We start from the raw sequence: 72,089 nt of genomic DNA, 5'->3' as shown, positions 1-72,089 counted from the left end.
CATTAATTCGATACTCGTAAATCTTTCCCGACACACAACATATACCTTGCTTTCCTTAACAACTTTCGTCTCCTACCTCAAATGTTTTTGAAATCTCATTTAGAATCATCAAATGTTATTTCTTACTTATCAAAACATCGTATACATCGTGCCCTTCGTTAGTCTATTCACTGTACGTTAACGGGAACTTTTTGGGGTGTAACAGCCCAAATTGACCAGCAATAAAAGGAGTAACATACGATAATGTTGAACTTGGATCTATCAACGCATATATATCATGGGAAGATACTGATAGTATACATGTAACAACATCAGGGGAAGACTCGAGATTCTGTCGACCAGCCAGTTCGTAAATACGGTTTTGAGGACCGCTTGAACTAGGTGCTACCCCTCTGCCTCTACCAAGGCTTGCTGATGCCTAAGAGCCTTGCCCCGGAGGGCGTACCAATGATGACGAACCAACTGTTGATCCGGTGGGCTGAACTATACCTCTACCACCTTTTGATGGAGACTCACACATAATATAGCCTGGCTGACAGCAAGCATAACAAACATTTGAACCCAAGCGGCACTGTCCAGCATGTAACTTACCACACTGAGTGCATCATGGTAAAGGTGGCCTCATCTGGCCTGTCTCATCTCTATACCGAGAACCTGAGGCTCTGGAACCCTAACCTGGTTCTGAATAAGTAGATCGATCAAATCTTTGACCTGCAAACTGCCTCAGACCACCTATGAACTCACTAACAGAACCTGAAGATCTAGCTCTCTTACTTTGACCTCTATCATGCTCATGCTCGGCCCTCCGTTGTTGCTTATGCTCCTCAAGGTTCTGAGCATGCGCCTGGATGCGAGAAATATCCATATGGGTCCGAAGTGAGGCCGTTATGCATTCATCAATCAAGTGTGGTCCCAATCCAATCACAAACTGGTAAACCCAATCCTTCATCTTAGCTACAACAGCTTGAGCATTTCTATCCAATGGATTAAAGTAAAGGCTATACTCCCGAACACTCATGGTCCCCTGTCTAAGGTTCAGGAACCTATCAGCTAGGGCCCGTCGAATATCTGGCGGCAAATAGTGGCTGATAAAGGCCTCTGTAAACTCTCGCCATACTACTGGAGGAGCATTCTACCCTCTAGATAGCTCCCAAGTCTCATACCAGTGAACAACAACATCCCGTAGTCTATAGGAAGCCAACTCCACTGACTCAGTCTCGCTAGCGTGCATCACCCTCAGGGTCCTTTACATCCTATCAATAAAATCCTGTGGGTCCTCATTCTAATCAGATCCAAAGAACTATGGAGGGTCCAAATTAAGGAAATCCCTGACCCTCGCACTGACAGCCCTATCAGCAACATCACCAGCCGCGCCCTGACATCCGGCCTGAACGGCCACTAACTGATACAACAACTAAAAAAGAATCCCGTATCTCCTGTCCAAGTGCATCAGGTGGAGGAACTGGGAGTGCTAGAGCTGGAGATGGAGTTGGAGCTCCTCTATGCTAATCTGGAGCAAGCAGAGTATAAGAGGTCTGAGACGCAACCTCATTTTGGGACTCGCCTTCGTCAAAATCTACAGGTGGTACCCGGCCAGTTCTCCTACCTTCCACTGACTTGCCCTTCTGGGCCGCTGAAGCTTTCCTTATGATGGGCATTACTGAAATCATAACACATGGTCAGGAAAAGGGAATCCTCATAACATGGCTCTATCACACGATCTAGGATAAGAAGTAAGGTCAACAATCCTAAATGCCCTGCAGCCTCTTGTTTATAAGTGTGGTGCACTACACACCCACAAACAAGACTCTACTAGACAGCCCTAGGACTAACTGCTCTGATACCACTTTTGTCACGACCCAACTAGAGGGCAATGACGGGCACCCGGATCTAACATACCGAGCACCATAAGGCATATATGCATTACATCATCGTACCTAAGTATGGACTATGATGCTAACTAATAGGTAGCATAAGCTGAGAGGGACACAAGCCCAAAGATATATATATATATATATATATATATATATATATATATATATATATATATATATATATATATATATATATATATATATATATATATATATATATACACATGCATAACCGTACTGAACCAAATATACAAGCCGACAAGGCTATCAAAATGATGATACATCAGGATACAGACCGAGAAGGCCTTAGAACATCTAACTGTGCATATCTGTCTACGAGCCTCTACTAGAGTGCAAAACATAATAAGGACAGGACAAGACCCCGCCATGCCCAAATGTACAAAAAAGAATCATACCAAGCTAGACTGCAACTCTGGTATGAGTAGAGTGCTCCAACACAAGCGCTGAGAAGGCAGCCTAAGGTTCTGAACCGTCTCCCTGTCTATCTGCGGGCATGAACGCAACATCCACAAACAAAAAGACATCAGTACGAATAATGTACCGAGTATGTAAGGCATGAAGAATAACATGATAAAGATATGAAGGTAACATGAGATAAAAAAGAACAACCTGTACATCTGAATGCCTCTGAAGGCGGATGACATGCACGCTTTCCTTTTTTTAAAAAACATTTTCATACATATTTATATAAGCCACACTACGGGGCTACATCATCATCATTAGCAACTCTTGGGGCCATCATCATTATTAGCCACTCTTGGGGCCATCATCATCATACCGTACCCAACTGTAGTGGTGTACACAATAGGTGCAGTACCCTGCCGACTATAGCGCAGTTCGGTGTCATAAAAAAGATACATATATACATAAAGCATGCATGAGAGCACAAAGAAGCGTTACGACTCTATCAGAGTGACGTAAGGTCGTTATACCTCCGATGATCATTATGGAACAATCATCATCGACATATATCACTTTGAGGAATCAATGACCATAAGATGAGATCAACAACCATAAGACAAGATCAATAATCATGAAACAAGATCAATACTTATGAGACAAGATCAATAACGTCATAAAAACATTAAGAACAAAAGCTTCTAATATTTCTATGAGTAGATTCATTATGGATATCGTTTGTATAAGTTCGTATCAATATGATCATGCCATAAGAAAGAAAGGGACAGCTTTAATATACCTCGTCGTCAACTTAACCACTCAACATCTACCATCCCAAGCTCATAAATCTACATTAAATATGATCACACTAAGGTTAAGTCGTTGAAACAGCTTGTCACACCCCGACGAGGAGCATGACGGGCACCGACCTATAGGCCGAATACCACCTGGCGGAATAGTTACCATGATTATCATATAATATTACTCAAACATGACTCGAAGGTCACCTGCACGCAGAAGAGGCCCAAATACAGAAATATGCAATAATTCAACATACACACACACACACACACACACACACAAGCGATCCGACAAGGCTGCTACAACATAATAAGTGTCATAAAGCCGGCAAGGCTATCAGGAGAATACCAAAATCAAAACATGACCGACAAGGCCACACATATTATCTACATACCCCACTGTGTCTATGAGCCTTTAAGAGTGTGCATATGAACATATATCATGATAACATAAATATACCGAAAGATAGCAAGTCCGATGTAGTGGCACTTGCTGACACCCGCTGAAGCTGATAGTCCTACTGAAGAGGTCCTCTACTCTATCTGTCAGGACCTGCAGCACGAAATGCAGCGTCCCGTGGGATCGGACGTCAGTATGGATAAAAATACTAAGTATGTAAGGCAGGAACCCATAACATAAGTGAGACATAGATATAAAAGATTAGAAGTAACCTGAGCCATCTGAGAATGTGCAATATGCAATGCATGAGTTTGAAAATCATATGCAAGTATATATATATATATGAAGAGTATCATCATCATAACGTATCCGACCTTTTCAGGACTCGGTGTGTAATGTACCCGGCCTGTTACACCTCAAAAATTTTTGTCTCATCTACGTCGTAAGTAAACTAACGTAAGCCCGGAGAGGTCATGGAACCCTTATAAGGTTAAGGAGGAATTCTAACAAGTGCTAACAAAGGTCTACAGGTTTCGGGATTAAGTGAATCGAAGAAATTAAGTTTGTTGAAAATCTGGGAAAACTTGGCGGAATTTTGGATAGAATTTTTGGTCCAACTTAAGAGAGGTATTTCTCCTTGAATATGAGGAGTTATGGAATGCATAACCTATGTAAATTGAAGTTGAGCAAGTCTTCTTTCCAATGCAACTGACAAATCGCAATTCTGAGAAGTACGGGATAAGTTACGGCCCGTACAAAAATATACATCCTAGACATTTTGGACGTACTTTACCCACAATTGTCAGAAAGTTGAAAAGTTTTACCTCCAAGTACGCGATGAACAGTAGCACGTACTTTGAAAGTATGGGATGAACAGTAACCCCTACTTTGAAGTACGGCTAGTACTTTTTGGCCATACTTTGCCCGAAATTTCAAGAAATTTAAGTCGCTGGACTTGATCTATATATTGATTTCCCTATGACTTGGACCACATTTTTTCACCAAAATAAATCCCTAATGTCTCTCTAAGTTCCCTCTAAGATCCATGAACACCCTAAATCATTTCAACGGAAGATCAGACTCCAAAACCCTCAACTAGTTCAAGAAAAGTGTTTGTTCTTGCTTCAACATGGAGTAGTGATGAACTTGGTCTTGGAATAAGTTGTATGAGTTGAAGTTCTTCAAGTATAAGGTATGTTCTTCATCTTGCCTCTTACGTTGAGTTGATTTGAAGGTTTAGCAAGTCTTAAAATTGAAAATAGTTATGGAGAAAAGCTCATAAAGGGTTATGTTGTAGTTGTTGAGTTCAGGGACTATTCTGAGCATGTTGTGGCTGTGTTGTTAAGATAATTTCCATGTATATGGATAATATCAAATGTTGTTGATGTTGATAAGATTATGCTCCTTAATTTGGAAGAAAGGAAGTGTATATTGTTATTGTCTATGTATACTTTGGGTTGTTTGGTGTATACTCTTGTATGAGCAAGGCAAGGAGTATTTAAGGACTTTTGTAAGTTTGTTGTTATTATTGTGGGTTGTTGTATATGTTGAGGTGATTGTAGAGTAAGGGGAAATGCTGCCCGTTTTACTCTAGAATCAAGTTGTCGTTGATATACGTGATATACTAGCACCATCTAAGTTTGCATATGTATTCCTTGTTATAGGATGGCGTGCTAATTGTGATTAGCCCAATTGTTGGATTGCTTGGGCAACTTGAGGTATTTAAGGTTGTTCCTTCTTTCCTTGGTATGATTCCATATATGGTAAGAGCATGATGAACCTTGTGACTAGAGATTTACCAAAGTAGAGCTTATCATATTGTTGTGTAGTTTCCAAGTGTCATGTTATTCTTTCTAAGAGGCCATATCCCCTCCCTACGTCCTTGAGTTCATAGAGAGACAGAAGAGACATGTTACAGTATTGGTATTTTTCAATACATGCATGATATACATATATTTTTTCTATATACATATATTTTTTCTTAGCCTGGCCACTTGGTCAGTGATACAGATATGCCTGGCCTACGGGTCAGTGAGACATTTTATTTAGCCTGGCCACTTGGTCAGTGAGACAGTTTTATTTTGCCTGGCCGACGGGTCAGTGAGACAGATTTGCCTGGCCAACAGGTCAATGAGATTTTAGAGTTTCCTGGCCACTTGGTCAGTGAGACATATGATGTTATTGTATTGCATTTATATTAGACAGATTAGAGAGATATTCTGGGCATCCTTTGTCCTCTAGATTACTATGTTTCGGTTCTGTTTCAGTTATTCCATTGCCCAACATACTCGGTACATTGTTTCGTACTGACGTCCCTTTTGGCGGGGGCGCTGCATTCATGCCTGCAGGTACGGATATACAGACTGACAGACTTCCCCAGTAGGCGAGACCAGATATCAGTTGATTGGTAAGCTCCCTTTATCCGGAGTTGCCAGGTTTATTTGGAGTCTTTCTATTGTATATATAGACTTGATGGGTAGGCCGGGACTCTGTTTCATCCATAGTACAATTGTTTACTCTTTAGAGGCTTGTAGACAAGTCCTGTGTATAGTAAGTCAGTGTTGTAGCCTTGCCGGCCTTGTATATGTTTACTTTGACACAATTGGTTGTGTACATCCATAGCAGCCTCGTTGGCTTGCTCAGTTATATATAAATATGTTTGGGCTGTGTTTTCCCAGTTCAGACGAGATAGTCAGTGCTTACGTATATCCAGATTATGGCCTTGCCGACTTGTTGGAATTGTCTGTGTGCAGGTAGGCTCTATTGGCCTAAGTTGAGGGTTACCCTTCCAGAGTTACAGATTAGAGTGGTTCGCTCGGGCTGAGTGTAGCATCAGGTGCCAGCCATGCCTTTCCATATTCGGCGCGTGACATGGCCCTTTCGAGATTTGGTGTGAAACGTACCCGGCCCTTACGGGACTCGTTGTGAAACGTACCCGGCTTTTACGAGACTCGGTGTGAAATACCCAACTGATCAATAGTTGCACAATAGGTGTCGTACCCGGCCGACTATAGCGTGGCTCAGTGTAGTAAAATAGTTCATACATATATATATATATATATATATATATATATATATATATATATATATATACAATGCATGAGGAGCCAATGAAATAACATAGGGCCTTTTGGAGTGACGTAAGGTCGGTAACCTCCGAATGAATTACGGAATTCGTATCGAATCCAAAAAAATAACTTAATGATGATAAACATGATAATATTTCAAGAATCATTGAAGAAGTACATCAAACTAATTGGGAAACAAGTAAGCAATCCAATAAAGAACATCTATAAGAAGTGATACATGATTGGAGTGAATTGTTATGGAACGCTCGTGTTCATGTTTGTTACGCCTCGGAAAATTTTTCGTTGATACACAGTGAATAGACTAACGAAAAGCACGGAATATACGGTATTTCAATGAGTGAGGAATGATATTTGATGACCCTAATTAAGATTTCAAGGGCATGCGAGATGAGAGAAGAAAGTTTGCCAAGAGAAGGCAAGGCATACGATAGGTATCGAAAAGGAATTACGAGCGACAAGTTAACGATGATTTAATGATGCTTTGGAGAAGAGTTATAACATCCCTTAGATTGTTAATGAGGTGATAAACAAGTATCAAGAAGGTTCCATAAGGATTGGAGATCAAACCAAGTGATAAGAACAAGATCAGTGAAAAGATGAGTTATACGGTCGATTATACGGTCCGTATAATGAACCGCAGAATTGTCACAGTTAAGTCCCTCACTGGTGAGATTATACGGTCACTTATACGGACCGTATAAAGTTATACGACCCGTATAATGTGCCGTATAATGGTCACAGAGGCGAGATATTGGAGAGGTGATTTTACGGTCACTTATACGGACCGTATAAAATTATACGGCCCGTATAAAGTGTCGTCAAATGGTTACAGAATCGAGAATTAAAGGGTCGATTTCACGGTCACTTATACGGACCGTATAAGTGTCCGTATAATTTCCCGACGGATCAGATTTGTGTATTAATAAGGGACCAAGTCTTATTTCATTTCATTTCCCTTTCACACCCCTTCTCTCTAAAACATCTCTCTACACTTTACCCACAAGAATTCAAGAGATATTAGTGATCAAATACATCAAACTAAGTGAATCAAGCGTAAGAAACCCATTAAAGTTCATCCAAGGCAAGTAATCCAAGTGAAGGTGAAACTAGGGTTTTGCTCAAGTGAGGTGTTTCCACCCAAAGCTTATTTCTACAACATCTAAGGTAAGGTATTGAGAAGTTGAAAAACTTGGATTGTAGAAGGAGATAGACAATGGGTCATGAATGTGGGAATAGTGTTATTTTTTAGTAATGGTTTGGGTTGAGTAATGATTCTTGATACGCTAAGATTATAATCATGTTATAAATGACATTACGAATATGGGATATACATTGTATATGAGCGAATGTAATAGTGTGCTATGACCATGGATATGGGTGACTTGAAGTGAATTGAAGAATATGGATAATGTAGGAGAACAAAGACTATTATTATGATATTGTGAATGTATTATTGACGTTTGGGAGTTGATATATGATATGGAGGAAGTCGTATAAATAAAGGAGATGCTGTCCAATTTTCTCTAGTTTTAGTCGTGTATGCTAGCTATCGATTGCTAATGATAGTATAACTCTAATGAAGGTAGAAACGTGAGCATTGAAGGAGAACGTGCAAGTGATAGAATAGTTGAACGGAAAAGGTATGTAAGGCTAACCCTTCTTTCATAAGGCATGGTTCTTTGGCCAAATATCTAATCTTCTATAAGCCTATGATGTCCTCCAAATGATGCCATCTTCAAAAGCCACTAAGCTCATGATTCTTGATATATTACGATTGTACTAAATTCCTCCTATGACGAACAATCCTATAAGGATAGATGTAATGATGACGACGATAATGGTAATGACGATAATAATGACGACGATTATGGTAATGACGATAATGATGACGATGATAATAGTAATGATGCTAAAGATGCCTATGAGCTTTTACGTATATGTGCCTATGCTATTATGGAACCCCGAGCTTACATGGCCGGGTAGAATATAAGTATATGTATATATATATATATATATATATATATATATATATATATATATATATATATATATATATATATATATATATATAAATATATATATGATGATGCGCGCGCACCATTGCAGTTGGGTACGAATAACCCTGAAGCCTTGGTAGGGCCAGGTATGTGTAACCCTGAGCCTTGGTTGGCCAAGTATGTAAGATAACCGAGCCTAGCCATGGTCGGGTACGCAAAACACCGAACCTTCATGCTCGGGTATGCTATGTAAATGTAACGTATATGATATAGATATGAGTATGAATACGAATATGATACCAATAAGAATATGTATATGAATACGACTATGGATACGAAATGTAAGTGAGTACGGATATGGGTAGGGATACGAATACTAATGTATGTACACAATCTCGCATTAGAAATGGAAAGTCCTTATGGGAAGCAAGTATGTCACGACCCGCCTAGGGGGCCGCGACGAGCACCCGGTGTTAGTCCACCCGGGCACCCTTTAACTTATACTTATGCTTGCATCTAGGTGAGCCACATCATTAATCATACATCTCTAAGCATCAATCATACTAGTCCCATTGGACGACAACATCTTTAATCATCATAGGCAGCTATGCCACAACAATGTACATGGGCCGACGAGGCCAACAAAATGATATACAAAATATAAGCCGACAAGGCCAGACATAACTAACCACATACACATGACTACGAGCCTCTAAGAGTATATCATATCACATGAGCGGGACAGGACCCCGCTATGCCCATAACTATGTACACAAAAGAGTAAGTACCGAAAAGCTATGGCTCCGAATGAGATGGAGCTCTGCTAGGCAATCTCTGAATAAGCAACTATGAGTCCAGTCTGTCTCCCTGTGCACCTGCGGGCATGATGCAGCGTCCACAAACAAAAGGACGTCAGTACGAAGAATGTACTGAGTATGTAAAGCATGATCAACATCAATATAGAAGCATAATAGACAACTTAGGCAGTAACATAGGAGGGGAGACTACAATATCATCATCATGGCACTTACTTGCTTTTCATAGGGAGTTTCCATTTCTCATACGTACTCGTATACATACATCATCATCCGTATTCCATAATAGTACTCAAACCATAATTGTTCTCGTATTCGTACACATAGTCTTATCACATTCATATTCATGTTATATACTTAGTCATTCCATGTACATAACATTTACATAGCATACCCGACCTCAGAGGATCGGTGTTTCATACATACTTGGCCAGCCAAGGCTCAAGGTTACTCATACCTGGCCCTACCAAGGCTTCAGGGTTATCCGTACCATCTGCAGAGGTGTGCGCGCGTTTCGTAATCGTATACATACTTTATACATAATCATATACATATATTCTACCCGGCGTTATAAGCTCGGGGTTTCATTATAGCCCTTCATAGGCACACATATAAGTATAATAGCCCGTAGGCACCTTTAGCATCATTATCATTACTATCATCATCATTATCGTTACTTTTATATCATAGGCCTACTCGTCGTATGAGGTGCGTGGTACAATCTTAGTACATATCAAGGGTCGTGAGCTTATGAGCTCGGAATATCAACCAATTGAAACCAACATACTCATATAGAGGAATTAGGAATTTGGCCAAGAATCATGCCTTATGAAAGAAGGGTTAGCCTTACATACCTTCTCGTCGGACTATTTTACACTTGCACGTTCCCTTCCAATGTTAGCGTTTCTACCTTCATTAATATCATAACAATGACCATTAGTCATCCACATTATCCACATTGTCTAGGTTTCTCAATTTGCTTCTAATTTACCCATATTCAAGGTCATAACACCCAACTTCGTCCATTCGCCTAAAGTGTCTAGTTCATGATCTTAATACCATTTATAACACATTCATATCACGACACAACAACATTCATGATTCAACTCAAACTATTCCTCAAAATGTCACTATTCATCATTCATGACCCATTTTACCATATTTTCTACAATCCATGTATTTTAACTCTCCAATACCTTAAACAACATATAAATAGCATGAATATTACCTTAGATGTTGTAGGGACGAGCCTTAGTTGATAATATGTCACTTTGAATAAAACCCTAGCTTTTCTCCATTTGGATTTCTTTACTTTAGATGATCCTTGATGGGTTCTTACTCTTGATTCACTTATTTAATGTTGTTGATGGCTTATAATCCTTGAAAACTTGTATAATAAATGTAGAGAGATGTTTTAGAGAGAGGAAGGAAATGTTGAAATGATTTCATGAACTTGGTCCTTTATTTAATAACATTCCACTGATCTGTCGGGTTCCATTATACGGTCCGTATAATGGTTATACGGTCCGTATAATAGACCGTGAAATGGGTCTGCCTGCACCCCTTCATTGTGACCATTTGACGGTTCATTATACGGTCCGTATAAATTTATACGGTCCGTATAACTGACCGTAAAATTCCACCAGCAACCAACCTCCACTGTGATGGTTTTACGGTCCATTATACGGTCCGTATAATGAGGCGTATAACCCATCAGTCTACTGAACTTATTCTCGTCACTTTGTTTGATCTCCGATCCTTATGGAACCTTCTTAACACTTGTTCAACACTTCATTATCGATCTAAGGGACATTATAACTTTTCTCCAAGGCATCATTAAGTCCTTGCTAACTCGTTGCTCGTAATTCCTTCTCGATACTTATCGAATGCTTTCGCCTTCTCTTGGCAATCCTCTTCCCTCATCTCTAACATCTTTAAAATCTCAACTAGGGTCATCAAATGTCGTTCCTCACTAGTTCGCTCACTTGCGTACCAACGGAAAATTTCCGAGGTGTAACAAAGTAAGTGCTAATGACGATGATACTACTATCTCTCATCCTATGCTATTTCTATGTTGTCTATTATGCTTTCATAATGATATTGATCATGATTTACATACTCGGTACATTTTTCGTACTGACATCCTTTTGTTTGTGGACACTGCGTCATGCCTGCAGGTGGCCAGGGAGACAGGCTTGATCCATAGCTATATTTCTCAGGGACTGCATAGCGGAGCTCCATTTCATTCGGAGCTATATCTTTTGGTATTGATTCTTTTGTGTACATAATTATGGGCATAGCGGGGTCCTGTCCCTCCTTAGAGGCTCGTAGAAATGTGTATATGGTTAGATATGTTTGGCCTTGTCGGCCCATAATTTGGATGTCATTTTGTTAGCCTCGTCGGCTTATGTACATTGCTACGGGCATTGCTATTAATGGTGATATGTATATACGAATGGTTGCCCAATGGAAATAGTATGATTTAGTATGTGGCTCACCTAGATGTAAATGTAAAAGTATGATAAGTGGTGCCCGGGTGGGATAGCACCGGGTGCCCGTCGCGGCCCTCCGATTTGGTCGTGACAATGTTCTAGTTGGATTCGTGCCAAAGAAAGAGGAAAATGAACACCTTACATACCTTAGTTGACAAGCCGTTACATAAAAGAATCCTTTATTCCAATGCTTTCCCTTCACCCGAACCTATATTGAAAAATATATCCTTAATCATATTCCATCATGTTCGTACATCAACTTAGATAAGTTGTATATCGAAGGATGATTCGGGTTACGAGAATTCGGGCAGCATTTCTCCTATATCATCTACTTCCTCCAAATTCTGAAACAACTCCCAAACATCATTAACAACATCAACAATAACATAATCAAGATACTACACGACAAACATATACAAATCCATCCGAAACTTCCTTCGAAAATATGTCCATAAGCCAACAACATCAACATATCAAACTACGACCTTTATACTATGTTTTCCAAGTCATAGCAACACCCCAACTCAACATATACAACAATCAAATATAATCAACATTCTTATTACTTCAATATGGTATTTCATATAAGACTTGTTTCACCTTTCATCCAATTCGGCGTACTACACGATAATCTAGTGAATATAACTTCGGATTAACTCAATTCCATAGTTATTGAGCGAGGAGCTTACCTTAATAGACTTTAGTGAACCCTTGCAAGCATGGATTTAAATATTCAATTACCCTCGGTTCTTTCCGCGCATGAACATTAAGACTACAACGCAATTTCGAGCCTTCCCGTGCTAGTCGACGCAAATCCCTTTGTAATTGTTGGTGAAATTGATGACAAATGTTTGGAGATGATTCTAGAGTCTTTAGGGTCTTAAAATGTGTAGAAGGATGTGGAAAAGTGAGGGGTGGAGACTTATATAGGTCACAAGGTCGGTTTCCACCGCGTCAATAATTGCCCTTCACATTCGCAAGGCCTTGACTCGCGTTCGAGGAGAAGCCTCTGGCAGCCTATCTTAAAACGCCCATAACTTTCTACTTCGATATCATATCGACGAACCGTTTGTTGCATTGGAAACTAGACTCAATCCACTTTAATTTAGATAGTTTATGAATTCCATAACTCCGCATATTCTAGGAGATACACATCCCTCAAGTTGGACCACAAATTCCATTCGGAATTCTGTCAAGTTTTCCCAAAATTTTGACAAACTTAATTCCTTCATTTCGCTTGATCCCGGAACCTTTAGACCCTTGATTAGGACTTATTAAAAGTCTTCCTTAACCTAATAATTATTCCATGACCTCTCCAAGCTTACATTAGTTTGATTACAACGCAAACGACGCGAAAATGTTTTAGGTGTAACAGCTTATAAGGTCAAACTAAACTATTAGGTGAGCTAACGAAAATTGGACAGCATTTTCCTTATATCATGTACTTCCTCCCAACTCAGAAACGTCAATAACAACATCAACAATACCATATCCAAGAGATTACGGTTACACCCCGTACTTTATACGTTGAGTTTAGTCGTGAGTTAGCCGGCGTGGATTTAGAAAGTGAGGTTTTTGTCAAGGTCATAAGAGATTCTATATGTTCATTCCAGGTATATGAGAGTTTAAGTTATGTCTAACAAGTATTGGAAAGATTGAAGGTTGAACGAATCAAAGGAAACGAGTGTGATAGGAAGGCAATTCAACGCCCCATCTCGATGGACCGTAGAATGGTCGACGGCCCGTCAATCCCCACTGTGGAACCACCATCAGAGAGTCATCTTTGATGGGCAATTTGATGCCACCACTCGACGGTCGTAGAGCAGATCAACGGTCCCTCGAGTTGACCGTCAAGTTGAGGCGGTGGAAATTTTCTCTTTTGTTATAAAAAAAAAGGGCCATGACCTTGGGTTCATTTATCACCAAAAAAAGATTTTTCTAGACCCTCTAAGCTCTCCCAAACACCCATATCCATTCCCAATCATCCCAAGCTATTACAAGAGAAGATCAAACCTTGAAACCCTAAGTTAGTTCATGGAAGAGGTGTGTTCTTGCTTCTAGTTGGATTGGTGGTGAATTAAATCTTGGAGCAAGTTGTGTGTGGTTAAAGATCTTCAGGCAAAAGATATGTTCTTTATCGTGTTACTTATCTTGGGTTGATTTGGAGGTTAATAAGCCTTAGAAGTGAAGAGAATCATAGTAGAGAAGTTATAAGGTATTAAGTTGAAGTATTGGTTATGGATTGAATTTGAAAAGGAAGTTTTGGATTGATTTGAGTGTAATTTGAATGTAATCTTTTGGCTATGGCATTGTTTATTTTGTTATTGATGTTGGAGAGTTGTTTTGAAATTTAGAGGAAGTAGATGATATAGGGGAAATGTTGCCTAAAATTCGTTAGCTCACCTAATAGTTTAGTTTGATCTTATAAGCCTTTCAACGACTTAAACTTAGGGTGAATCATCTTGAATGTAGATTTGCAAGCTCGAGAGGATAGACGTTGAGTGATTAAGTAAGTGACGAGGTATGTTAAGGCTGTCCCTTTCTTTCTTTTGGCATGATCCTATTGATACAAACTTATATGAAAGATACCCATATTGAATCCTTTCCTAGAAACACTACAAGCTTATGGTTCTTTATGGCCTTATGATATTATTGATCTTTTTCTCATGATTATTGATTTTGTCTTACAGTTATTGATCTTATTTATTGATGTTGATCTCATCTTATGGTTATTGTTCTTTCAAGGTGAGATATATTCATGATGATAGTTCCATAATGATAATCGGAGGTTTACCGACCTTATGTTACTCCGATAGAGTTATAGCTTTTCTTTTGGGCTCTCATGCATGCTTTTTATATATATGTAGCTATTTTCTCACACCGAGTCGCGTTATAGTCGGCCGGGTACGACACCTTTTGTGCACACCACTGCTGTTCGGTACGGATAACACAGAGCCTTATTATGGCCGGGTACGGATGACATCGAGCCTATATGGTCGGGTACGGTATTATGATATATGTATATGTATGAAATGTTTTTTTTAAAAGTAAAGCATGCATGATATCCACCTTAAGAGGCATTCAGATGTGCCATTTATCTCTCTTATCTCTTGTTACATTCATATCTTCATTATGTTGTTATTCATGCCTTACATACTCAGTACATTATTTGTATCGACGTCTTTTTATTTGTGGATGTTGCGTTCATGCCCGCAGGTAGACAGGGAAACGGATCAAACCCTTAGGCTGCTTCCTCAGCGATTGTATAGGATCGCTCCACTTGTTTCGGAGCTACAATTCAGTTGGTACGATTCTTTTGTGTATATATATGGGCATAGCGGGGTCCTATCCCGTCCTTATGATGTTATGCACTCTAGGTAGAGGCTCGTAGACAGATATATATGGTTAGAGATTCTATGATCATCTCGGTGCATACCTTATTGTATCATCATATTTTGATGGCCTTGTCGGTTTGTGTACTTGAGATCAGTTTGATGATGTATACATATCTATAGCTTTTGGGCTTGTGTCCCTTACAAATTATGATTTTTATGAGTTAGGTTTATGACCCACTCAGATATGACTATGGGATATACGTTTTACAGTGCTCGGTAGGTTAGCTCCGGGTGCCCGTCATGGCCCTCCGGTTGGATCTTGACAAAAGTGGTATCAGAGTAGTTCGTCTTATGGCTGTCTACGAGCCTTGTCTAGTAGAGTCCTGTTTATAGGTGTGCAGTTCACTGCACTTATAAACAGGAGGCTACAGGACATTTAAGAAGATTGACCTTTTCTTTCTCATCTTAGATCGTGCGATAGAGCCATGTTATAAGGATTTCTTTTTTTTCCTGACTGCCTGCTATGATTTCAGTAATGCCTGATATGAGGAAAGCTTCAGCAGCCAAGAAGGGCATGTAAGTGGCAGGTAGGAGAACTGGACGGGTACAGCTTGCAGATGTAGGGGAGGGCGAGTTCCAGAATGAGGTTCCATCTCGGTCGTCTCATACTCCGCCCGCTCCAGAGAAGCATAGAGGATCCCCAGCTCTAGCTCCAGCACCCCCAGTTCCTCCACCTGATGTCTCAGGTCAGGAGATGCGACAGGTTATTCAGTTTTGACCCAGTTAGTAGCCGCTCAGGCCCAGCGTCAGGGTATGGGTTATAGTGACAGAGTTGTCAGTGCCAGAGTTTAAATTTTTATTAATTTAGACCCTCCAAAATTCTTTGGGTCGAAACTGGATGAGGAACCGCAGAACTTTATAGATGGAATGTTGAGGGCATTGCGGGTGATGCATGCTTCAGACACCGAGTCAGTGGGGTTGGCTTTCTATAGATTGCGGGATGTTGTCGTTCATTGGTATGAGACTTGGGTGTCATCCAGAGGGGTTAATGCACCTCCACCCATGTGGCAGGAGTTCGTAGATGCCTTTCTTTGACATTATTTGCCGCCAGAGATTCGACGGGCCAGAGCTGATAGGTTCCTGAACCTTAGACAGGGGAACATGAGTGTTCGGGAGTATAGTCTTCGCTTTAATTCATTAGCTAGGTATGCTCCAGCTATGGTAGCTAACATGGGATATTGTGTTTACCGGTTTGTGAGTGGATTGGGACCATATTTGATTGATGACTGCTTGATGACCTCACTTCAGACAGATATGGATATTTCCTACATTCAGGCGCACGCTCAGAATCTTAAAGAGCATCAGCAACAGCAGAGGGTCGAGCGGGAGCATGATAGGGGTTATAGTAAAAGAGCTAGATCTTCCATTGCTGTTAGTGAGTTCAGAGGGGGTCAGAGGCAGCAGTATTATAGACACGCAGGCCATTTAACGACTAGTGTACCTCCACGATTTGCAGGTCAGAGATTTGATCAATATGCTTATTCAGGAACAGGTCAGGGTTCCAGAGCCTTAGGATCTCAGTATGGAGGTGATTCAGGCCATATGAGGCCACCTTTACCACGATGTGCTCAGTGTGCTGCACAATGAACAGTGCAGTATGGGTTCAGATGTTTGTTTTGCCTGCGGTTAGCCAGGTCATATTATGCGTGAGTGTCCATCGAGAGGTGGTAGAGGTATAGTTCAGCCCACAGGATCAGCAGCTAGTTCGTCATCATCTGTACACCCTCCGGGGAAAAGCTCTCAGATATCAGCAAGCCTCGGTAGAGGTAGGGGGAGTGTCCAGCTCGAGCGGTCCTCAGAACCGCATTTAAGCACTGGTGGGTTAACAGGATCTTGAGTCTTCGCCTGATGTGGTTACAGGTATACCATCAATATCTTCTCATGATATATATGCATTGATTGATATGGGTTCTACATTATCGTATGTTACTCCCTTTATCGCTAGTCTGTTTGGGTGGAACCCGAGTCGATTAAACCTTTTGAGGTGTCTACACCCGTTGGTGATCCGGTGATAGCTAAACGGGTATATAGAGATTTTGTAGTTCGTCATACTATGGCAGATTTGATTGAGCTAGATATGGTAGACTTTTATGTTATTATGGGTATGGATTAGTTGACATCTTGTTATGCTAATGTTTATTGTAGCACGAAGATGGTTTGATTTCGGTTTCCAGGAGAGCCAGTTCTAGCGTGGAAGGGAAATACAGCATCACCGAAAGGTAGGTTTATTTCCTATCTCAAGGCAAGGAAGATGATTACTAAGGATTGTATTTATCATCTGGTCTGGGTCCAGGATACAGAAGCGAAGCCGCCGACTATTTAATCCGTTCCAGTAGTTAATGAATTTCCAGATGTATTCCTAGACGAACTTCCTGGTCTTCCACCAGAGCGGGAGATTGATTTTGCCATTAACGTACTACCAGAAACTAAGCCAATATCTATTCCTCCTTATAGAATAGCACCTGCTGAATTGAGGGAGTTGAAGGAGCAACTGAAGGATTTGCTTGAAAAAGGCTTTATCAGGCCTAGTTCGTCGCCATGGCGAGTACCTGTGCTGTTTTTAAGAAAGAAGGATGGCTCGTTACGGATGTGTATCGACTATAGGCAGCTGAATAAGGTAACGGCAAAGAATAAGTATATACTTTCGAGGATTGATGATTTATTTGATCAATTGTAGGGTGCTAAATGGTTTTCGAAAATAGATTTAAGATCAGGGTATCACCAGGTGAGGGTTAGAGGGAAAGACATCCCGAAGATAGCTTTCAGAACAAGATACGGTCACTTAAGTTTCGTGTAATGTCATTTGGATTGACTAATGCACTGGCTATATTTATGGATTTAATGAACAGTGTATTCAGGCCCTTCCTAGATCTGTTCGTGATTGTGTTTATTGATGATATTTTAGTATACTCCCGATCAGAGGCAGAGCATACAGATCATTTACGCATTGTCCTTAAATTTCTTCAGTCCAGGAAGTTGTATGCAACGTTCTCTAAATGTGAGCTCTGGTTGAATTCTATGACTTTTCTAGGGCATATTATTTCAGCTGATGGTACTTGGGTGGATACACAGAAGATTGAAGTTGTGAAGACTTGGCCAAGACCCACAACACCCATGGAAGTTTTCTAGTTTTCTGGGCTTGGCAGGTTATTACAGGAGATTCGTAAAGGGTTTTTCTTCTATTTCTACACCACTGACGAAGCTAACTCAGAAATCAACTAAATTCCAGTAGACTGATGCTTGTGAGTATAGTTTTCAGGAGTTGAAGAACAAATTAACTTCAACTCCAGTTTTGACACTTCCAGAAGGATCGAAGGGCTATGTTATTTATTATGATGCTTCAGGCGTTGGGCTAGGTTGTGTGTTGATACAACACGGTAAAGTTATTGCTTACGCTTCAAGGCAGTTGAGGAAGCATGAGAAGAACTATCCAACACATGATCTAGAGTTAGCCGCGGTGATTCATGCATTGAAGATGGGGAGGCACTTCTTATATGACATTCATGTTGATATCTATACAGATCATAAGAGACTCCAGTATATTTTCAAACAGAAGGAGTTGAATTTGCGGCAGAGGCGATGGTTGGAATTATTAAAAGATTATGATGTTAGCATCTTGTATCATCCCAGGAAGGCGAACGTAGTAGCTGATGCTCTTAGCCGTAAATTCATGGGTAGCTTATCGTGTGTTCATCTAGATAAATGGGAGTTAGTTCATGAGCTTCAGTAGTTAGCTATCCTAGGAGTTCGATTATTGGACTAGGGCGATACGAGAATTACTATTCATGATGCGACAATTCCATCTTTAGTAGCTGAGGTGAAGGATCCCATGTTAGTTCATTACACAGATACATCTTCTCAGATGAAAAAGTCACCATTCGAGATTTCTGCAGATGGAGTTCTTAGATATCGAGGTAGACTGTGTGGTCCTGATGTTGCAGGATTACATCGTCAGATTATGAGGAAGACTCATTGTTCCCATTATTCTATTCATCCGGGGACGACGAAGATGTATCACAATATTAAGGAAGTCTATTGGTGGAATGGGATGCAGAAAGACATAGCAAAGTTCGTAGCGCTCATCAGGTGAAGATTGAGCATCAGAAGCCCGGTGGATTATTGCAAGCTAACGAAATTCTGACGTGGAAATGTGAAGTAATTAATATGGATTTCATTACGGGCTTGCCTCGTTCTCAGCGTAAGTTTGATTCCATATGGGTGGTTGTTGATAGACTTACAAAATCAGCCCATTTTCTACCTGTCCGGACTACTTATTCAGCCGAGGATTATGCGAAGCTTTATGTTAAGAAGATAGTCTGACTTCATGGTGTTCTAGTATCTATCATCTCCGAAACGGGTGGCGCAGTTTACAACTAATTTCTGGAGCTCTTTCCAGAAGGGTTTGGGGACTCAGGTGAGTCTTAGCACAACATTTCACCCCTAGACAGACGGACAGGTTGAGCGTACAATTCAAACCCTTAAAGATATGTTACGGGCATGTGTGTTAGACTTCAGAGGTAACTGGGATGACCATTAGCTGCATATTGAGTTCGCGTATAATAATAGCTATCATTTGAGTATCTAGATGGCTCCGTATAAGGATTTATATGGACAAAAGTGTAGGTCACCTATTGGATGGTTTGAAGTGGGGGAAACTAAGTTAGTAGGGCCAGAATTGATCCAGCAAGCAGTAGAGAAGGTTAAGCTTATCCAGGATCGATTATTAGTAGCTCAGAGTCGTCAGAAGTCTTATGCTGATAATCGCCAACGATACTTAGAGTTCCACGTTGATGACTGGGTGTTCTTAAAGGTATAGCCTATGAAAGGCGTTATGAGATTTGGTAAGAAGGGTAAACTTGGTCCTCAATATAGTGGACCCTACAGGATTGTACGTAGGGTGGGCTAAGTAGCCTATGAGTTAGATCTACCTTCAGAGCTAGAATCACTCCATCTTGTCTTCCATGTATCGATGCTTCGTAAGTGTATCGGAGATCCTTCTAGAGTTGTACCCATTGATCATGTTCAGGTTACTGAGCAACTATCGTATGAGGAGGTTTCCATCGCTTTTCTAGATAGAGAGATTTAGAGATTGAGGACTAAAGACATAGCTTCAGTGAAAGTCCTTTGGAGTAATCGAAATGTCGAGGAGATGACTTGGGAGGCTGAAGAAATATGAGATCCAAGTATCCGCACTTGTTTCTACTCCTGAAGGAGGTCCAGACAGAGACACCACTGCCTTTAGGTACGTAATGTTTCATTCCTTATGATTATTGGTCGTGTGAAGCCATTACTGTTATTGCTTGTTGTCGTCCTGTGTGGCATTGTATCTTTTGGGTTGTTGTGTCACAGGTTGGTGGTGATACAATTATAGGGTAGACTCTGCCAAAAATTTTGTAAGACCTTAAAGAGTTTAACATTCGAGAACGAATGTTCCTAAGGGGGGGGGGGGGGGGGGGGGGGGGGGGGGGAGGGGGGAGATGTTACACCCTGCACTTTATACGTTGAGTTTCGCCGTGAGTTAGCCGACGTGGATTTAGAAAGTGAAGTTTTCATCAAGGTCATAAGAGATTCTACATGTTCATTCTATGTATATGAGAGTTTAAGTTATGTCTAACAAGTATCGGAAAGATTGGAGGTTGAACGAATCAAAGGAAATGAGTGTGATAGGAGGGCAGTTCTACACCCCATCTCGACGGACCGTAGAATAGTTGACGGCCCGTCAATCCCTACCGTGGAACCACCATCAGAGAGTCAGCTCTGATGGGTAGTTTGATGCCACCACGCGACGGTCGTAGAGCAAATCGACGGTCCGTCGAGTTGAGGCAGTGGAAATTTTCTTTTTTGTTATAAATAAAAGAGCCACAACCTTGGGTTCATTTATCACCCAAAACAGATTGTTCTAGAACCTCTAAGCTCTTCCAAACACCCATATCCATCCCAAGCTATTACAAGAGAAGATCAAACCTTGAAACCCTAAGTTAGTTCATGGAAGAGGTGTGTTCTTGCTTCTAGTTGGATTGGTGGTGAATTAAATCTTGGAGCAAGTTGTGTGTGGTTAAAGATCTTCAGGAAAAAGGTATGTTCTTCATCATATTACTTATGTTGGGTTGATTTGGGGGTTAGTAAGTCTTAGAAGTCAAAAGAATCATAGTAGAGAAGTTATAAGGTATTACGTTGAAGTATTGGTTATGGATTGAATTTGAAAAATAAGTTTTGGATTGATTTGAGTGTAATTTGAATGTAATCTTTTGTCTATGGCCTTTTTTATTTTGTAATTGATGTTTGGGAGTTGTTTTGAAATTTGGCGGAAGTAGATGATACAGGCAAAATGCTGCCCAAATTTCGTTAGCTCACCTAATAGTTTAGTTTGATCTTATAAGCGTTTCAACGACTTAACCTTAGTGTGAATCATCTTGAATGTAGATTTGCAAGCTCGAGAGGATAGACGTTGAGTGATTAAGTAAGCGACGAGGTATGTTGAGGCTGTCCCTTTCTTTCTTATGGCATGATCCTATTGTTACAAACTTATACGAAAGATACCCATATTGACTCCATTCCTAGAAACACTACAAGCTTATGGTTCTTGATGATCTTATGATATTATTGATCTTTGTCTCATGATTATTGATTTTGTCTTGTGGTTATTGATCTTATTTATTAATGTCGATCGCATCTTATGGTGATTGTTCCTTCAAGGTGAGATCTCATGATAGTTCCATAATGTTAATCGGAGGTTTACCGACCTTATGTCACTCCGATAGAGTTATAGTTTTTTCTTTTGGGTTCTCATGCATGCTTTATATATATATATATATATATATATATATATATATATATATGTGTGTGTGTGTGTGTGTGTGTGTAGCTATTTTTTCACATCGAGCCGCGCTATAGTCGGTCGGGTACGGCACCTATTGTGCACACCATTGCAGTTGGGTACGACTAACACAAAGCCTTATTATGGCCGGGTATGGATGACACCGAGCCTATATGGCCGGGTACGGTATTATGATATATGTATATGTATGAAAATGTTTTTTTTAAAGGAAAGCATGCATGATATCCACCTTAAGAGGCATTTAGATGTGCAGGTTATCTCTCTTATGTCTTATTACATTCATATCTTTATTATGTTGTTATTCATGCCTTACATACTCAGTACATTATTTGTACTGACGTCCTTTTGTTTGCGGACGTTGCGTTCATGGCCGCAGGTAGACAGGGAGACGGATCAGACCCTTAGGTTGCTTCCTCAGCGTTTTTACAGGAGCGCTCCACTTGTTCCAGAGCTGAAGTTCAGTTGGTACGATTCTTTTGTATATATATATGGGCATGGCGGGGTCCTGTCCCGTCCTTATGATGTTATGCACTCCAGGTAGAGGCTCGTAGACAGTTATGTACGGTTAGAGATTCTATGATCATCTCGGTCCATACCTTGTTGTATCATCATATTTTGATAGCCTTGTCGGCTGGTGTACTTGAGATCAGTTTGATGACGTGTGTGTATATATATATATATATATATATATATATATATATATATATATATATATATATATATAGCTTTTGGGCTTGTGTCCCTTATAGATTATGATATTTATGAGTTAGCTTTATGGCCCACTCAGATATGACTATGGGATGTATGTTTTGCGGTGCTCGGCAGGTTAGCTCTGGGTGCCCGTCATGGCCCTCCGGTTGGTTCGTGACAATTACATTCAAACTAAACTCAAATTGGTCCAAAACTTCCTTTCAAATTCAATCCATAGCCAATAACTTCAACACAAAACCTTATGGCCTTTCCACCATGACTCTTTTCACTTCCAAGACTTGTTTAACCTTCAAATCAATTCAACATAAGAAATAGAATGAAAAACATACCTTATAGGTTGAATAACTTTAACTCACACAACTTGCTTCAAGACTTAGTCACCACAACATCAAGTAGAAGCAAGAACAACCACCTTCTATGAACTAGTTGAGGTTTTTAAAGCTTGATCTTCTCTTGAAATAGTTTGGGATGATTATAGATGTCTAAGAGAGATTAGAGGGTCACTAGGGATCTGTTTTGGTGGAACAAATGAGCTCCAAGTCATGGGAAATAATTTATAACAAAAGGGCAAATCTCCACCGCCTCATTTTCACATTGCATTTTCATGGCCATGAAATTATTCACGGTCCGTGGAAGTGATCGTGAAATGCTTCCAGTGAGCAACTTCTTTGCCACCCATTCCATGGTGGCCAACCCCCACTTTCACGGTCTGTGAAATTATTCACGATCCGTGGAAGTGACCGTGGAATGATCTCGTACCAATTTTCAGGCGAAATGTAGTCTCTTCTATTCGTTTGACGTCTAACCTTCATACTCTTTTCCAAACATGTTTAAGGACTTATATAACTCCGAGATGCACCCATAGGCCTCATACACAACTTCCCAAATGATTCCCAATACGAGCCTATGACAAAATGACTTAAGACGAAACTTTAACGTACGCGAAAAGATGAAATTTTACATTGCAAGACTTTATCAGAACACTTTCTTATTTCAGTTTTGGCCTATTTTGGCTTTGAAAAGGCTATTATTTGAAAATTGATTTCGATCAAAATTCTCCAGAAAAAGAAATTGGGCATGTGCCCCAAACAAACTATTTTTGTTATCTTTGTCCCATATCGAATAACTTAACCGATTCTGAAAATCTAGTTTTGAATCCATGTTTTTCCAAAATACATTTTTTGAAGTCTTGTAAATCTCTGAGAATCATTTTTTATTTCATTTAAAGAGACAATTTCAAAAAATTAGCTGAGTTGGATGAAGTCCGATAAAATAGGTCATTCTATTCAAACTAACTATTTTAGAATCATTTGCCTACTGGAAATCACAATTATGTCCTAAAGGATTCCAATAACACGTCAATATTTTGCAGCATACATACATATATATGAAATAGAACTTGAAAGCAAAAATGGGCCGGTGGGTTTACTAAGCCCACCAGCGTAAAGCTTATGCAATTTTCATCCATTGTTGGGCCTTCAAATATAGCAGCTGACTCGATCTAATAGTATGTTGAGCCTCAGGCCCAACGAAATAATGGAAGGAGGCATAGGTAAAGTGCATTGGGACTCTCAGTTAAATAGATCATGCAAAGTGGAAAAGGAAGGAGGTGGTTGGAAAACACCCACAGTTAACAAATAATATACCAAGGAGATTCCATTATATTTATCACTTAGTCATACGAGAATAGCGTAGATACATCCAAATATATGTTTGATATACTGTATATGTACTTATCATGTGAGCAACTGAGAAAGAGAAAAACAATTACTAAGCGAAAACAAGTAGTGCAACGAGGTACGCTAAAACGTTCAAAGATATACATAAGGTAGATACTTGTATACTCGGATTATATTAAGTGTATACACCTCTAAATACTTTAGAAATATTAAAAGTATACTGAACTGCACATTTCATCATCACTGAGGAAAAGAAAAATAGATAAGAGAAGTAATCAATCAAACAGCACAGCAATAGGATTTGATATACCTCGTATACAGAAGATTTACAATATGAATACCCCTATACACTTAATAATATATAGGGTGTGTGTATTTTTGTATACCTAGCGGTATACAACAACATGTTAACAAAGAGGAGAAGAAGAAGAAGAAGAAGAAGAAGAAGAAGAAGAAGAAGAAGAAGAAGAAGAAGAAGAAGAAGAAGAAGAAGATGATGATGAATAATCACACTCATCAGTACACAATACAACCCAACATGAATATCCAAGGGTACATGAAGGGTATACATTGGTATACTTATCATACACCATAGGTATGCACCCCATATACTCAAGAAGAAGAAGAAGAAAAAGAAGAAGAAGAAGAAGAAAAAGAAGAAGAAGAAAGGTTTTGAATAATCACACTCATCAGTACACAATACAACCCAACATGAATATCCAAGGGTACATGAAGGGTATACATTGGTATACTTATCATACACCATAGGTATGCACCCCATATACTCAAGGATTCTGTAACGTACACAGACTCACTGATCTTTCTTGGAGCAGCCTGGTCAAGATTTGGAGTTAGAGGAGCTCTTTTGCACTCCATAGCACCCCAAATATACTCAGCCACACAAAAGAGAAAAATTGTAGACTAAAAATCTTATTCAATTATGTAAGGGTTTCGGCAAAAAGCCAAATCCCTAATAAATCAAATTTTTAGGTTTTTGGTTCAATGAAAACTTATTTGAAATGTAGAAATAGGGGTTCTTTATATAGTACCCCAAACCTAATTTTTAGGTTTAGAACCGATGTGTGACTCCTGATTTTGAGAATTTATTTTTGATTTGTTTTGAAATTGTGCTAAGAACCAATGAGGATCAAGAAGAAGAAGACAATACTCATTAAGGGTTTGTCCTTGCTCTGTGCGAGAACTGCAGAGAGAGAGAGATAGATAGATAAAGGGCTTTACCTTCGTTTAAGTAAAGATATGGTGAAGAAAGGGCAAAGAAATTAATGCTTTCCCCGAAACGAGCGAACATCATCTGATAAAAGCAACCTTGGCCTCTGCCTTTGTTGTTTCCGTCTGTGATGAGAGAGAGAGAGAGAGAGAGAGAGAGAGAGAGAGAGAGAGAGAGAGAGAGAGAGAGAGACGCCGATTAGGGTTTGGGAGCCAAACATTGCAAAAGAGGAAATGACAAGGACAATGAGGTGTTTGGTGTTTAAGTGGAGAATTGGGCCGGATCTGGTCCAATTGGACTGGCTCGGCTGAAATAGAGGGTCTTTGGCCCAATTTGTGAAAGATTAAAATGTTTATATGAAAATAGGCTAGTTTTTCACTAGTCTTGAATTAATTTAAAATCAACCAAAATTATTCAATTGTTATTAAAATTAACGTAGAGATCAATTATACATTTCAATCGTAACCAAATTTAAAAATAATTGAAATTAAAGAAATTGATGTAAAAATTGAGATGATATCTATTTAATTAATTAAATTTCTTGATTTGACGGAGAGAAATATTTATCAATTAATCACGGCTTAATTTAAACAATTAATTAGATAAAAAAAATCATTATTTTGACTTTAAGTTCTGATAAAAATGTTTAAAAATCATAGTGATAAATATGCAAATTATATACAATGATACACTTGATGATATTTCTCCAAATGAAATGGCAAAATGCCACCGAAGTAATTTTGTAAAATTCTTTTGACTCCAAAAACTGCATATTCCAGTTCGTTTGTGATTCAATAAGTCAGACTAATTAAATAAAATTTATGAAGGGAAAAAAATAGGTGTCAACAACCTAGACGGTTGTGCGACCTAACTGATGAGTTGCCTTTATCATGCCTATTTCGACAGATGTCTTCGGTTGATTTGCACTTTCTTCTTTTTGTCCTTCTTGGTTATCTTCTTTGGCTCTTAGTAATATTTAATTAGATCTTCAAAGCATTCTTGGCAAGAACAATCAATGTCCCATGCGCAATGGCCTGTGAATGGATCCTTGAACCACATCACATTTTTACCTTCAATGTTAAAGTGCACATTGCAGTCTTGTTCTGTCAAGAATCCTTCAATTAGTTCAGAGAAAAATTCTGGCTCATACTCATAAGCAGAGTGGTACCTGGGCTGCATAATATTAATTGCAAAAGTGACCTTGTTTGACCTTTGAGGTGAGTATAGTCAAAACATATTAAAATACTTATCATTTTTCTTTAGTATGTTTGACAATGTCGACCTGATTGATTCATGAGGTTCTCTCAATTTCTCATAATTTGTCACTCATGAATTTGGAAGAATTTTTACAAGTTCTTCCTTTGAAAGTTGTCTCGGGATTTGGGTGCATTGGGTAGTGCCTTTGGTTGCATCAACATTAATAAGCAAATCATTGCCTTCACATGGAAGAGAGAGATCAATGGCATGATCTGAACTCTCCAAGCAATTTGGTAGTGAAGAGTTGCTTGGATGGCATCCTCAGGGCTCCGAGAATTTGGACTTGAATTTTTAATGCCTCAGTGAGATATGGATCATATAGAGACATGTTAAAATTTGGGAACGCCGTCACAAGAACTGTTCCTGCATTCAAAGTAACTTCGGTAGTGCCAAGGTTAGCATGTTAGTACTCAAGATACCTGGTATCAAGGAGAGAAATTCTTGCAACAACTGGTTTTCCTTTTCGTCCATGATAAGTCAAGACTATTCAGACAACACCAAAGTGTATACGAGTGAAACCATGATTTTTTCATTGCTTTGGAAATTCTTCGGGGATCTGCAAGGTGATGAATTGTTCTCCTCGTGTTGCATAAATGAGATGTTGGTCAAGTTTAGAACTAGCAACATATTCTCTTACACTTTTGGGCCTATGTTGGACCAAAGAGCGAATTTGGGACCATGGAGACAATTGTTTTTTAGCAAAAGCGAAATAAGGATTTATTAACGGCAAATAAGTAGACTAATTTCTAATTCATACAAGTAATCACATTGTTTTGAAAGGGGTTTTGAAAGAGTAGTAGACATATCAACATTTGCACTAGAATGTAAAAGACTAGAAGATGAAGCTGCATCAGAACTAATTTCTATTCTTAAAAGTCGCTTTCTCCTCCAAAATGATGGGTTTGGCTGTGATACCATAAGGGGTGAGTGACGTACCAAGACTTGCAGAGACGGAAAAAGACTCAGTATAGATAGAATTACAATGGTAGAGAAGGAAAAGTACCTGGGTAGAGAATTGAATTATCGGCACAAACTTACCTCTGTAGAGATTGATTTACTCGCCCAAAAATATCTTGGTAGAGATTGAATCACTTAGCACAAACGTCTTCCTACAAGAAGGGTGATAGAGGCTTATAAAGGCGTCACTCGCCACAAATTGACCATCAATAGCAAAACTTGAAAAATCTTTGCACTAATAACACAATGCAACTATCAACATAATTTTGCACTTATAACGCAATGCAACTACTAAAATATTTTGCACATATAATGAGATGCAACTACTAAGATAATTTTCCTCAACTACTACAATAATTTTTCTCATCTACTAAAGTAGTTTAAGACTATACACTCAAATATTAACCAGCCACATCTCCATATTGTGAAGGAGGAAAGTGGAAACTATGAAAGACTTAGCTAGAAGAAGACCTCTTTTATGCATGAAGTATTTTTACAGGAGTGAAAGCTCGATTAGAAATTAGATATCTTACAACTACTACAACGACTCCTATTTATAGGAGATGAAAAGCTATTACATGTACTACACTTGTTTACATCACATAATACATGTGGAAAACTTAAATAGTAAAATAAGTACAACAAATAAAAATCTTACAATGTAACTGTCACGACCCGACCCGGTGCTACCCCACCCGGGCACCCCTTAACACACATTCACATAATATTTAGGCGATACATAAATCAAGTCATGTATTCTAGTCATCAATCATATTAGACCCGTTGGGCGACAATCATCTTGGATAACGTCATAGGCATCTATGCCACATCAAATGTACAAGGCCGACGAGGCCAACAAAATGATATACAAAACATAGGCCGACAAGGCCAAACATATCTACCCACGTACACATGTCTACGAGCCTCTAAGAAGAGTATACATATCACATGAGCGGGACAGGACCCCGCTATGCCCATAACTATATACACAAAAGAGTAAGTGCCCAAAAGCTATGACTCCGAATGAGATGGAGTTGTGCTATGCAATATTTGAATAAGCAACTATGAGTCCAGTCTGTCTCCCTGTGCACCTGCGGGCATGACGCAGCGTCCACAAATAAAAGGACGTCAGTACGAAGAATGTACTGAGTATGTAAAGCATGATCAACATCGATATATAGGCATAATGAACAACATATGAAATAGCACAGGAGGGGAGATAATAATATCGTCGTCATGGCACTTACTTGTCTTTCATAGGGACTTTCCATTTTCTCATACGTATTAGTACACATATGTCATCCTCCGTATTCCGTAACAGTACTCGTACCATGTTTGTGCTCGTATTCATATACATAGTCTTATCACATTCATATTCATGTTATATACATAGTATATATATATATATATATATATATAGCACTTACATATCGTACCCGACCTCGTAGATCGGTGTTTCATACATACTTGGCCAACCAAGGCTCAAGGTTAATCATACCTGGCCCTACCAAGGCTTCAGGGTTATCCGTACCATCTCTAGATGTGTGTGCGCGTTACGTAATCATATACATACATATATATAAACATATACTCTACCCGGCACCATAGGCTCGGGGTTTCATTATAGCCCTTTATAGGCACACATACATCTAATAGCCCGTAGGCACCTTTAGCATTATTATTATTATTATTATTATTATCATTATCATGACTATCATCATCATTATCGTTACGTCTATATTATAGGCTTACTCGTTATATGAGGAGCGTAGTACAAACGTAGCACATATCAAGGATCATGAGCTTATAAGCTCGGAATATCAACCATGTGAAGACAATATACTCATATAGAGGAATTAGGAATTTGGCCAAGAATCATGCCTTATGAAAGAAGGGTTAGCCTCACATACCTTTTTGTCGGACTATTCTACACTTGCACGTCCCCTCCCAATGTTGGCGTTTCTACCTTTATTAATATCATAACAATGGCCATTAGTCATTCACATTATCCACATTATCTAGATTTCTCAACTTGCTTCTAATTCATCCATATTCAAGGTCATAACACCCAACTTCGTCCATCCGTCTAAAGTGTCTAGTTCATGATCTTAATACCATTTATGACACATTCATATCACAACACAACAACATTCGTGATTCAATTCAAACTATTTCTCAAGATGTCACTATTCATCATTCATGACCTAGTTGACCATATTTTCTACAATCCATGCATTTCAACTCTCCAATATCTTAAACATCATATAAATATCATGAATCTTACCTTAGAAGTTGTAGGAACAAGCTTTAGTTGATAATACTCCACTTTGAGCAAAACCCTAGTTTTTCTCCAGTTGGATTTCTTGACTTGGATGACCTTTGATGATGTTCTTACCCTTGATTCACTTGTTTAATGTTGTTGATGACTTATAATTCTTGAAAACTTGTATAATAAATGTAGAGACAGGTTTTAGAGAGAAGGTGTGTAATGTGGAAATGAAATAGAACAAGTGTTGGTCCCTTTATTTAATGAATTGCAAAATCTGTGCTGCGGTGAACAGTGGTCGTAAACTGAGTTTACGACCACGTATTCCATTTTACGGTTCGTCCCTCGCGGTCGTCTTTAACCTTTTCAAAAACCAAAAACTTTGGCTGCTTGCATGGTGATTTACGACCATGGTTTACGGGCCGTAAATCACTTTACGGTCCGTAAACCAGATCGTATTTTACCATTTCCTCAACTGGCAGAAAGTTGAAGTCTTGCATGCCAGTTTATGACCTGGCAGTTTACGGACCGTATACCAATTTACGGTCCGTATTTGCTCTTTACGACCACTGGGCAGATATCAAATCTGCAATTTTTCATATTTCTTAGACTTCTCCTTCTAATCGTCCACATCCATTTGCATGCATTACTAGTTCATTTACTTGTGTTCCAACGGGAAATTTCCGAGGTGTAACAGTAACACACTTAAGTGGCTAATAGACAAAGCATAGTGCATGGTGATGAACTAGAGAACAAGAGAATAGTAACTAGTATGGCATGGAGTTTTGGTATATTTATGGCTAGACATGGATGAGACAAAGGGACCCTTAAATAGTACTCCCTCCGATTCAAAATAAGTGTCCACTTAGCTTTTTTCACACCCCTTAAGAAAACACCAACTTCTATAAGAAAACACTAAATTATAAAAACTAGGTATTTTGACTAAATTACCCTTAATTAATAAGACTCTTGTCTATTTATAGCCTTGAGTAAATAGGCACAAATCTTGAAAAATAAAGTTGATTATTTCTTGATTATGTAAGTGGACACTTATTTTGAACAAAAATAAAAAGACTAAGTGGACACTTATTTTGAACTAGAGAGAGTAACTTGCATGGCATGTAAAACTGGGAATCCTATGGCTATACAAGGATTACTTTATTCTCTTGACAAGGGGATCCTTAAATAGTAGTACTTGCATGACATGAAAATTTGGAAGTCTTATGGTTATACATGGGTACACCAATTACAATTATATTACAATTACAAAAGAGAGTCCCATTTCGATAGCTTACTAGCCTTGATGCACCCATCTTTAATTTATTCTCATGACAAGGGGATCTAGTACTTGCATGACATGAAAATTTGGACATCTTATGGTTATACGTGGGCACACCAATTACAAATGAGAGTCCCATTTCGATAGCCTACTAGCCTTGATGCACCCATCAATCAGAAAGAAAAGAAATTAACCAAATGTGCAACTTTGTTGCAAAGAATGAGGCCCAAGCCCATAGTTGTCCAAAACTGCGCAAATAATAATAATAATAAAAAAAAAGCCGTGGGAAAAATATCATTAGGGTATTTGCAAACGGTTATCGTGAGAAGAGTGCTTGTTCTCAGCCAAAGGTTTGAAGGTACTCTGCTCAGTTTATATTTCTTCCTCTTCTCCTTTTATGTGACTTATTATTCTGCTCATTAGTGGTGGCAAATGGGCGCGGATTTTGACGGGTTGAAAACGGGTTACACCCATATTTTATTGGTACAGCCGTATAGTTTCTAGTAATGTATATAACCAAACTAGACTATGACGATCTATATATTAGGGTAAACCTATTCTAGTGAACATTGTTAAAAAAGTTTACTGATACAAATTTTCAAGGTTTAGAGTTGTGTTTGATGCAATAAACATACAACATTCAGTATTTACCAAAAGAATAGTTACTGTCAAACTTCACATTTTGGTAGAAGTAGCCAAAATTTGTTTCTTTAGAATTCTAAGCGATTCCTTCGATCTTTATCGGCCTCCGGATTTGGCTTAGAAGTAATTAATGTTTTTCTGTTATTAGAATATTCAAATTTTCCTAATTGTTCAAGCAAATGGAATTTTCAATTATTTTCCTTTCTGAATTAGCAATGTCCTGACCCATATTTGACCCGCACTAAACCCCGTTTCCAACCCATTTTACTGCGTGTTGGAAACGGGGTAACCCATATTTATGGGCGGTTTGTGTGAGTTAAGAAAATATGGGTGAAATTTGCCCACGCTATTCTGCTGTAACATCTTTAGTAAGTCCATATTATCCTTCAGGGTTTGTCGTTATTGCTTTAAAAATTTCAGATTGTCATTCATTCGACAGCTCTCTTAAATAAAATGTAATGTGTTTTTGATGACGAGAAATAGCAAATGACACCAGATTTATATTGAAAAATGGTGATCTACATATGCAAATGGTAAACCTATGACTTCCTGACTTTCTTTTGTGAAAGTATAAAATCCCAATTCACATTTTCTGCACAGAGAACCATATAAATCAATCAATTTCTCGTGGCTTCAATGGGAGCTCCAGATAACCAATTTTGAGCTTTCATATTACTTATTGAGTTCTGTAGAGGAGTAGCGGCTTTCTATCTTCCCTTCTTAAACCTGAAAAGCGTTTGAGCGAAAGAATAATCTCAAGGCCAGTTTTGTTTTTTAATCCTGGTACAGTGTTAGATGCTGGAAATTCTTATGAAAGTGACTGAGAAAGAAGGAAATTGCTACTGGTAATAGATTGTGCAAGAATCTTACACACAATTTACAACCAATAAATCTGTCCCTATGGAGTGGACAAAACTCCCAGAAACTGATATTTAGACATACATTCAATAATCTTAAAAACAATCCTAACTAGATAATTATTGGATATATTGTCTACAACAAACAACTAGAAAACTGTAAAGCCTAATCTGATAATGATTGAAATATTGGTAACTGCTGGAGAGAATCAAGGAGGCAGTTTCTTCATGAGTTCATGTTTTGCTGATTGGTTCCGCCTCACGTGTAGTTCCAGAATCTTTATTTCCCCTTTCACGCTTTCTTCTTCTAAAATATGTCTTCAAAGGTGGGGTCGTATCATACAGCTAATACCAGTATTGCTATCCCATATAGGATTCGGTATAAAATAAAAGATATACAAATGTTAACTCTACTGAAATTAACAATTGGATAAGCAATGCATATTTTCTGTATCATGATTTGGTCTAATACATCTAATAGAACGTGCCTTAATAACTTCATTGAGTTGAATAGCTTTGCCAAATCTCTGGGAGCTCGAGAAAATTCTACTCAAATGTGAATTTTATAACTTTATCCACAAATTTTATTTCAGTAATCTACTTGATTTTCAAGTCAGAGAGAGGAACCTACTACTTTATTTTGTCAGAGTCTCCGGAGAACAGATTGGAGATAGCAGGTGATGGTGAGAGTAGTTTGAAATAGGCCATGAGCTAAAAACCAATGTGCATAATTCAAGCTCGAGACAGTAGATACACGTGTACCCACTGATTATATGCTTGATCCCTCTGAATTTACAAGATGACGAGGACTTCTGTATCACTCCCAAAAAGTATTTGCTAGAACTTTGGAATTCAAAAAGAACAAATACAATTTTGGAGTCCAGCACTTATTTCAACTTGTGCTTGTTGATTGATCAGAGCCTTAGTATTTCAGATTCTCTGAGTCAGAGGAAATGGATTTAGAAGAGATTGAGGAAGAGGAGTTTGGGTTCTCGAGAAACTATTTCCTTGCTAAAGAATTGGGCTCTTCGAAGAAAAAATCTGCTCGGAAGCTCTCAGAAATCGATCTGGTTGACGAGGAGGTTTGTGTTTGACTCCTATTCTCTCATTTTGTTTATATTATTAGTTGTTAGATCTCACTAAAAGTCAAACTATGTGGAGTACCACTGCTTCTAATACTAATTATGCAGCAGGGGGTGCAAACTTAATAAAGAGATTTTTTTTTTTTTTTGTGGGGGTGCAAACTTAATAAAGAGAGGTACTTTTTAAAAATTGTTGAACTGTATATACGGCTTGAGCTGATTGCACCACTGCTCAAACACTACATTTATGTCATGTACTTCGCGGTAATAGTGACTTGAACATATGTAAGTATTTTTATCTTCTATCTTTAAGGGTTACAGAACGTTAAATTTGAAAGTTGTGCTATGGGTTTTTTGATAGATGTGATCTGATTGTTTCTTCTGTCATCTATTGTGGTTCACTGAATTTGGCAATTGTTGTTTGGTTCTTTGATAGACTGCCATTTGATTATTTTTTCTGTGATCTACTGTACAACTAAAATTTGACAGCAATCTATCTAATGTTGACTAATTATAATCCACTGTATTTCAATCAATTCTATCTTATGTAGAAGTATGACAGGAGTGATCTTCTTCTTCTTCTTGTAGAAGTACATTAGGAGTGATCTTCTTCTCTGTGAACCACCTTTTTAGATGTATGCTAAGAGGTTAGACAAGTATTGTGATTTTTGTAATTAAGGAGAAAATAAGCGGTGATTTATCATTTGATACCTTCCAAGAAGTACATGAAGGTATATCTACAAAAGAGATGGACTACCTCAAAATGCGAACTGTGATCATTCACGTGATAAAACTCTTAAGGAAGTCCAGACTTGACCATTGAGCTAAGGCAATAAAGATAGTATTTGTCAATAAAAAAGACCAATGTAGTACCCTCAAAGATAAGGGTTTATGCTACTTCTCCAAATTATACTTCTTGTCCATGGTTGTGCTCAAACATGAGAAAGAAGTCCATAACGAGGATTATTGCATGCAGGAATTAAGAGAGGTGGCAGCTAATATTGAGCCCAAACATGAGAAAGAAGTTAATGATTTGATCAGTAGCTACAAAAGTTTGTATTCAAAATGGCTTTTAGTGCTAAGGTCAGAGTCCTGATGTATAGGTTTACTCTATGCTATACTTTTCGGATAAGTTTTTAATTTTCCTTTTTTTTTTCATTAGCAATTAAATTTAAACCTGGAAGGTTTTCCTTTCTAATTTTTTATTAATTTAATCTGATAGGTCCGGCTTTGCACTTTTGATGTATGGCTTCGGTTCAAAGAAAGCTTTGATTGAAGATTTTGCCACAACATCTTTAACTGATTACTCTGTCGTTGTCGTCAATGGGTATCTCCAGTCTGTAAATCTTAAACAGGTATTCATCTATTGTTTCTTCCTTGTTTAAAAGTGCTGCTTTCTTGGTAGCTATGTTTTAGAAATATTTTGTAGAAAGTCTCAAACTCCACTTTGCAAATTTTCTGAAAAATGAAGTTATAGGCACGTATATCAGGTCTAGACAGGTTACTACAAAAGCACTCATCATGGCAGGAGCATTTGCTTATTGAGCTGTGTTGTGTTCGGTTATAAGCTTCCTACTTTAATGCGTTACAGGCTCAATGACATGGATTTTTAAGTTAGCACTGACAATTTTTGAAGTTTATTGTTATCTGATATAGTAGTGCAAATGGCTTTAATGAGAAGGCTATAACTGAAGATTTCACATTGGCTTGCCCAATAAGATGGTTATGTGCAGACTTCACAATCCTAAAACAATTGAAATAGAATACAGTGGTTGAAAATACAGCTGAATGCTCCATTTTATGGAGGCTATCGATACTTGAAACATCGATAATTTTTTACACAATTCATGTGATTCCTGGTGCATGGTCACTGGGACTTAGTGACAATGGTAATTTCCTTTTCGTAGGTTACTATACTTTCAAATATCAACAATTATTGCATTTCCAAGCACCCCTCTATTATGATCATATTACCCGTGTTGCAGGCACACAATCTTTCTGAGTAAATACTAAGAGATCTGCTATTATTGATTTTTAAATTTCAGATGGTGATAACACTGGCTGAGCTCCTCTGGGATCAATTAAAATTGCGACGAAAGACTACCTCAGGAAGTCTGTCTAAAAGCCAACAACCATTTAACACCAGGTCCATGGCTGACCTTCTTGCTTTTCTAGACAGACCAGACCTAGAAGTTGAGGAGTGTTTTGTTTGCATTCTTGTTCACAACATTGATGGTCCTGGATTACGTGATTCTGACAGCCAGCAATGTCTTGCGAGCGTTGCTGCTTGTTCTCATGTTCGTATGGTTGCTTCCATTGACCATGTCAATGCTCCTCTTTGTAAGAGTTCTTTCGACAAGTGTGTGAGCTTTTATAGAATTTGATGCATGCATGTGGAGATAAGGAATGTCTTGAGGTGGTGGTGTCAGGGAGTGTTTTGTGAAGTCTTTTCTCCGTGTCTTGTATGTACTAGTCCATGTTGCTAACTTTACGTGTTTAGGAGTTACTAGGTTTAGTGCGTTTTGCTAGTTACTGCTTGAATGTAAATATATATTAGCACTGTAACTATACCATCTTATGCTAAAATGTCAATTCTGGTCGCTTCCCTTAAATTATCTCTCTTAATGGCTGGTATTCGAACTCTGTTTATTATTTGCATGTCATGTTGAAAAACGTCTGACACTTACTGTATTGGCTGTCATATATGCCAGTGTGGGACAAGAAGATGGTTCATACACTGTTTGACTGGTACTGGTGCCATGTTCCTACTTGTGCTCCATACAAGGTTGAAGCAACGTTTTTTCCATTCATCCTCGCTCATGGGGGCACTGCGCAAAGTGTGAAGACAGCTTCAATTGTCTTACAGAGTCTGACACCAAATGCTCAAAACGTTTTTAAAGTTCTTGCGGAGCATCAATTGGCCCATCCTGATGAAGAAGGCAAGATCTTTCATACTTTGGTTTCCCATTTCTATCTCCTGCATTTTGATGCAATTAGATCTATCTCTTTTAGTCATGCCTTAAAGTTGGACATGGTTCTTCTCAGGTATGCCAATCAATAATTTGTACACGACGTGCCGAGAACGGTTCCTGGTGAGCAGTCAAGTTACTTTGAATTCACATTTGACAGAATTTAAAGACCATGAGTTGATCAAAACCAAAAGAAATTCTGATGGTCAAGATTGCTTGTGTATTTCTCTTACAAATGAAGCCCTTCAGAAACTTATAGCAGAAATCATTTCATAGAGTCTCTAATACAAGAGAAATTACTCAGCAGTAAGTTTAAAGCAGAGGCATGTTTTATGTATGGCGAAAATTCATGTGTAAAAAGTGCATCTTTTAGGACTATTATCTTGTGCGTAAGAATTGGCCTGGTCATCAGCTGGCTTTTACTCAACATGTTAGGATATCTGTTAAATATGGAAAACCTATCAAGAATCTTACAGAGGGAGCAATAGACACTGCACTCCACGATTTCCTGATTTTAGGTGTATACTGTTTTGTGGTGTTTGGATCCTCATGTAATTTCTGTTGACCATCTTATTTGGTGATTCAGCTTTCTAAAAAGGCTAATCTGCTTGGAGCATATTCTGTTTCTGAACGTATTTTAAGCACCGTGTAATGACTCTTCTTTAATTATCGGAACTGTTTAAGCCATAACAATTATCTGGGAGTAAAATTGGTGTGCCTACTTTTAAGAATGTCAGACAAAAGGTATATATTCAAGCAGAAATCTGGGTAAGAAACTGTTTGGCTAGCGTTCTTTTTAGTGTCCTTACAAATGAGTTAACCATATTTGGACCGAAATCTCAATAAATAATGACAACCACATTGGGAAAATAGGAAGATGAATGCGGCCATGTTCAATGTCTATTAATCTTAGATATGAAAAGTAGGAGACAATGCAGATGTAAATGTGGCATTTTTTTCCTCTGTGTCATCGCTAATCTACTGCTGGCTGGAATATCATGAAGTCATGTTAAGACTATTTGGCTCCACGAGATGTAAAATTTATTAATAGTTGTTACCTAACATGAGGGAGTAGTTTAAGAAAATAGTACCCTACTTTTTCCATGTTCCATACACTTTTTAAGATTACATAATCAAAATCATTCTCAATTCCGAGTCTTATTCGAACTACGTCTATTCCCAAAAAAAAAAAAAAAAAAAAAAAAAACACACACACACACACAGATGAAATAGGAAACGAGTGGTCAACATTGTACGCGGCCCCAAAAAAGGGACTCAAAAGCATTTGGTTTAAAGTCTCATTATTATTCATTATCAACAAATGTTTTTACATCCTTAGTCCTAAAACAGAAAAGTCAGACGCATGCTGCTAGACTAAGATAATGAAATAAATTAACCTTCTCTTGAATAGTTCAAATTTTTAGACGAGACGATTACACTGGCAATTGCCACCTCTCAGCTGTAACCACCAACCAGTAGAGCCATAGAAGTTGTTCATGAGTTGGATCTGAAGCCTAATAAAGGTGAAAGGACACCGCACAATTGCGATTTCTATACAAAAGTTTATCAAGACTAGTTATAATGATCATCTATATATTGCATGACTCTACAATCTGTTCATGATGTTAAAAGGTATAGACAACTTGCCAAGTCTTGTGTGGAGCCTACATACAGGTGTGTGTGTATATATAAATATAACTGGAGGCAAAGTCCAACAACTTAAAAAGAACTCTGTCAACCCCCTTGCATTAACAATAATTCTGGAGATTGCTGAATGTGGAAATGGGAAACATGATCACGCATACTCAAACCAAGATTAGAAGACCAATATATAGTGTGCGACCCACTATCACCCTAACTGACAACTGACAGCTTTCTTATTAATTCTATATATTCACAGAGGGGAACAACTATTGAATGTTCACTGCGTGTGAGTGTGCACTTCTATTCTCAGATTCAGCATATAATGACATTGTTCGTCTCTTGATCGGCATTCTACATTTTGTCTCTCTGTCTAAATATATTGTCCATTGTCCAGCGTCACAAGGTGGAAGCACGTTATAGGCCTGCTTGTTCCTTTCTGCTGGAACTATATATATGCATAATTGAATAATTAAATAAAAGGAAATTTTACACTCTATGATAATTAGCTAGGGAAAACTAATTACCCATTTTAGCCCATAATTTTTGTTACCCGCTGGAGATCCATCTCCTTCATCTTTTCCGTTGGGAGATGTAACCAAACCACCTTTGAGCTCCATCATTTGCTTTCCTTTCTCACCACCATTAAAGCACCATCAGAGAAGCTCGTCCAGATCCATTGTTTTTCAGCTTCCAGATCTATTGAGCTATCCAGATCCATCGTTACTCCATCGAACCACCCATGTACCATCGGATCTCTACCCATAAACTGGCAATCTTCATCTTTATTTCGATTTACCCTGTCATTGATCTTGAGTTTGATTTGATCCGGTCTTAGCAAAAACAACCGGGTAAAGTGTGTATAAACATCTCTTATACATTATTATACAGTGTAGAAGTGTGTAGAAACACATCTTATACATTATGTATAAGCACCTCTTGTATAAGTTTGTATAATATTGTATAACAATGTAGATGTATACACCTATTATACACTGTTATACAGGTTGATACATTGTCTACAATAAGTGTATAATGTTGCATATCGTGTGTATAAACACTGTTGCAAAAAAAAAAAAATTGGCTATGCGGATGTAAATTTAAAATATGGCTACATGACTATAATATTTTATGTTGGATTGTATATTATTGAAATTATCCCTAAATAAAAACATATATTTATGCTAAGTTAGTAACTGAGTATTCCTTATGTAAACGTCAACTCCAAGTTTCTTTTCAAGCCTCAAATAGCTAGTATGCTTTCCAACTCGTACCAGACGTGTTCACTATTATTTCAGACAGGTTTATATGAGCTTTTGGAAAATTTGGTAGAATTTCGTCAAATGCAACCATTGTGTTATAAGCAACATACCGTTAGGAATTTGGTTAGACTCTTGACTTCTGATCCTGTTGTGACAAAAGAGTTCTGGATGGAACGATACTTCATATCCACTATCTATCTGAAAATTTTGGATTTGTCCAAAACGTCTTTAGTGGATGTGTTCCCAACAATATTAGCCGTACATGAATTTAGTAATTTATGTGTGCATTTAAGCAGAAAATTGTGAGCTCGGAAATTAGGCGTGAAATGCATTATGCTGCTACACTTTCTATTGCAACAGCTGAATATCTTGATCCACAATTCACGCGGTTCCAACTGCTGTGCACAATGACAACAATTGCAACACAAAATAAAATATATGATAATAACAAAAATTTACTAGGGCTAAGCCATAGTAAAAACTTACTCATACTCAGCATTAAATTATTTGCCATTAATTAAGCTATTTGAGGTGATAACGTGTACTAATTAATTATACGCGCTTTAATAATAATACTCATGTTTACGAAAACACTGTTACATGATCAAAAACTTATTGCATTAATTCATTACATTATTTTTTGCTTTGAAAATAAGAGACTACATCACTATTTATAGAAATCTAAAGGAAATATGTTATTTTCCTTATAGTAACTAAACTAAAAGGAAGCTAAATATTCTGTAATTAATAATGTAGATACTAGACTTAGAAGCAATTGAAATATTCTAGAATATTCCTAGACTAAAAAGAAAGTAAATATCATACTATTAATGTATCATAATGCAGAGGAAAGTAATTTTTAACAGATACAGATAATGTATTTAATATTTATCTAGTTAGTGTCAATACTAGGTGTTTATAAACCTTTTTCAAAAGATTTGATCCAAAAAGCAAAATCTGCGGTGAATTGATGAAATTAGTTTATTCGTATTTGGTGTTTTCACTAAACAAATAAACGCAAGATCCATGTCTTTGATACAAACTTTTATCACGTAATCGTTACTATATACTTTTACTTTTATTTGCGCTTCTTAAATTAATATACATGTTTGATTCAGTATAAATATTAAGTATGAAAGTATGGATAGATATTTGTCGTGAATGCATTGTAGCAGCAAATATTCAAGAAATAGGATCTGGTGTTTTGGACAGCCTGTTTTCTCCAGCTATGACATAATTTATAAATTAATACCTCAACGTGCTCTGCTCTCTCCGTCATCTTTTTATTCAATTTTGATTTTCTGTTTTTTTTCCACCCTTATTTTCTGCAAAAATAGATTAAAAAAATTGGCAAACAGTGAAACAAACAAATGATATAAACTGAATAAACAAACACATATTTTTCTGGTTGTCGAATTTTCGTAAGCCTTAGAAGTTTTAAATCTTGTTTTGGTTTTCTTTAGGAAACTGGTTTTTATTTTCTTTAGAATCTTTTTGAGTTTGGATTAGTTTTTGAAATTTTCTTTTCTTAACAATCTTGCTTTCACTTTGTGGGGTCGATTATTTGGTAATTGTGACGTATTGTCCCCTTTCTTTTGTGTTCTTTAAGTTATAAATCATGCATGATTTCCCCCCTAATAATTTGTAATGTAGATAACCCCAAGACTATATCTTATATTACCTTTGTTTTCTCGAAAATTTCATTGTTCTATCAATCTCCATTTTGATAATATTACTCCCTCTATTTCAATTTATGTGAACCTATTTCTTTTTTAGTTCGTGTCAAAATGAATGACCTCTTTCTTAATTTGGAAATAAATTCACTTTATGAAATGATTTTCAGTCACACAAATATTCAAGATTTATTTTGAATCACAAGTTTCAAAAGTCTTCACTCTTTCTTAAATGTCATGCCCAGTCAAATGGGTTCACATAAATTGAAACCGGGGGAATATTATTTTCTCATCATCTTCATTGTTCTTGTGTTTTTTTTTTTTTTTTTATATCTAGAAATTAAATAGTGATAATCAGTATTACATTACTTTTTAAATATTTTACCAAATCATTCAGAAGCAAAGAATGTGAAGAAAAAAAAAACACTAATATGATCAACTAAAAAAGCGACCCTTCTGTAAAAAATTGAAATAATTAAAAAGATACTAAAATATTTTTAACTTTTGAAATTTTACTGTTGTTTATCTGATTTCTAAATATCTAAATTATATTTCAAAATTTGACATGTGAAAATGATATGTTGACCGTTAGAATTCACTTGCATTATATTTTATGATCTACATTAATGGTAGAATATTTACTCTTTTTTAGTATAAAAATATTCTAAAACATTTAGTTTCATAATATTTTACCAAATCAATTAGAAGCAAAGAATGTGAAGGGAAAAAAAAATCAAAAGGACCAACTAATTAAAAAGCGGCCCTTCCGTAAAAAATGACATAATTAGAAAGATACTGAAATATTTATAACTACTGATTACTGAAATTTTGACCGCTGTTTATCTGATTTCTAAATATCTAAATTATATTTCAAAATTTGAAAAAAAAAACTAATTTTATGTGAAAATGATATGTTGACTTTCATACCTTTTTCTATGACCTTGACAAGCAAAAGGGCGGGAGGAGATAAGAGAGTAAAGAAAAGGCGCCAAGAAACGCGGAATCCGGAATCAAAATGTCCCTAAAAAAATTACTTTAAATCAAAATACACCAATAAAAAAAATGTTACAAAATTACCTTTAGCGTAGTAATTTACTGCGCTAAAGCAGTTCACGAAGATGGAGCCGTTAACTGCTTTAGCGCAGTATTTTATTGCGTTATAGAAGCTGTTAAAAAAAAATAATCTATAACGCAGTAAAATACTGCGTTATAGAAACAGTACAAAAAAATAAAAAATTGGCCAATTTTATTTTTTGAAACACTTAGTGTTTTTTTCATACTTTGACCAAAAATTAGTTGTGTGTCAAGACTTCGAAACGTCAATATTTTATATAGAACCTGATATTTTTTTCTGCGTACAATAATGTAGGCTCAATACATCAAGGATACGTAACGTTCAGATCATCATTTTAGGGGTTGACAAGGTGCCCGAAGTAAGTTTTGTTTGTAAACTTTAGGTTTAAGTGTTCTATATACATAGACGTTCATTTTTGTTTGAAGACTTGTTGTCATTAGCTTAAATGTTTTTATTTTTAGGGTTTAGATTAAAGTGTGTTATTTTTTAAAGCGTAACTTTATTTCGAATATACGCGATTTTTTGCGCTCGAACGTTCGATTTACACGATTTTTTTTTTTGCAACATATTCGAAAGAAAGTTACGCATTAAAAATAACACACTTAAGGAACTTAGTGTTTTTTTTCATAAAAAGATCGCAACATCTTATTTTAATAAATCTTTTCTTTGCAGCACTTAGTGTTTTTTCCATACTTTGACCAACGATTAGTCGTGTGTCAAGACTCCGAAATGTCAATATTTTATATAGAACCTGATTTTTTTTTTTTTGCGTACTATAATGTAGGCTCAATACATCAAGAATACGTAAACATTCGGATCGTCGTTTTAGGGGTTGAAAAGGTACCCGAAATAAGTTTTGTTTAAGGTTTAAGTGTTTTATTTTTTAAGGTTTTGATTTAAGCGTGTTATTTTTTAATCAAGACATAACTTTATTTTGAATATAAATATAATTCTATAAAATATAGGGAGAAAAACTAGTTGTAAAGTGGTCAAACTTTAGATGGTCATAACTTTGCGCTCGGATGTCCGTTTTACGCTTTTTTTTTTTTTTGAACTTGTGTATTTTTTCGAGATATATGCGGACAAACGGCCGCAAGGTGGTTTGACCGAGCCGATTTTAAAAAAAACACCTTTTATCCCATTCAATTTCAATTTTCCCCCAAATTGACCTGACGTTTTCAGTTTTATTTACTTATAAGATGATGATACGCAATAGATTTTAACGTAAAAATCCCGGGGTAATGTAGCTGTGAATGTCAATTTCACTTATGCGGTTTCAATTTTTGAAAATAAAGCTGACTAATTTTCTCGAGATATAAAGTTGACTAAAATAACCTTACAGTCAAACACTAAATTTTTTCAAACAAAACTTACTTCGGACACCTTTTAAACCCCTAAAATGTCGATCCGAACGTATACGTATTCTTGATGTATTGAGCCTACATTATTGTACGCAGAAAAAAATATCAGGTTCTATATAAAATATTGACGTTTAGGAGTCTTGACACACGACTAATCGTTGGTCAAAGTACGAAAAAACACACTAAGTGTTGCAAAAAAAAAAAATTTTTGCCAATTTTTTTTTTTAGTGCTCGCTATTTTACTGCGCTATACAAATAAAATAAAAAAAATCTTTAGCGCAGTAAAATACTGTGCTAAAGCAGTTACAAACCTTTTGGCAACGACTTTATTTTCAATAAATCTAAACCCTAAAAATAAAACACCTTAAGCTAATGACAACAAGTCTTCAAACAAAAATGGACGTCTATGTATATAGAACACTTAAATCTAAAGTTTACAAATAAAACTTACTTTAGGCACCTTTTCAACCCCTAAAATGACGATCCGAACGTTTACGTATCCTTGATGTATTGAGCCTACATTATTGTACACAGAAAAAAATATCAGGTTCTATATAAAATATTGATGTTTCGGAGTCTTGACACACGACTAATCATTGGTCAAAGTATGGAAAAAAACACTAAGTGTTGCAAAAAATAAAGTTGGCCAATTTTTTTTTTTTTTGGTACTGTTTCTATAACGCAGTATTTTACTGTGTTATAGATTTTTTTTTTTTTAACAACTTCTATAACGCAGTAAAATACTGCGCTAAAGTAGTTAACGACTCCGTCTCCGTGAACTGCTTTAGCGCAGTAAATTACTGCGCTAAAGGTAGTTTTGTAACATTTTTTTTATTGGGGTATTTTGATTCAAAGTGATTTTTTTTGGAACCATTTTGGTTCCGGACTCCGCAAGTTAGTTAAGGAAGGCGCAGGATAAGGTAATAAACAGCTCAACATATTCCCACAGCTTTTAATTTTTAGTTAAACGCCGAACCAAAAACGAACGGTGCTGTGCGTTTCGGACATGTCCGCACATGCCTATAATGTCACAAAAAACCAACATTTCTACTTAAAAAAAAAAAACAAAAAAAGAAAAAGAAAGAAAGAAACAACCAGGACGAAAATTCCTCCATTTTTCCTTCTTCCCTTCCTCTTCCTTCTTCTCCTCCATTTTTCAATTATTATTGCAGAAACAAGAAATAAGTCCAAATGGCTGACTCCAAAGGCAACCATAAATGGAGTTTCTAAGGGGGATTTTAAAATAAAAGGTAATGGTTGATAAAATGACAGGATCTTTTTTTTTTTTTTTGGCAATTCCCTGCCAAATCAAGGACCAATTTATCTGTTTCCTTTTCTCTTTTTATCTTATTCTCGTAGATATGTTTATCTTTTTGCATCTTTATAGATTCTTCAACCAATGTTTTTATTTTTCTCCCTGAAAATATTGTAGTGATAAATACATTTTCCCATTATTCTCCTTGTGTTACGATGAAATGGGTTGGAATAGAGCAGAATATGATTAAAAACAACTGACCCAAACTTGTGTGGTGTTGAGGTATAATTAAATTGACTAATTCTATTGGTATTAATGGGGAAATGTTTTTCAGGGGGTGTGGATTTCTTGGTTTTCAGTCATCATTACTGAATAAAACCTGTTTATATCACACTGCTTCAACTTGGGTATTGGTGGAATTATATTTTTCCAGCATGTGATCGTTTTATTTGATTATATTGTGCTAGATTCTGTGTCTAAGAGGTATTAATTTGGGTGGTTATTATTTGTTTTATATAGGACAACATTGGATTTGCGTTGACTGAAATGGATTAGCAGACAATGGATAAGTAAATTTGGGAAGCTACATTATCTTTGGAATTAATAAGGAGGTTAAATCTTTTATTTGATTTGAAGGGACCGAACAATGTTGTCTAAAGGTGAACATCAAACGGTCCCATTGTCTGTACTGCTGAAGCGGGAACTAGCCCATGAGAAGATCGAAAACCCCGAGATTTCTCACGGTCAAGCTGCTCAGAGCAAGAAAGGGGAAGACTTCACCTTCGTCAAGACAGAATGCCAGCGTGTTTTGGGAGATGGAGTCACTACCTTTTCTGTTTTTGGGGTACGTTTTGATGTTTCCATGTTTCTATCTTATGATTTTTAAGAAATGTGTCTATTTCCTATGCCGTAGCGTAATTTATCATATTGGATAATAGATGTCACGGTGTCTTCTATATGCTCATGATGTCGTTTGTAAGATAATGCTGTCATTTCCTTGTTTGGTTAACAATTCATCACATTGAACAATAGATGTCATGCTGACTTTGATATGTTATGTAGTGTAGTATCCTATATGTTTGAGAAAAAATTATCATGGTACGAACTTTCGACATTTTCGCCTTGGTCTTTCTTTGACTTGTTCTCTATGCAGAATCAACAGTTATCTCAAGAGGGAGAAGTCCTTTTCTTTTCCCTTTGAAGATTATTGGCCAGGAAATAGTAATTCTTGCAAATGAAGCATTATTGTGTTACAGTTTCACCTAAAGCTTTAAATGTTTGACCTAAAAATTCTCTTCTCGACAAATTGTTTATATCTGTAGTCACACATCTCTTTTTATTATTATATAATTGCTGTCATGTAATTTTTATTTCATTCATTTTGTAGTTATTTGATGGGCACAATGGGCCGGCAGCTGCTATATATACTAAAGAGAATCTGTTGCAGAATGTCTTGAGTGCTATTCCCGCAGACCTGAACAGAGATGAGTGGGTTGCAGCATTGCCTAGGGCTTTGGTTGCAGGATTTGTCAAGACAGACAAAGAATTCCAAGAAAAAGGTATTGGTTGTTTCTATATAGAAGGGAGCTATTATGAAATCCTAACCTTAAGTTTCCATGAAAATGTAAATGACAGAAAAACTGTGTCGTTTTGATGCTTGATTAAATATAATACAAAATTCATATGGGCCTGTTACTATTCCTTTTGAACAATTTGATTTGCTCATATAACTTAACTGATGAATCTCTCAGGGGTTTACTATAACTTGAAATGACCTATTAGAAGTTCTCATTATAGTAGTTCTTTTTCTGTTGGACTTTGACTTCTAAGATCTTGGATTGCAACTATATATAAACTTTTTTCATGAAGTGCTCCTACATTACCTATTTGTCTTTGGGAGAGTGAAAATTAGCAACATCACAAAAAAGAAAAGCGGAGCATCAAGTTGGGGTCTTTTCTTCTTTCATCTGCATACCTCTCCTACTTTAGATGCAAGAATTGTTATTTGTCTTCCATTTCAATGCATTCATCAGCTCCAACATATGTTACATGTACATTCTCCTGCAGTTGCTGAATAGAATATTATGCTTTTTCCTTCAATCTGGTCATGCTTGTAATAGTCATAACTCCAATTACCTTCTTTCCAGCATGATGGAATCTTACCATAGAAAAATCAGTTTAGTTTCTCCCAATAATAGTATGCATATATTATTCTGAAAAATTCTTGTGTAATCTTGCAGCACAAAAATCAGGGACAACAGTCACATTTGTTATAATTGAAGGATGGGTTGTAACAGTTGCATCAGTTGGTGATTCTCGATGTATATTAGAATCTGCAGAAGGAGGAATTTATTATCTATCAGCTGATCATAGACTAGAGTGCAATGAAGAGGAGTAAGATTTGTGCCTTTTATGAGTTTTATTAGTTCATGAATATGGGCTTGCCTCTTGAGTAACATTTTAATTATTTATTTTGAATTGACCAGGAGGGAACGCATAACAGCAAGTGGTGGTGAGGTTGGTCGACTTAATACTGGCGGTGGTACACAGGTAACTTTTTGTTAATGCTTGGACATCTTATCACTTGTTTAAAAATGATAATGCAACCCATCCCCCCACGTAAAGGTACAAAGAAGCCTCTTCCCTCTTGTCTCCTTGAAGTCAGAAGCTATAGGCCCATAACCCATTTCCTTCTTTTGTGTACTCAAAACATTTACGAAGTGTGGTAATTCATGGGAATGTACTAATGATCACGAAACAATCACATTCTGTCCGATATATACCTCTTAGTAGCTGCTTGCAGCAGGAACTTATGAATCATTTCTTTTATTGGCATGTCACAATTTCCATTTATATTCTTTCACTTGTCTATTTCTGGGATTTCATTTATTTTCTTTAGGAAGTTTGTCTTACCAAGTGATCCAAAATGATTTCAGATTGGTCCTTTGAGATGTTGGCCTGGTGGCTTATGCCTCTCGAGATCCATTGGAGATATGGATGTTGGCGAGTTCATCGTTCCTGTACCCTACGTAAAGCAAGTGAAGGTTTGTCTATCATGCGCTTCCTCTTTGCATTTTCTGTTTTGGGTCCATTGATCAAGTGCATATTTCCTTTGTGTATCTGCAACTACATGATTTCAGCTTAAAAAACTTCTAAGCATTCACTTGGGAAGACTACAACTTTCACCCACTTATAGTTGTCCACATCAAATTTGGGAAGATGAAAGTGCAATTTGAAGTATCCAAAGATTGAAGCTATACTGTAAATCATCTAGTATTTTTTTTTATTTGAAAGTTGCAATATGGTAAATTTCCCCTGGATATCTGCTTTCTTAATGGTGGAGTGGAGTCTTGTCGTGATTCCTTTTCTCCTCCATCTTTCCTGGAAAAATTTCCATTTTTTGTGATTTTGGCATTCTTTTGCTGTGGATGCTTCTTTTACGAAATGTAGTACTTGTTAAAGTATCTAAGCCAGTCATGATATGTTCACATGAGAGGTAGACTGGTAGTATAGCAGATCCAGAATATACCCTTTTCCTGTATCTTTTTGAATCTCTGCATTTAAGCGCATGGTTTTTCTTTTATAAGGAAAAAAAAAAAAACATAGCACTGCCATTGAGAGTAATCATGATATCCAATTTGAGGGCAGATGCAGCTGGACTTGATCATATCCACGCCGCTGGACGTGATTTAATAATATTTGACTGTAAAGTATTTAATGGAAATCAATGCAATATATGTTTTACCTATTTCAGAAAAAAAATGTAATTTCTGGTTTCCAGGTCCTAAATTGTGCATTCTTCATGTGGACTATCCCTTTTATCTAGGATGTCAGCTTTTAGACATTCCTGAATACTTTGATTTGCTAATTCTATTCAAGCTCTTAATTTCTTTTGCATATTATACATGTCCTGAACATGTTAAACATTATGCGAACAGCTATCTTCAGCAGGTGGAAGACTAGTAATAGCAAGTGATGGTGTCTGGGATGCTTTGTCTGCAGACACGGCTGTAGAATGTTCTCGTGGAATGCCTCCGGATGCTGCAGCTTCTCAAATTGTTAAGGTAAGATATTTATTCCATGTAGGTTAATTTATGATGTTATATAGCTGATTTAATTTTCTTATTATCTATTCTCACCTCTTTCTGCCAATTTGCAGGAAGCCGTGCAGCCAAAAGGGATTCGAGATGACACAACCTGTATTGTGGTTGACATACAGCCCTCAGAAAAGCCAAATCCTCCCCAGCCACCACCCAAAAAGTCAGGGAAAAAAGTGTTTAAGTCTATATTTCGCAAAAAAGCTTCTGAGTCATCGTCTAATCCCGAGAAAGATTATGATGAACCAGATGTGGTGGAAGAACTATTTGAGGAAGGATCTGCATCACTTTCTGACAGGTCTGTGTCATGCTAAGTGTTCTGAGATGCCAATTTAGTTGCTATATGCATGTGATGTCTGACGCATTCACTGTCATAAAGAATATACCCTTTAGATAGTGCTGTGGTGTAATAGTGTTCATATTTGCTATCTTCATATGACTGCAGGTTAGACGCAAAATATCCAGTTTGCAACATGTTCAAGTTATTCATGTGTGCCGTCTGTCAAGTAGAAATAAAGCCTGGAGAAGGTATTTCAATACATGCTGACTCCTCGAATACAAGAAACTTTCGTCCATGGGATGGCCCTTTTCTTTGCTCAAGCTGCCAAGAAAAGAAAGAAGCCATGGAAGGAAAAAGACCTTCTGGAAGTAAGATGACTCATTTTCTGCATAGATGCTACTCTTCTGCCATAAACATTACTGATCATCCTTTGTTTTTTAACTTTTGCAGATGGAAGATATAGTAGTGACAGCGACTAGTTAACCACCATATGCAACTACTAACAATTACTTCACCAATGATTATAGTTGGCAATTCCAGCATCATCGAATGAACATTTCTTCAGTTTCAGTAAACAAATTATATTATTGCTTCTGTGGCATCTCAAATACAAGCGCCAGTCGTTCGGGTTTGCCTCTTTTAGGTCAAAAGCTGGAGAGTGACAAATGCCTTAGTAAACTGCAGAGCCACTTTCTTAGTAAACTGCAGAGCCACTTTCTAAAAAGGGGTTCACATTTCAAGTACATCTCTCCCCAGCTGGAGGTGATAAGACTATGGAAACTTAAGACCATATATACTGATTCTTTTTTCCTGTGTAGAATTGATAGTGAGTGAAAGGCATCGTTCAGTGTAACTTTATTAGCTAGTAAGATTGTTAGGTGGTTTTTTCTTTTTTTCCTCGTTCTCTCCACTAGGATAAAGTTGTTGATCAACCTGTTATTGAATTTATTCTTGTATCATTAATTAATTCCTTTCTTCTTTAAAACAAGAAGGGGTAGCTATTCAAATCAGATTGTTCTCTCAAGTTGTCTCTTTGGCCTTTTAAACAAAGACATGAAATCTATGTATTTCTATCTGATCATTTCATCCTTCCCTATGTGGAAGCATTGAATGTACATTACCCTATTTGTCTTGCATGCCATTTCACCTCTTTATTTCGACTGCCTCTCGTGAAATTACTATCAAGTCTGGTTTCTTGTGTAACAAAGTGACTATATATCTAAACATCACAGATGATCTTCTTGGTATGAAATAACTTTTTCATTTGTGAAATCACATTCTTTCAGATGATCTCCCAGAATTTTTTGGCCTTTTTTTTTAAAAAATAAATGAAAAGGAAATCTTTTCTTATGGCCAACCTCCTCCGTAGGGGCGAATTTATGTGTAAAAAATGGGTCACGTGAACACATGATCACCTGACTAAACTCGGTATATTATGGATACGGGCATTCCGATTTACAATTCATAAATCCCACTCAGCTAAAAGAAATACTAGTGTTGTAGTGCCATCGTAATCATTTACGTAAAATGTAATGTTTTTTATTTTAAAGTTGCAGTTGTTTGAAGAAAGAACTCAAAAAGGTAACATGAGAACTTGCTTTCGCGCCAGCAATGGCGAAGTCAATCGTTTTTTCAATTAAGAATCAATTTTTCCTTAAATCAGTTTTTGCAACTAAGGAACTCTGGAGTTTACTAAAAAAGGTTTAAACTCCAGTAGTTGTTTTTGGAGTTCCAACAACACATTTCAAACTTTATGAACAAATTCTGGAGTGCGAATGTTTAATCTACAGTAGCTTTTTTGGTAAATAACTAATCATTGATTACCAAGTATGAGAATTACGGAGCAAGAAAACACAAGCACTAGACAGCCCCCAGTCTTGTTCTCAAGATTTTATCTATCAATATCATACTAAACCTCTATCAGAATGTAGCATTACATTAGGGATAGTAATTCAGCTCCCTTATGATCCTATCTAGTCTTGATTTAGTTATCCCTCTAACATGCACCTCTTGAGCCACTAGTCTAATAAGGTCATCTGTACTTCTAGTTTTGCTTAAAATAGTATTGTTTACCTCGAATTTAGGTAATCAATTGAATTTGTAAGTGAGGTATAAGATATGTGGATGAGCTTTAATCTATTTGATTGGAAGAAAATGGATTTGGATTTGCTGTGAGCAAGTGAATAATAATCGGTGATTTACACTAAATGTATATATTAAATAATGTATGAATATTGTTTGATTAAATAAAGCTAAAGAAGAACACACTAAATCCGGACCAAAATCAGGGAATGAGAGGGAGAGATTTTATATATTTTGCTATTACAATGTTCTAGATCTGAAGAAGCCAACCCTTGAAAGTAGGGTAATACCCCCTATTTATAGTTTTGCCTTATGGGCCTCCTTATACAACATAAAACCCTTTTGAATAAAGTAAACCCTAAAAGGATAAGGTTAGGTCGTACGGTCTGACACCCGTACGATTGGCAGTACAATATAGCAGAACGGTTTTGACGCGTGGCAATTACGTAACGGATCAACCGGACCAACGACCACGATCAACCGGACCAACGGCCACGAACACCCGGACCAACGGCCATGATCAACCCGGCTATGGAGAAACCGGACCAAACGATTTCCTTCGCTTTCTTCCGATCAACCACTTCTAGTGCGATACCTCCGGTCCGAAAGAAAGTCTTCATGCTCGTGTTTGTTTTTTTCTTCCCTCGATTCCTGGTCTCACCGATCTAACATAAGTCCGATTTTTACCGTATACAAATAGTCCCCACACTTTCCGGACCGTAGTTTTACCAGAGTAACGGGAAGTGGATGAATCACGAAACCGGTGGTTCTATAAGCTCGTTATTATCTTTTCATTTTGGCGGGTGTCAGACCGTACGACCTGCGTTACGGCGGTTGCTAGAGCCGACCGTTCGGTCTGTCATCAGCCACGTGTCTCATCCCGAACGGTCGGCTCTAGCAACCGCCGTAACGCACATCTTTTCAAATCACTTCTCATTAATTGTGGGACACGTGGCATCCCCCGGTTGGCTGGGATCCGTAACCGCCTCAGTCCCCATGCTTATATAATGCCTTCAACCCCTTCACTTCTCCATTTTACTTCTTCACTTCTCTGCTTCCTAATCATCTTTTCTCTCATATTTCTTACTGATTCAACCGTTTTACCCCCTTTGATTCATTGCTTATATTGCGTGAAAAGAAACCAACTCCGCCAACTTCTTCATTTGTTGTTTTTGTTTAGAAAGTGCTGCTTCTTTTTCTTCTTACTTTACCATTTTGAATCTTTTCTTGACTGCTCCTTTACTCATATTTTTTTAACTTCTCTCTCGAATTCGCCAATCTCCTTTTCAATAACTTCCAAATGTCTGCTAACACCGAAACCACCTCCCATGACGTTCCCTCGGTTTCTTCTCAAGGAACCGAGCCAACTTCTTAACCCAAGGGAAAAATCGCCTTTGAGCCCACTGCTTTAGACATTGTATCATTCAAACCCAATTATAACAAGGATTTCGAGGTTGAGAAACCTTCTCCGATTTTCGATAGAGGGTTTGATGTAAGACGGTACCCCTCGTCCGTTACCGAGGACAAACTTGACAAGTCCGGGCTGATTGCGGATGGGATAACCGTCCGGTACAAGTTTTTGCCCCCGGACCTGATGAATCAATCACCGACCAGCAGGAGGGCTTCTTATACGTTTACACCTATCCTTTCACACTCAAGCTCAACCCCCCGGTCGACTCGGTTATTTTAGATATGTGCCGGACATGCAATGTAACCCTGGCCCAGATTGGTTCGATTGTCTGGAGGACCGTGGCCTGCCTTCGGCTGTTGGCCAATAACTTGAAAAAGGAGTTCACGCTGGCTCACTTCATCCGGTTATACTCCCCGAGGTTGTTCCCCGGGGGTGGGTGGGGGGGGGGGGGTGTAATAAAGTTCGCCAAGCGAAGCCGAAACCCAATCTTTTCGAAGATGGACGAAGATAGAGACCGGGTTGGCTGGAGCGCTACGTCCGGGTGAGGACCGCGGACATTATTCCGGCCAACTATATGCCCTTTCCGAAAAGCTGGAATGATAATCGTAAGTGTCAGTTCTTTTGATATACTTTTGAATGCTTTGTCAAACACTAGTCCTGTCATATTCTCACTATTTTTCCCCATCTTTATACCAGCCGTGGCATGGATACCTCCGGCTGTCCGGAATATAAACGAATGGGTTGGTGCTCTCCTTAGCCAACACACCCATGAGGCACAGACATGGGGACTCCTGTCACGTGGCCGATGGGTCGCTCAAAACCACGATAATACTTCGGTTCGATCGGTATTCATTGCATTTTCTATCTTTCCCTTTTATAACATCTTCGGCATTCAGGTTTACCCAAGGGCACGGTTGACCCAAGACCGGAACTAGCGGCCGAACCAGCTGCGCCGGCACCCGAATTCGATTCAGCGGGTACATCTCGTATTCTTGCTGCCGCCAACAAGAGAAAAAAGCCCTCAGACAAAGGGCAGAAACCGAAGAAGAGGGCGAGGAGCGTCGTTCGGACTCTAAGATACCAAAAAGAGCCCGAGTTCCTCGTTCGGAGGATCGGTGTGATCCCTTCCGTTGCTTCTATTCCGGAGGAGGGTACAACCATTTCATCACTTCCTTCAGCCGGGGAAGGACTGACAACTCCGGCTTTGCACACAAGTGGGGACGAAGTTCATTACCCGACTCCTCTAAGGTCGATTGAATTTGTTGATATTTCAGGTGATGGTTCATTCGAGGAAACCCCCCTGCAAAGGACCAGAAGGTCCGGGTATGTGCCAGTTACCGAAGCCGATCAGAGGGCTGAGCCGGTCCCCGAGACCGAAGTTCCAGTGGATGTCGGTCCACTGCCCGGCTATGAGACGACTGCAACTTCCGAGATCCCTGCCTCTACCGAGGCTGCTGAGGCCGCTCCGAGTTCTTCAACTCCATCTTCAAGGTCGGATAATTTTGATGACATGTTCTCGGATACTTCTCCTGCTACCGGGGAAGCTGCCGGTTTTGGACATCTCCCTATCCCTCGTGTCACGAGGGCGGCTAGCCGGTCCACCGAGACTGGTGCTAGGGATAGCCTGGTGCGCATCTTCCCGGCCCCAAGTGTGGAACCTAGGAGGACAAGATCGGCCGTGATTACTGTCCCCGAGGACTGCAACTTTTTATCTCGTCCGGTGGGAGTAGCAAGCTACCTGAGGCCCCTCGTCTCGGACTAAAAAAAACGGAATATGAACGGAGTCCCCTGTTAGTGTCTCATTAACGAGGGCATGCACGCGGACAATCGAGTAAGTTTATCAGTCATCGTTGCATAATTCATTAGGAATTTTAGTTTCTCGTTTATCCGAGTTTTAACTTCTTGTTTCTTTTACAGAGTGTGGTGCTTGTTAACAAAGCCTTCGTCTGCGCTCAGCAAGAAGTTGACGATCTTAAGGGCCAGCTGGATTCCCAAGGTCGAGAAACGGAGAAGTTTCAGTACCTTTTGCGGGTGAAGGAGGATGAACTGAACAGAGCTGTTGCCCTTTCCAACTTTCAACCCGAGCTCGACGCGGCGAAGGCTGAAAACCTTTGATTAGAGAATGAGTTGGCCGAGATGATCGAGAAGAACCGGCTTCTAGAAACGGATAAGGTCGGCCTTAGCCAAGACAATGCTCATTATTTTTCGAGGCTTGGTAAGCTCGAAACCACTATCTCTCAACTCCGGGGGGAGCTTGACTCGGTCAAGTCTGATGCCATGAACATGGCCGAGAGGCATCGGCTGCTTGAATCTGAGAGTGCTAAGTACAAGGGTAGGATGAGGGTGTTCGAGCAAAAAGTCGAGGGTAGGGCCCGGATATGTGACGAGCTGAAAACTGAACTCGAGGAGACGGCCACACAAATCCAAAGAGTCTTTGAAGAAGAGCGGGATGAACTAGTGGCCAAGCTATCCCAGGCTGAGGCCGATTTGGCAGAAGCCCTTAGGAATGTGGAGGCTGCCGAGGCTCATACCACGATTGCGGTGGAGTATGAACGGTGGAAGTCTCGGAGGGTCACCCTTGAGTAAGCCGAGCATGGCTTTGCGAATCTCCCGACCCTGATACTCGAAGCTAAAGGGGTCGAGGAAGAAGCCAAAAGAGCCCTCGATACTGACTCTGAAGATTCCGAGCGGACAGTGTTCGAACATTCCGGGTCCAGCCATACCGGATAGACCAGGGCCTGTATTTAGCCTTTTTTTTTTTGCCTTTTTGGCTTGTTTTTTATTTTTCGACTTCGTAGGGGTTTCCGATGTAAAAAACCTTATATAAATGGAACGTGCATTTTTCTTGATTTTCTTTATTCTTTTGCTTGAATGCTCGTTATGACTTTTTCCCGAATTGTCGGTCCGTTTTAAGGACAAGCAGAGACTCGGAGTCATTATTTCGGACTGTGCCTGGGTATTGGCTTTTCTCTTCGTCCGGTACGTTTTGTCCGGGAATTTTATCGAGTTTTTTGCCCGTGGGACTTATCTAATGCTTTGTGAATTCAGACGTCTCCGAATCACGTTTGGCATTTTTTAGGGCCGGTATTTTTTGGTTATTCACTTGTTATAGATTAGGTTCGGACACCAAAATCCCAGCCTTAGCAAATTTTGATGTAGCAGTCCCCATTCGAGGGTGTTAAAGATTTTGGCTCGGCTCATTGTGACCTTGTTGCCTTTGTCGAATTTCGACCGTAGTGCCTGGAATAGGGTATATGAATGAAGCGATGCCGAAATACGGCGGTAATCACCGGGATGGGGTGTTTTATCAAGAAGGCATATCCGAAATACAGTAATTCGAACTTTCGATAATCTTTGTATTGCAAGTATTTGTATGTACATGATATGAGGATTTTTTTCGTTTCCTTCTGTTTTTTGCCGTAGCAAATACTAAATGGACACGATTCATTCTGATCGTTTGGTCCTTACATCGAAACTTAATATAGAAGGTCCGGTTTTGATTTTGCCATAGCAAATACTAGGTGGACACGATTCATTCTGATCATTTGGTCCTTACATCGAAACTTAATACAGAAGGTCCGATTTTGGTTTGTTGAGCTCCTACGTTTTCGACTAACCGGGGTAAACCTCGATGTGGGTATAATAGTCCCCTAGTGCTTATCCAAGCTGCAATATCGGGTAAGCGCTATCAAGTCCCCACTCTTAGGGTGTGGCCCCGAGTTTCCGAGCGTTTGTCCTCGTCTTTGTCAAGTAACATGTTGTACTTGTTGCCTCATTAAAAACCTTGTCGGAAAACCCATTTTGGGACAAAACCGTACTAAGGAAAAGAGTGCAACACGTGTTTTCAGACCTAGATCCTAACTTTATCCGGTACTTGACTTCCTGTAAAAAAGAAGAAGGTTAATAGATAAACACGAGGTGTCCATACCTTAGCAGTTGTATCTCTTCAAATGAGCCACATTCTAGTTATTGCGCAACCGTTTCCCGTCCATGGATTCCAGCTGATACGATCCTTTGCCCGTTACCTCGGTTATCTTGTACGGTCCTTCCCAGTTCGGACCCAGTTTTCCTTCGTTGGGATTCTTGGTATTCAAGGTAACTTTCCGAAGCACCAAGTCCCCAACTTGGAAATGTCAAAAATTGGTCCTCCGATTGTAGTACCTTTCCATTCTCTGCTTCTGGGCTGCAATACGGACCAACGTGTTTTCGCGAAGTTCATCCGTGAGATCGAGTTTTACGGCCATGGACTCTTCGTTTGACTCCTCGGTGGAGTACCTGAACCGAAGACTCGGTTCTCCAACTTCTACGGGAATGAGGGATTTGGCCCCGTAGACCAACGAGAAAGGTGTTTCTCCCGTGCTTGATTTCGATGTGGTTCTGTAAGCCCACAATACCTCCGGTAGTACTTCCCTCCAGTGATGCTTTGACGCTTTAAGTCTTTTCCTCAGATTTTGAATTATTTTTTTATTCGTGGATTCCGCCTGTCCGTTCGCACACGGGTGATATGGAGTTGATATGATTTTCTTGATCTTCAACCCTTCGAGGAAATCATTGACTTTGCCGCCCACGAACTGAGGACCATTATCACACGTTATCTCGGCAGGGATGCTGAAACGACAAATAATGTGGTCCCATATGAAGTCAATAACTTCCTTCTCTCTAATTTTTTCGAAGGCCTGCGCTTCAACCTATTTGGAGAAATAGTCAGTCATAAATAAAATAAAACGGGCTTTGCCTGGTGCCCATGGCAATGGACCAACAATGTCCATTCCCCACTTCATGAAGGGCCAAGGTGACACCACCGAATGCAGCAACTCCCCGGGCTGATGAATCATCGGGGCATGTCTTTGACACCCGTCACATTTCCGGACAAAATTCTTCGAATCTTCCTCCATCCGGTTCCAGTAGTAACCGGCTCTGACAATTTTTCGGACTAAGGCTTCGGCATCGGAGTGGTTGTCGCAGGTCCCCTCATGCACTTCTCTTAACACATACTCCATTTCTCCGGAACCCAAACATTTGGCCAGGGGCCCGAAGAAATACCGTTGATACAATTGACTGTCTACCAAGCAGAAACGCGCAGCTTTTGTCCTTAGTGACCGCGATTCTTTTGGGTCACTCGGGAGCTTCCATCTCGCAAGTAGTCGATGTACTTGTTGCGCCAATCCCAAGTTAAACCCATTGTGTTTATTTCAGCATGTCCGTTTTCTATTGCTGCATTCATCAAGTGCATCGTAGTCCCGAGGTTGATTTCATCCCCTTCAATTGAAGACCCCAAATTGGCCAATGCATCGGCTTCACTGTTCTGCTCCCTCGGTACATGCTGCATGGTCCATTCTTTAAACTGGTGTAGTATCACTTGGATTTTTTCCAGATACCTTTGCATCCATTCGTCCTTGACCTCGAAGACGCCATTCATCTGGTTAACGACCAAGAAATAATCGCACTTTGCTTCAATTATTTCGGCCCCCATACTCCGGGCTAATTCAAAACCTGCATTCATAGCCTCGTACTCTACTTCATTGTTAGTCAATTTAACCGTTCTAATGGATTGTCTAACGGCATCCCCGGCGGGGGTTCTAAGGATGATTCCTATCCCGGAACCTTTGAGTTTCGAGGCCCCATCTGTATGTAGCGACCAAGTACTTGAAGCTTTCTCCGAGGTTAGCAGAAGTTCTTTCTCAACCTCGAGGACCATAGCTGGGGTGAAGTCCGCCACAAAATCGGCCAAGATTTGGGACTTTATGGTCATCCGAGGCTTGTATTCGATATCATATCCGCTAATCTCAATAGCCCATTTAGTTAGTCTACCCGATAATTCCGGTTTATGCATGATGTTCTTTAGGGGGTAAGTAGTTACTACACATATCAGATGTCATTGAAAGTATGGCTTGAGCTTCGTAGAAGCACTTACCAATGCCAATGCCAACTTTATCAAGTGGGGATAACGGGTCTTCACATCCTCTAAAGTTCTACTCACATAGTATATAGGGAATTGCGTACCTGATTCTTCTCGGACCAAAACACCACTTACCGCTACCTCGGAGACGGCAAGGTAGAGAAAAAGCTGCTTGTCCGCTTTCGGTGTGTGCAGTAGTGGCGGGCTGGACAAGTACCTTTTCAATTCTTGCAAAGCTCTTTGACACTCCGGTGTCCAAATGAAGTCATTCTTCTTCTCTAGTAAGGAGAAAAAGCGGTGACTCTTATCCGAGGACCTCGATATGAAACGACTCAGCGCCGCTATCCTTCCGGTGAGCCTCTGCACTCCTTTGACGTTATTCACCACCTCGATATCCTCGATGGCTTTGATCTTATCCGGGTTGATTTCAATCCCCCGATTTGACACCATGAAACCCAAAAATTTTCCAGAACGAACATCGAAGGCACATTTTTCCGGGTTAAGCTTCATGTTGTACTTGTGGAGTACATCGAACGTTTCCTGCAAATGCTTTAAATGGTCCTCTGTTTCTAGGGACTTGACCACCATGTCGTCAATATAAACTTCTATTGTTTTCCCTATTTGTTCTTAGAACATTCCGTTAACTAGGCGTTGGTCAGTTGCACCGGCATTTTTTAATCCGAACGGCATGACATTGTAACAGTAAGTCCCATACCGGGTAATAAAGGATGTTTTCTCTTGATCCTCTGGGTGCATTCGGATTTGGTTATACCCGGAGTAGGCATCGAGAAAACTTAACATCTTATGCCCGTCCATCGCATCGATCATTCTATCGATGTGAGGCAACGAAACAGAATCATTTGGGCATGCTTTGTTTAGATCCTTATAATCAACTCATATTCGAAATTTATTACATTTTTTCAACACCACTACTACGTTAGCTATTTAGTCCGGGTACTTTACCTCCCGGATAGAGCCTATTTTCAAAAGCTTCGTTACCTCATCCTTTACGAAGGCGTGTTTTGCCTCTGCCATGGACCTTCTCTTCTGCTTCGCCAGGGGGAACCTCCCGTCTAGACTGAGCTTGTGAGTTGTTACCTCTGGTGGCAGACCTATCATATCTATATGGGACCATGCAAAGCAATCGGCATTAGCTTGAAGAAATTTAATTAACTTGTTCCTGAGCTCCGAGGTTAACCTCGAGCCCAAGTATACCTTTCTATCCAGTAGGTATTCGAACAAGATGATTTTCTCTAACTCCTATACTGTTGACTTGGTTGCATCCGAGTCATCCGGCAGGACGAACGATCTGGGTACACCGAAATCATCCTCTTCATACCCCGGGTCCAACCCCTTCTGCTCCGTTGTCGAACCCATGTACTTTAGTTGCTATTTGGAGTCCTTGCCCCCGGTTGACTCATCTTCCTTTTGATCCGGTCTTTTGGGAAGAGACGATGCTTCCTCGACCGCGAACATCTCCCTTGCAGCGGGCTGTTCGCCTCAGATGGTTTTTATCCCCTCCGGGGTTGGGAATTTCAGCAGCTGATGTAATGTCGATGGCACGGCCCTCATGCTATGTATCCAAGGTCTACCCAGCAATGCATTATACTTCATATCTCCTTCGATTACATAGAAAACCGTTTGTTGGATAGTGCCATCAATGTTGACCGGCAAAGAGATCTCCCCCTTCGTGGTTTCGCTCACCATGTTGAACCTGCTGAGCACTCGGGCTACCGGTACGATCTGATCGAGTAGCCTTAGCTGTTCAACCACTCTCCACCGGATGATGTTGGCCAAGCTACCTGGGTTAATCAAAATATGTTTAACTTGTGATTTCAAAATAAGAATAGAGATTACCAATGCATCATTATGTGGTTGAATGATGCCTTCTGCATACTCGTTGTTGAAAGAGATGGAACCCTCGGGTAAGTAATCCCGGCTGCGCTTCTCACGCACAATAGAAACCTTCGTCCGTTTCATCACCGGCTCTCGAGGGGTATCGGTACCTCCGATTATCATGTTGATTATATGCTGAGGTTCTACTGGTTCGGCCCGTTTATGAGATTCCCTTTCCTTGTAGTGGCCTTTAGCTCGTTCACTTAGTAGTTCTCGGAGGTGGCCATTCTTCAGTAATCGAGCCACCTTCTCTCTTAGCTGGCGACAGTCCTCAGTTCTATGTCCGTGGGTTCCGTGATATTCACACACCATGCTCGAGTCCCGTTGGCCCGGGTCTGACCTTAGTGGTCTTGGCCATCTCGCTTCCCCGATACGTCCAATAGCCGAGACGAGGTCTGAAGTGTTGACGTTGAAGTTGTACTCCGATATCCTTGGCAAGTCTTTGTTGCTGGCCGAGCATCCGGCATCGCTCCTAAATGAGAGTCCTCGATTGTTCGACGGGCGCTCGGCCCGTTTATCACCCCGACCGGAGAATTGACTCTGGCCAACCCTTGATTTTTCTAACCTAAAGCTTGGCTTTTCCGAATGACAGTATGGCCTATACCTTTCCCTCGATGGTCTGGACTTCGGCTAGTAATATTTTAGCGATCTCTCCGAGCCTTTGTTCATATTTACGGGCCCCGGGGGAAGCTCGAGTTGGTCATCTTCTACCCAAATCTTTGACTCGTATCTATTATGGGCATCCGCCCAGGTCACATTCTCGTATTCCAGAAAGTTTTTCTTTAGTTTGAATGAGGCCGTCGAGCTCCGAGGATCTAGCCCTTTGGTAAAAGCTTGTGCAGCCTATTCCTCCGGAACCGGAGGGAGCTCCATTCGTTCCCTCTGGAATCGGTTGACAAATTCACGCAATAAATCATCATCCCTTTGGGCTATGCGAAAAATATCTGCCTTATGGGCCTGTACCTTTTTGGCACCGGCATGAGCTTTTATGAACGCATCGGCGAGGATTTCGAAAGAAGTGATTGAATGCTCGGGCAGATGGTTGTACCATGTCAATGCTCCCTTTGATAGAGTTTTCCCAAACTTTTTCAGTAACACAGATTCAATTTCATCCTCTTCAACATCATTGCCTTTTATGGCACAGGTGTATGAAGTCACGTGTTCCTGAGGGTCGGTTGTGCCATCATATTTCTGGGTATCCGGCATTTTGAACCTCTTCGGGATTAATTTCGGAGCTGCACTCGGAGGAAAATTCCTCTGAATGTACCTCTTCGAATCCGGTCCTTTCAGAATAGGCGGAGCCCCCGGGATTTGGTCCACCCGAGAGTTATATGTTGCCACCCTCTTTTCGATCGAGTCTACCCGCTTCGCCAATGTTTCTAGCATTCTCAGAACTTTGGTGGATGAACCAGCTCCAGACCCATTGCTCTCGACCATTCGCGTCTCGTCCCTTCTGGGTTCAGCAACGCCTTTCGTTCTCTCCGGGGTCGTTTTATCACTTTTGCTTTGCAACTGGGCTACTGTGACTCTTTTTTTGGCAATAACTGCTCTCTGTTCCTGCAACATTTCAAAAATTAAACGTAAGTAAATATTATCATCCGGGGTATGCGGTACTTTCCGGCCTTGTGCCCGGGACAAAGTAATTGAATTGTGAGTATTTAAAGGATAGGTGGCCGGCGGGGCGGCATTCTCCTGATTCACGGTGTTTTGCCGGTTGAGGCCTTCCCTCGAATTAACGGGGTTTGGATCGGCGGGATTTGCTAGTAATCCTCGTGGCCCACTGTCTTCATTTTCGGCCACAATCTCGTTGTTGTTGACGTGACCAGATTGTCTACTGTTAGCCATATGGTCCGTTTTAGACGAACAAAAGATTTTTTCGATCCTAGCGGGTAAGTGATAGAAACCAAGATCAAAGACCACTATTATCCTAGCCCCACGGTGGGCGCCAAACTATTTACCCCGAATTTAAGTAATCAATTGAATTTGTAAGTGAGGTATAGGATATGTGGATGAGCTTTAATCTATTTGATTGGAAGAAAATGGATTTGGATCTGCTGTGAGCAAGTGAATAATTATCGGTGATTTACACTAAATGTATATATTAAATAATGTATGAATATTGTTTGATTAAATAAAGCTAAAGAAGAACACACGAAATCCGGACCAAAATCAGGGAATGAGAAGGAGAGATTTTATATATTTTGCTATTACAATGTTCTAGATCTGAAGAAGCCAACCCTTGAAAGTAGGGTAATACCCCCTATTTATAGTTTTGCCTTATGGGCCTCCTTACACAACATAAAGCCCTTTTGAATAAAGTAAACCCTAAAAGGATAAGGTTAGGTCGTACGGTCTGACACCCGTACGATTGGCAGTACAATATAGCAGAACGGTTTTGACGCGTGGCAATTGCGTAACGGATCAACCGGACCAACGACCACGAACACCGGGACCAACGGCCATGATCAACCCGGCTATGGAGAAACCGGACCAAACGATTTACTTCGCTTTCTTCCGATTAACCACTTCTAGTGCGATACCTCCGGTCCGAAAGAACGTCTTCATGCTCGTGTTTGTTTCTTTCTTCCCTCGATTCTTGGTCTCACCGGTCTAACATAAGTCCGATTTTTACCGTATACAAGTATAAGATTCCTCTCTTCCCAAATGAAGTAGGCCATAACAGTTAAAGACATTCTGTAGAACTCAGCAGCTACTACCTTCTTTTTATAGTGAACCAGAGCCTGTTGTAATTCATCATTCTATCCCATTACCCCCCTGTTTATGTGCTGGCAGAGAAGGCTCCTTTGCCAGACCTGGACAACAAAGAGTAATTGGAAGAAGAGGTGTTCTCAAGAGTCAATGCCATTATCACATAGCACACAGTCCACATTGTCCACACATCCACATTCAGCCAGCCTGTCTATTTTGCAACTTTTCAGGAGGCACATTGAAGCAAGGAGAATACTAAACTTGGACAAGGCTTCAGTACCACATATTAGATCAAGAGCCATCAGAAGAACAAGTTATAACAGCAGCAGCTAGCAGTGTAGCAGCAACTCACCTTAACTACTCAGAATTCTCATATAACATTGAGATTGACTTAACAATTCCATTTTTAATTTTCAGCCAATGTGTGGTATTAACATCTCAGATGTTCATTCTGTTGACTAGAGATTAACTATGGAAAATTTTAGTTGGTTTCAAACCGCAGAACCTGATGTAGTGTAAGGTGGCACAAAGTTAACAAAAGCTGAATATGACACTTGCAGGACTCTTCTTTTTGCCTGAGAATACTCATCTGGTTTTTGATTCAATAGCACATGGTGAGAGATTTTGGGTGTTTCACAGATGGTATCAAACCAAGGCAATGGATCATCTTGCATTTTCCATTATTAGCAGATGACATTTCCCTGTGTATCAGTTTTTATGCATTCTGGAACTGTTCTCCAAATGCAGCTTTGTAGTTTTTGGTTTATGTTTTCGTAACTTTGTACATACTCTTGATATGATTTTTATATATCTGCAACTAATCATTGATTTGGTTTTGATTAAAAAATTATTTGTCTAATTTTGACTTGACGCAAAGTTTTAAAAAGTAACGAAGACTTTTGAATATTGTGGTCTTAAACTAAAGATATGTGAAATGTACCAAAATGCCCTTTCATCTTGTGGTCTTAAACATGTCATGTGGAAAGTTGGAACTAAAGAGATGCCAAAAAAGAAAAGAGACATTCTTTTTTAAATGGACTAAAAAGGAAAGTAATACAAACAACTTAAAACGGAGGGAGTAATAAAAAAAATTAGTTGGTTAGAAAAATCTTGTGGCACAAAAATAACTATTCTCAAAAGACCATAAATGTGAACTTTCTTAGAGATTTTTTTTTAAGACCTAACCGTTCTCTCCAACTTTGTAACTCTCTAAATATGCTGAGCCTGAACATTATCACAACTGAAATTACTAAGCCGTGAAGGCACCAACTCCCTTCAAGTCGGTAAGCCATCCACAACCTATTCAGAACAATTCAATAGGGAAATAAATGCGGAAAGTCAGACAAGTCATTTTTAAAGTCTTAATAAGTTTAATAATCATAAAAACACATAAGTAACGTGATACAAACCCCAAAATCTGGTGTCACTAGATGCGAATACAAGTCTGAAGAAGTATGAAATACATAGTCTGAAACAAAGGACAGAAAATAAAATGGGAAAGTGAATCTGGTGCTATGAATCGGCTGGTAGGTCACCTCGGATCTTCCTAGACAGCTCCTCAACGGAAAGTGAGATCACGTGCTCCACTCGAACTGGGGATCGAATTTGTACATAAAAAGGTGGAGCAAGTGTAGCGTGAGTACGGAAAATCAACATGTACTCAACAACATTGTTGATTGACCCTAACGAAAATGGAGATGAGGGTTGGTGTTCTGAATACTACTTCCACACATAACTGTTATTAGTCCATCATAATGATCATAATAAGTACCATAATCTCAGGTTACAAGCCTAGGTAAAAGCCTCTAAACCCTTAAGCCCATCAAGTATTCAAATAAGCATTTAAGGTAAACTGGACAACAATTCAAGTAAGTCAAACGAACAAGAAACCAATGAGATAATATGATATGCAACGCAAGGCCTTTTTCCATTCCCGGTACACACATGTTCAAATACTATGAATCGTGACCCATGAGGGACTCGTGAAGTCCATACACCAACCCGACATCATTTTCCTTCGTGTTCCTAGCCTCTTAGAGCTTCCAAATCATCAAACTCAGCTCGTAGGCTCACATTACCTGTGTTACACCTCGGAAAAGTCCCCGTACATGTACAATGAATAGACCAACGAAAGGCATGAGTGTGTGACGTTTTACTAAGTAGGGAATGACGATTGATGAAGTTTTTTTTGAAATAAGAAAGTTGTAGAATTTCAATTCAGCCAGTGGTCGTAAAACAGAATACGGCCCGTAAAGTGATTTACGGACCATATACTGCCATCGTCCTCCAACGTTCCAAAAATTTCAACTTTCTGTCCAAAGCTTAAATGGTAAAATATGATACAGTTTACGGACCGTAAACTGAAATACGGCCCCCGTAAACTGTGGCCGTAAACCATCATGACCTTCAGCAAACCTTTCTGTTTTTGATATGCTTAAATACGACCACGTTATACGGCCCGTAAACTAGTATACGGTCCGTAAACTGTGGTTTACGACCACTGTACACCCCGACTGCTGTTCATTAAAAATCAGATTTTGAGTTATTAAAAAGGGACCCTAAGCTCATTTTATTTCATTTCTCATCTCCATAATTCAAGAACACTCTAGAATATTCTCCAAACACTTCATCCAAGAGAATCAAAGGAACATCAAGATCAACAACATTAAATCCATGAAGCCAAGTGTATGAAACTCAAGTGAAGTTCATCCAAACCAAGAAATCTCAAAGGAGGTGAAGTAGGGTTTGGTGAAAGAGGAAGGAATTCCACTCTAGACTTATTCCACCATCACCTAAGGTAAGTTTCATGACTGTATCATGTTGTTTAAAGTATTGGAAAGCTAAGACACTTGAATTGTAGCAAGACATCGAAAATGGACCATTCTTGAGTAAATAGTGCCATAATTGGGTAATAGCTAGGCTGGATCATGAATGTTGGTGTAATATGATTATGAATACGTTATAAATGAAGTATAGACCATAGAGTAGGTGTGAAGTATGCGAAATTACGATGATGAGCTAAAACCACTAAAAGTGGAGAAATTGGAGAAAATGGTGGATTTTGCTTAAGGTATATATATGACGATTGTTGATACAATATTGTAAGTGCTGTTGTAAGTGTTTGGGAGTTGAAACGAGACATGAGAAAAGTAGTAGAAACAAAGGAAACGCTGCCCAATTGTCCTTAGAAATAACTACACGTTTTTATAGTCGATTAACTAATACTAATTCGAATTCTCTCGTGAAGGTAGCGACGTGATATCGAAGGAGATCAAGTGGACGATAGCCTAGCTAAACGACAAAGGTATGTGAGGCTAGTCCTTTCCTTGTAATGGAATGAATCCTATAGCATAAATTCCTTTCCTCTTTATTAGTTCATGTATTCCGAAGAAAGCTAAAAAGCCTATATCTATAAATGTCTATATAAGATAAGAGATATAATACTAAGATGCCATAATGATGAAGATGTTATTGATTACTCACACTCACCTTATGTGATAATTCCTTCAAGGTGAGGCAGAATGTCAATAATTGCTCCATAATGAAATCGGGGGATCACGACCTTACGTCACCCTGATAAAGTATAGTTGATCTTGAGCTTTACGCATGTACTATAATAATATGAGCATGTCATGGTAATATTACACCGCGCCTAGTTGGCCGGGCAGTCACCGCTAAGGCGGGCAGCTATACGGATACACCATGACCATTTGGCATGGGCAGACACCACTAGTGGGCGGCATGAGATGGTACCCCGGACGCGGGCTATTGTTATTGATTATCACACCGTTCCATTATGGACGGGAAGCTTACATATTATGCATATATGATATGATGATGAGTATGAGTAAGACAACATGCATTACTTCTCCTATGATTGTCATTCAGATCCAGATGTTTCATATTGATGTTCTCATTATATTATTGTTGTCTTCCTTCATTGTTTATGCCTCTCATACTCAGTACAATATTCGTACTGACGTCCATTTTCTTTGGACGCTGTGTTCATGCCCACAGGTAGACAGGGAGGTGAGCTTGATCCAGATCCATAGTAGCTGTCAGCTGATTGAGAGCACTCCATTGTTCGGAGGTGCTTGTGATTCTCCTTTTGGTATATATGCATATTTGGGCACGACGCAGTCCTGTTCCGTCTATATATATACAGTCTGTCAGTAGAGGCTCGTAGATACGCAGTGTGGGTTAGATGGTCTCACAAGATGTTATTATATGTATATATTATTTTGATGGCCGAAAGGCAAATGTATATAAAGTATTTATACTTCTATCTAAAATATGTTTTTCCTATAATTCGTGTATGAAGTTGATAAAAGGGCCTTAAGTGAGTAAGATGAGTGGTAGAGGGAGTGGTGCTCGGTGGCTAGCCCTGGGTACCCATAGCGGTCCCTAGCTGGGTCGTGACAACCTGTCACTTAGCCAATCTGGCTCACATCATCAGCATCACTCTATCCTAAATTATTTCCCTTCGTACCTTACATATGTATCCTCAAATGCACATGAGATACTTAATAAAGTATGAATATGACATGCACAACCATAAGAAATCAAGTTAAGCAATAAAAACTCAATCTTTAGCTCTTTTCCACTTTTAAACGAGTATTTTTAGGAGTGATGAGAGCGTGCAATAAAAAACAAGACAGGTAATAAGCATAGAAGCAATAAATAAGGGACCTCATATCCTAATCACAGACACAATCAATCTATGCTATCAGTTAATGCCCAATTGCATGGGATTCAGACCGGGCTATACAATTGAAAATACACAAATACCCATATCATGGCACCAGTACCTAATAAAAGTTCTAGTCATCTCACAAGTATCGGGACCCCCTTTAGTTACCCCATTATCCCATCTTATTAATTTAACTAGACCAACCACGACGCTCTAATTAAGGTCAACAATATTAACTTGCCTGAATTAAAGCCTAACAGTCATAACAAAGCCTTGCCTTTTGTAGAGCCTTCGAACGATCCCAATTTGTTAAAATACGGTGTTTACATAAGAATACGAGTGAATCGGTACCCATGTTGCCATATAAAAGATTTGGGTCTAGAAAGTCAATCCAAAACCCCGTTCCAAACTCGAAGGTCAAAACCGTAATTTCGTCACATAATCGGGTTCAATATGGTCAAATTATTACTCTAGGAAGTTATATGAATTCAAGGATACCCATATTGATATACTTTAGTTCCGGACATAAAAGTCAATCCAAAATAACATTCCGAGCCCCAAAGGGTAAAATGGGAAATTCGACTCATAAATAGTTTACCCAAGATCTATGGAGTCTAGATACCAAGAATCAATCAAATCCAACACCAATTTCATGATTTAATTAAAGAAATCCTTATTTTAGACTTAGGGTTCATAAAACCCCAATTGCCCAATCCTAAGTCATGATTTCTAGCATGGAGTCCCTTAATAATCGATGATATAATGGAAATAGAAAGATTAGAAACTTACCCACTTGGCGAATCTTGCAAATCCCCTTAAACTCTCCTTAAACTGAGGTCTCAAGCTCCAAATATGTGAATGAAATGTCAAGGTTCGAAATAAAGAATATATTGTGATCTGCCCAGCGATTTTCGCTTCAGCGTACCCTTACCCGCTTCTGCCGGTCCACTTTTGCGCAAAAGGGCTCGCATCTGAAAGCCTCACTTAACATGCCCAGGTCCGCATCTCCAGACCAATTCACGCAGGAGCACCTAAGCAGGTGCGGGCCTAATCTACTCAACCAAAAGACCGCACCTGCGGCCTACCTCGCGCAGGTGCGGCTCCACAAGTGCGAGTCTAATCTCACAGAAGCGAGACACTAGAAAACCAAAAAATTCAACTTAAGTTCAAACTTCGATCCAACACCCGAAACACATCCCGAACTTCCCGGTCATGAACTGAATAAACAAATCAGTTCTAAAACGCTCTACGAACTCACTCGCCCACTCGGAATTTCAAAAGAGGTCATCTTGACTCGATATTGACCTAGGTCAACTCCAATTCTTGTAAAACTAGATTTCGAACCAAAGATCCAAAATACCCCCAAGTCCCTCGGGAACCAAACCAATTACTCAACCAAGTCATAATCGACATTCTGGACCTAATGGAATCGACGAAACTTCCAAAAAGACTCATTTACCCTTGATGTTGACTTTGGTCAACCAAACAATTATAAACTTCCAAAATTCCATTTTCTTATCCAAATCTTGTCTGAATGCCTCAGGAATCGTGCCATCATCCCTACAAGTCAAATATACCACAAGGACACTAAGGGAAGGCCTAATAGGGGTAAAATAGGCAAAATGACCTAACGGGTCGTTACATCATCCACCACTTAAACACATCTTTGTCCTCGAACATAAAGAGAAAAGAAATACCTGAATCGCCGAAAAGCTGGGGGTATCTACTCTGCATGTCCGACTCGATCTTCTAAGTAGCCTCCTCGACCGGACGATGCCTCCATTGACCCTTTACAGAAGAAATCTCTTTGGACCTTAATATCCGGATATGTCTATCTAAAATGACAACTGACTCCTCCTTAAAAGTCAACTTTTGATCAAGCAACACCAAATCCCTCTGAATCACCTAAGAACAATCAGAATGATACTTCTTGAGCATGGAAATATGAAACACAGGGTGGACAACCAACAAACCCGGAGGCAAAGCCAACTCATAGGCTACCTCATCAATGTACTAGACAATCTCAAACGGACGAATATACCTTGGGCTTAACTTGCCCTTCTTCCCAAACCTCATCACACCCTTCATGGGTGAAACCTTCAACAGAACTTGCTCACCCACCATGAACTTCAAGTCTCGAACCATCCGGTCCACATAAATCTTTTGTGTACTCTGAGCTGTGAGAAGTCACTCCTGAATCAACTTGACCTTGTCCAAAGAATCCCGCAAAGTCTGTACCCCGAGGCTTCACCTCAAATGCATCAAACAACCAACCGAAGAACGACACCTCCTACCATACAATTCATCGAATGGTGCTATCTCAATGCTTGAGTGGTAACTGTTATTGTAAGAAAACTATGCCAAAGGAAAGATCTGATCCCAATGACAATAAGAATAAATCACATAGGCCCGAAACATATCCCCAAGGACCTGAATAGTACGCTCGGACTGACTATCAGTCTGAAGGTGAAATGCTGTACTAAGCTCCATTCGTGTACCCAAATCCTTCTGCATGGATCACCAGAAATGAGGCGTGAATTGAGTGCCTTGATTCGAAAGGATAGAAATAGGTACCTCATGCAAACGAACTATCTCTCGGATGTAGGTTCTAGACAACTTCTCTGAATTTTAAGTAGTTTGAGCCGTTCAAAATGGGATGACTTAGTCAAACAGTCCACAATGACTCAAATGGTATCAAACTTCCCCAAGGTCCATGATAGCCCTACTACGAAATTCATAACAATCTGTTCCCATTTCCACCCAGGTATAGGCATCCTTTGACTAATTCCACCTAGATTTTGGTGCTCATACTTCACTTGTTGACAAATCAAACAACGAGACACGTATCCCATAATGTCCCCCTTCATACTGCAAACCAATAATGTTGTTTCAGATCTCGATACATCTTTATAGCTCCCGGATGAATAGAATATCTAGAGCTATGAGCCTCCTCCATGATTAATCTAGTCAAATCACCCACCCAGGGAATACATATGCGACCCTTGATCCTCAAAACCCCCTCATCATCAAGAATTGCCTCCCTTGCTTTTCCTTTCAACACCTTATCTCAAATTTTGCACAACTTTGCATTAGCAAACTGTTGGGCTCTAATCTGCTCCAAAAGGAATGACTGTGCCTCCACACAAGCCAGAACCTTACTAGGTTCTGAAATATCAAGCCTCACCATACTATTCGGCAAAGACTGAACGTCTATAGCCAAAGGTCGCCTCCTACCTGTAACGATGCTAGGCTGGACATACTCACCGCCTTTCGACTCAAGGCATCCGCCACTACATTAGCCTTTCCCGGATGCTAAAAAATAGTCATGTCATAATCCTTGAGCATCTTTAACCACCTCCGTTTCCTCAAATTGAGATCTTTCTTGTTGAAAATGTGTTGGAGACTCCGATGATCAGTGAATACCTCACAATGCACACCATAGAGATAGTACCTTCAAATCTTCAATGCAAATACTACTGCCGCTAACTCTAAATCACGAGTGGGGTAGTTCTTCTCATGCACCTTCTACTGCCTCGAAGCATAAGCTAGCACCTTCCCTTTCTGTATCAAAACACAACCAAGGCCAATCCGTGAAGCATCACAATATACATTAAAGCCCTCTCCCTCCACGAAAGAGTCAAAATTAGAGCTGTGGTTAATAAAGTCTTGACATTTTGAAAGCTCACCTCACACTTGTCCGACCACTGAAAG

General features: G+C 39.1%; 2 protein-coding genes across 9 annotated transcripts; both read left to right on the top strand.

The window, feature by feature from the left end:
• The first annotated feature begins 31,701 nt into the window (after positions 1-31,701).
• On the top strand, positions 31,702-37,663 carry LOC132616999 (origin of replication complex subunit 2). Of its 6 annotated transcripts, XM_060331840.1 has the most exons (8): positions 31,702-31,855; positions 33,590-33,826; positions 33,931-34,078; positions 35,055-35,161; positions 35,301-35,433; positions 36,124-36,418; positions 36,790-37,017; positions 37,124-37,663. In XM_060331840.1, exons 3-8 carry the CDS (start codon positions 33,950-33,952, stop codon positions 37,321-37,323), a joined length of 1,092 nt encoding a protein of 363 aa, XP_060187823.1. In that variant the 5' UTR covers positions 31,702-31,855; positions 33,590-33,826; positions 33,931-33,949; the 3' UTR covers positions 37,324-37,663. The 6 variants fall into 6 exon arrangements, with proteins under 6 accessions (XP_060187823.1, XP_060187825.1, XP_060187820.1 ...); XM_060331842.1 differs by having other exon boundaries at positions 33,590-34,078; positions 36,790-37,014; XM_060331837.1 differs by having other exon boundaries at positions 33,590-34,078.
• Positions 37,664-45,087: 7,424 nt separating this feature from the next.
• LOC132617732 (probable protein phosphatase 2C 12) lies at positions 45,088-50,715 on the top strand. Of its 3 annotated transcripts, none has more exons than XM_060332806.1 (10): positions 45,088-45,309; positions 45,834-46,158; positions 46,762-46,873; positions 47,555-47,708; positions 47,801-47,864; positions 48,251-48,358; positions 49,253-49,378; positions 49,474-49,709; positions 49,857-50,059; positions 50,142-50,715. In XM_060332806.1, the coding sequence occupies exons 2-10, from the start codon at positions 45,961-45,963 to the stop codon at positions 50,168-50,170; spliced, it is 1,230 nt and encodes a 409-aa protein (XP_060188789.1). In that variant the 5' UTR covers positions 45,088-45,309; positions 45,834-45,960; the 3' UTR covers positions 50,171-50,715. The 3 variants fall into 3 exon arrangements, with proteins under 3 accessions (XP_060188789.1, XP_060188788.1, XP_060188787.1); XM_060332805.1 differs by having other exon boundaries at positions 45,092-45,309; positions 45,951-46,158; positions 46,702-46,873; XM_060332804.1 differs by having other exon boundaries at positions 45,093-45,309; positions 46,702-46,873.
• Positions 50,716-72,089: the final 21,374 nt, after the last annotated feature.

The sequence above is a fragment of the Lycium barbarum genome, chromosome 11 (genome assembly GCF_019175385.1).
Source record: "Lycium barbarum isolate Lr01 chromosome 11, ASM1917538v2, whole genome shotgun sequence".
Classification (NCBI taxonomy): domain Eukaryota; kingdom Viridiplantae; phylum Streptophyta; class Magnoliopsida; order Solanales; family Solanaceae; genus Lycium; species Lycium barbarum.
This window is presented reverse-complemented; position numbering and strand designations above follow the sequence as displayed.

Coding starts and splice junctions, on each gene's coding strand:
- LOC132616999 (XM_060331840.1), top strand. CDS start 33,950: ATGGATTTAGAAGAGATTGAGGAAGAGGAGTTTGGGTTCTCGAGAAAC. Junction 34,079..35,054: donor TCGATCTGGTTGACGAGGAG/GTTTGTGTTTGA, acceptor TATTGCATGCAG/GAATTAAGAGAGGTGGCAGC. Junction 35,162..35,300: donor AAATGGCTTTTAGTGCTAAG/GTCAGAGTCCTG, acceptor TTAATCTGATAG/GTCCGGCTTTGCACTTTTGA.
- LOC132617732 (XM_060332805.1), top strand. CDS start 45,961: ATGTTGTCTAAAGGTGAACATCAAACGGTCCCATTGTCTGTACTGCTG. Junction 46,159..46,701: donor CTACCTTTTCTGTTTTTGGG/GTACGTTTTGAT, acceptor TTCATTTTGTAG/TTATTTGATGGGCACAATGG. Junction 49,379..49,473: donor CAGCTTCTCAAATTGTTAAG/GTAAGATATTTA, acceptor GCCAATTTGCAG/GAAGCCGTGCAGCCAAAAGG.